Source organism: Synchiropus splendidus, chromosome 16 (genome assembly GCF_027744825.2).
Source record: "Synchiropus splendidus isolate RoL2022-P1 chromosome 16, RoL_Sspl_1.0, whole genome shotgun sequence".
Taxonomy (NCBI): domain Eukaryota; kingdom Metazoa; phylum Chordata; class Actinopteri; order Syngnathiformes; family Callionymidae; genus Synchiropus; species Synchiropus splendidus.
Genome location: NC_071349.1, coordinates 4937268 through 4990665, shown reverse-complemented (window position 1 = coordinate 4990665; position 53398 = coordinate 4937268). Strand labels below are relative to the sequence as shown.

The window sequence follows — 53398 nt, the reverse complement described above, 5'->3', positions numbered from 1 at the left end:
GCTGCTTAGTTTGCCATTGCTATGTGTGACTTGCGTGTTTACAAACGTCTCACTAAGATGACATGCAAGTCAATGAGAAAAAAAAGACTTGTTTAACCTGCTTTAAGTGCTACAGTGTTTGACATTTGCAATCCTTGAAACGGGAAATGTCACCATTCATGCCCCATTTTTGTAGTTCTTTGGAGTTTAATAAAGCATTTTGAGCGAGGCAGTCATTTTCCAAACTTTAGCTTGTTATAACTTTAAAAGTACGGCACTAAAAATTCTGCTTTGATGTGATGCTGTGAGATTTGATGACACGAGGGCTCCTTTAAGCAAGTTCAAAATTGTACGTCATTTACCACGCTGTCACTTGTTTTTGTCACGAGCACTCTCCGTCATGTCTTATTTTTGAGGACAACTTCCTGCTCCCACTGTTCTTCTCTTCCTCTCTTCCAGGATTGTGCTGCGTCTCCTTTTGTTTTCCGCCAAGCAGGCTCAGCTGACACACACACGCATGTTCTAAATTCACCAATCCCACTCTCTCTATTTGAACACCTGCCACAAGACACCCGGCGTCGGTTAGTTGGTTTTTCTCACTGTGGTATGACCCTCTGTGCTCGTATTCTGGACTCTGTCTTGTTTGATCTCTGCTATATCTTGGGACCTTTTTCACCAAGTGCTTTGAGTTGTGAGTTCTCTGATCATTTTTCCTTTGTTGCAGTGTGTCTGTTGTCTGCTACTACTTTAGCAGTGAAGTACAGAGCCAGACATCAAAAATGATCAATGAAGAGTCTGGTAGTCTTCAGTAACTTGAGAAAAATCAGCATCTTTCCCCCTCACTATTCTCCTCATGCAGACAGCTGCGCAGCTGGAGATCACAGTAACAGTTAGATCCCAACATTATTCATTTTAGTAAATCTGACCGTGAATGAAATTTAAACTTTAAAGGTTTATCAGTCTAATAAAGGTGAAAACACGTGAGTCATCAGATACCTGCTCACATAGCAAGACCGCTGCACTGCATTTGCACATTTGCATTTGCCTCCTGCACACCTCCTGCGAAGTTGTTTTTGAACAATGTTGTCCGCCCAGACAGCGAACAGACTGTTTAAAGCTCTGCATTTATCATGTTTGTGTGGAGTCTCACTGTAGACGTCGTTTCCAGCATCTAGCGCCGAATCGCCTGTGACGAGAAGCTCACCCCCCACGGAGGGTTTTTTGGGACGAGGTGCAACTCCAGGTGGGATCAAGTCCGAGGCTATAACCCAGTTCGGTTGTATTCTCATGTTGGACTTTTGATCTGAACGCACTTTGTCTCAAGACAAAGTCTGCACTGTGAAAAGCCCCTCAGACATACTCAGAGAACACTATTGTAAACAACGGCACCTTAGGAGATTTACTTTGGATAGCAGAGGACTTAGTCTTTTCTTCTTCTTGTGTGTCTTAAAGGAAGTCTACTCCCATCTGCTGTCCATTGTAACTTATTGCACACACAATATTTTAAAATAAATATATTAATCAAATGCAAGGGTGGCAATACTTTGGTAAACAAATAAATAGATCATCACATTGGGGATGACCAAGCAAATGACGCTTGGTGAAGTGCTTCAGGGCGCTTTCACACTGCGAGTTCAAGGTCACGTTACGACAATCTATTTACCACCAGTAAATAGGTTGTCGCGCGGCTGATGACGACTTCCTTGAGACGGACGTGCTTTGTCGTGGGTCCAGCTATTTTGCGCAGAGTGCAGCCACCGGAGGTGAAAAAAAGAAACATCGCCTGAGGTGCAGAGGTGCGAGGCTGCACAGTAGGGGGCGAATCAAACTCAGGCCACCCGAGACAGAACCCACAGTGTGAAAAGCCCCTTATCCGTTTCCGATGATAATCTGTTGTAGATGTAGTAATCTACAACAGAGAAAAATTAACATATGGTTTTGCAAGTGTTCAGATGCATGCATGATGACTTTTCTGAATATTATTATTATTATTGAATAAGTGACTTTTTATTGAATAAGTCACAATTTATTTGGTGAAATGTGATCAATTAATTGTTGCCACGTATGTAAGCCGATCCTCATCGCCAATATTTTGATGATTAAGTTGTTTTTTCTGACCTTCTATGTCAGTCACATGAGGTGGCATGGAGTTCCAGCAGTAAAGGAGTCAGGTCAGATTAATAATACAATCAAGAACAACTCAGACAATTATGCAAGGGATTGAGTGACAGTGTCTGCAGTGGATTCTGTCCTCCTGGATCAGTTGAGAAATGCTTTAGACGGGGGAGGTTGAAACACGATCCCTTTTAACAGCCATTCGCAAAACAACTTCTCTTTTGAATATAATGCACTGTTGATCGGGGTCCTGTGGAGCCAACAAGCTGCAGAGGCATTTTTAATTGTTGCAGGTGGTCTGGCTCGGAGAACATAACTGTGATGCTCAGGGATCTCCAAATAAAACTCCAAAGCGTGCATGTGTGAACGGGTACATAAACAAGACAGTTGGGTCCAACACAGCTGTGTCGGGGATTGTGGTGCCAAGGTTCAAGGCCTGAGGTAACAGCATGGCCTCCTTTTACCTCCTGACACTAATGCAGAGTCTGCAGAAGTGATCGGTCCAAGAAGTTGTCACATTTTCCACTGGAGCTTGTTTCATTATGACCAACAAATAAACATTCAAATGTTTACCTCTGTAGATGTGTTATTTCTGAATTTTACTGTTTTACTGCTCTACTGACACTGTCACTTTAAAATCAACCTTTCCCAGATTTTGAATCCTCCTTTCATCATGGATATGTAATACCAAACAGAGTGGTGGATGAGAACCAGTTGTCCACATGGACAACAGAACAAGGAAATAAAACAATCTCATTTCACACTGAACTCAAATGGGCCAGAAAGAGGGCCCCATGCCGTCCATGGCCCATGTTTGGTGTGCAGAACTAATATGTCTAATGTGTTGAGACCACAAATTAAAGCTGTTTGACAATCTGACATGTTTTGCTGGAAAGTCCATGCATTCAATGTTGGAAAGATCTTGACCGGAAGAGTGGCCTTTGCTATATTAGTCAGGATGCTGTCGTGTTATGGCTGATACTGTAGGTGACTTTTTACTAAAATGTAGCTTGTGCATTCCATTGACAGTTACTTTCCATCAAGCAAGACAAGGTGTGTTTCCTTTCAAAGACCCACTGCACGGAAATCATTAGCAAGCTAATGCATTGGTTCCACTGAGTTTGCAACTGCTGTGAACTCACATATGCTCAAGAGCTCAATGTATCAACACACTCTGCTGTGAGAGGAATAATCGCCTCACTCGATATAGATTTCATGCCTAACAAAGTTCTGGCATTTATCATCCCCAGGATGTGCATATTATTCATCTCCCAGCTCATCTGTGAACACACCAGCTGAGTTCTGGTATCAGTGAGGGTTTTGATCACATTCTCCTGCTCATTCAACATGTGGTGGTTGCATTTGGGTGTGGGGTTGATTGTGTCATCCGTTGGATCCAGTGAGCTGTCCACACTGCCATGCTCTCTTACCCTGAACGGATCCATTTCACTGCTGGCCGTCCACCTATTCTTCACATTCTGCCATCACCATAAATGCACAACAAATTTCATTAGTCCAAATGTTTTTCATGCTGGCTATGGCCATTTAGAAATAGCCTGTCGAATTGGCTGTTAGTGTTAGACCCTGAAACACACCGGACTGGTCGTGTTTATGAGCTGTAATTTGTTGCAAAATACTTTGGCCACTCTTCTGCTGCCCCCCGATGCCTCTCCCTGTCACTAAGGTGATGTCCGGGGTCCTGGCCTGCACTAGGAGCACTGGAGTAAAGCGCTCCACATGATGAACAACTTCCCTTTCCTGCCGTTTTGCAGCTGTAGCCAGGCCCGCTGCTCCTCGGGCTGTAAATCTGAGCCTTTGTACTCCAGAAGGATCCTATCAGCAGCAGGTGTGGGCTCCACCGGGGGATTAGGCTGCACAGAGCTGGAGATGTGGAACACTCGGGCCAAACACAGAGGGAAAGCAGGGTAGCGAGACAACGGAAGCAAGACTGCAATAACACAAGAAGAAGAATGAGCCAAGGATGGTGGGTGAATTGGTGAGTTTCATGAACAATTAGGAAAGAAGTGGCGGGTAACAGCAAAAATAAACCATAGATGAGCATTTTAATACACTAATTTCAAAGAACTTATAACAGGTAAAAAGACATGACATTTTTATGACATTTCTGACATTTAAACTACCTTCACTTTCTGGGCTCCAGTTTCAGTTCCAGTCCTCCAGTTTCATATGTATACACACACAATTTATATATATATATATATATATATATATATATATATATATATATATATATATATATATATATATATATATATATATGCATGTTTTTATTGAAATTATGTGGTATAAAAAATACTATCAATTTTAAATCTTTGCTATGTGTCTTTCATTTGCGCCACATCTTTACACGTTATCAGTTTGTGCTTTCTATTGTCTTGTTCCCGTCATTGTTTGCACCTTGTGTCTTGCTTTGTCCCCCTTATCTGCTCCTCTGTTTCTGTTATGGGTCCATGTGTAGACTGTTCCGTAACACGGATATTTTTTTTCAACACACAATATGGACATTAGACAAAACAAAATAATAGACTCAATAGACAAAATAATGGAGAATACAGAGAAAAATACCACTATAATAATAATAATAAGTGTGGTGCAACACAAGGTTGTCTGCATCATCCACAGACCTGTTTGCACAATGTACTTTTTAAAATTGTTCCAGAACAATTATCTTTGACGTAAAATTGTGCAAGTACATAAACATTACACAGAAAACTAAAATTTAAAATTAAAATAAAAATAATTGAAAAATAATAAAATAAAAATTTTGTCTTTCAGACACAGAGGGGAGATATTTTTTGTGTACATAATTATTTTTGTCTCTCTTTCAGGCAACATTCAGACACCAACAGTCGGTAATTTTGTAACTATCGAGTCACAAGAATTACTCTGGTGAGTCAAGTTCAATTGTTCAACATAGAAAAAATTAATAAAAGTGAAAACCTAATTTTTTTCAAGCTTAAACAGTAAAGAATATCCTTGATCCAATGGAAAAAGTTGTGAAAACAAAAACATCCTTCTAAGATGAGGACAGAGATCCCAAACAAAGCACTTGAAGCATTTGGTGGAACATTCTCCTTTAATGTGATAAAATGTTCGATCTCCACCCTAGGGACCTGTGGCCGGACAAAGCCAGATAAGGTCAGCTGATCTGTTGTATTCAGGACATACAGAATCATTGGTGTTAGCTAACCTTGCCTTTATGGAATACACCCGGTGTAATAGCTTGCATTGGATTACACCATGCCTGACGCAGATGGACGACCTATGGCCTCTCTGAAATCTCTGCCCACACCTTCTTAAACACTATGACACAATGGCCAAGGCAGGCTCTCAAAGTGATTTTATGCAGTTTATGGTAACGGCAGATGTCTGTGGTTATACAGTTGGTCACACGGCACCGTGCTGCCTCCATCCAAGTCTGAGCATAACTGTAACTTTTTTTTTTTTTTTTCCAGTAGATGAAGCTCAGGAAAAATGCTATGCTCCTGCCAAAGAAAACAGCAGCAAAATACAGCTTGCCTACCTGCCTCTGATCCACTTAGTTGCCCGCTTTGATCAGAGGTAAAACCCTTCTCCCTCTCTAAATGTTTGTCATGGTCCTGAGTTTTTAGTGGAGCAAGTCACATTTTCATAAAAGAAAACCTGACGTTATACAAACTCACATTTGTCAGCCGGGAGACCAAATGGAACCGTTTTACATCCCAAACCAGTGAGAACAAAGCAGTTGGCATGATTCGTCCCTGCCGTCAGCCGCTGCAGCAGCAGTACACATGACACAGTGCACGACAGAGTGAACGCCCACACCCACGCTCAATCAATGCTAAAGCAGCACAATCAGTGTGTCCTGTCACTTTACGTCCAGTCAGTCAGGGGGAGTTGTTAGAGCAGTCATTTGTCTCCCAGCTGCGTTTAAGGCTGTCACATGCCCTGAGATTTTGTCAACTATTCTATGCTTCATCATCAGTGGCAGGAGCAGAAGAGAACACCACCAGCTGCTGAACCTCAGGAGCGACAGAAGGGGGCGCTCTGCTCTCTCGCAACAATGTGATGTCAATCTCTTATCTTGCTCACTTACAACTGACCAGTCGAGTGTTTTCATACATTAAACTTGTATGACTTGATTCTGACACAATGTTATGAACTACAGAGGGGAGTGAGATTATAATATCCCTCTGGATATTAGCCAAGGTATTTCTTTTTTTCCTTTTTTAATGAATTAGAATAGCTCTACACGACGACTCACTTGCATAAGTGAGACACTTGTGACAAGTAGGAGGCTCTATTTGTACAGCACAGAATACCATGCCACTTTTCATTTTTCAAATTAAACAAGCAGTCACTGGTGTTTCTTTGGGAACATTTGAGAGCAAGACAAAGGCACTAACTGATGGATTCCACGGAAGCATCTATATATATATATATATATATATATATATATATATATATAGATGCTCTTCAAACAACACAGAACCTTTGTAAGTGCAGGAGTTCCTGGTCCACTGATCACACTGATGCACAAGACACGTTGCAGCTAGGATGATAACTACAACAACAAACATGGAGGAATCCCTGAACAAAAGCAAACAAAAGCATCTGTTTGCTTTTGTTCAGGGGTGTTTTTCACTACACAATGGTCAGGGTTTCCACGACTCTGAATGTATTTGAAATTCTTATAAAACTGAAATTCTTATACAAATATTTTCAAGACATTAAAAGAGCTTTAGTTTAAATAAGGTGATATAAAAACTTGAAAAAAACCTGATATGCAAAATAAACAATATTTTGTCGTTTAAATGTATGTATGGGTCCACCATTTGATTCAGTAATATACCAAATTCATTCAAATTGATAAATGTGGCTTCTTGTGGCAAATATTTGTATACCACTAAACTGCGGTGAATTGAGATTAATTAGTCACAAATTATCTAATGAACTAGATTTTATTTTTTTTATCGAATCCCACCCCTGATATATTCCGTAATATAAAAAGCTACTTTTGAACTTGTTCAACCATGGTCTGAAAACACCTTCTACATAAACAGACACTGCTTGCTGGGGGCACTGACATTGCTGCATTGTTCCTTTTAATTCAACCAAGATGGCATAAACAACACAAGAGGCTTATTAGTCACGGCAACACAAACAGGTGTGATTTCATAAAGTTCCCTCCTGGGATACCAACAGCAGCAGGACCACAAGCTGTGCTCTTCGGCACAGTTTGATCATGACCTCAGACACTGACATGCTTCCCATATTGAGTCATTGACCACAGAGATGGTGTCATGAACAAAAACACCAGGTTTATGTGCCTGTGAAGGGGGCTGAGGAAGTGGCCATGATGTCACTCCAGAGTCCTTCTGAAATACATGATCCACTGGAGCGGCCGTTGAAAACGTAGTTGTCCCTAAACCTTCCACAATACAGCATGTGCAGCTGCTGCATACCACAACTTCAAACACACGCTGTGAGTTCACTGTTCACGACAGAAATGTGGAACTTTAGATGTATTTCAGAATCATTAGCATTCTGTTGGCTTTTAGAAAATCATTATGCCTTGTTTATTGTATTGGTTGACAAAGGATTATCCCAATTTTTAAAGAACCATGACTGTGAAGTCAAAGTCAGTCAGAACAGGAAACAACACAATCTTGAATTTCAGAAAACATTGTAAAGAATACTTTCAGACTGGTTCATTTTGCGCCTGTTGTGTGAAAAACTTACATAAACTGTCTTTTCTATGAATAAAGGATGTAAAAATGTGTGACCTGAATCCTCTCATTTGATCCGCTGATCAGCCTCCCCCTTCTCCATGGAGCGCACGCTGCATTGAGAGAACGCTTGCACGCTCGGGTGGGGTGAGGTCCACAGCTCTTCGCAAGGTGGCCAAGAAAATTTGGTTTTGGGCAGACATGCACTTAGCCTCCCTGACGACTTATGTTCCAACCCAGCAGAACTAGCACAGATGTGCTAGTGATGGATGTATTCCAAAGAGAAGACAAAAAAAGGTCTTACGTGATGTGTCCTTTATTATATGTCTGCCTAAAAGAAAACATATCCACTTTTATGACTCACCTTAACTGAAAATTAAACTGACATTTGAACTAAATGTATAATGGGCAAGCACAAGGGATGAAGTGAAAGCAACCCTTGACTTTCGGTCAAATATAGCTCAACAAGCAAGTGTGTCAAGTGACGTAGCTGTAGTCCAAGAAAAACATGTGACCTTCCTGATCCCAATATCAGCTTAATGTTTTCATGAACGAAAGCGCATGTCCACCTGTTGTTGACAAATCTCTTTCCATCTTGACCACGAAAGTCATTTATATGTTTATATGTTTACAAAAATATGTCTGGGTTGAGCCATGAATGGAACCTAAAACCTGTTACGGAGTGCTGTTGTGTTCAACAACTCCAGTTATCACATCTGGAAACACTGTCTGATCCAAAGATCCAACGTGCACGCACGCTAAGGATTTAGCAAATATGCACTCCGCAGAAGAATGTGTTGGTTTTTAAAAAGCATCTTTGTTTATTCTATTTATTTCTATCACTGGCGCCCAATCTCTCCTTGTGTGCTTGAACACCGTGCATCTCTCACTGGCATCACCTCAACAGCGCTAGAAAACAGACGCAGCTGTAAAGGATTTTATTGTGACGCTTTAATGAGTGAGTTGCACCTGCTTGCCTAATGCGATCCTTACTCCCCAGCCCTTGCCAATTCACACAACTACTCACACATATCTGCCCCAATTCAGTTTCAGTAGAACTGGTGTATTCCACAAAGATGCTGATGTCAAATGAGACGGTAGTGTTTTCCAGTGATCCCAAGGCTGGCAGTTGCAGGCTCTGTTGAGGTGTATTTGAGTGTCATCCCCATTTTCCCATTGCACATTTCCTCCATAGGTTGAAAGTGAAGCATGCTGAGGAATATCCATAAACAGCTGTGCAGTCATTTACTACTCTAATAGTCAGTAGTCAATGATCTATTCTGAGATCAAATGACTGCCTCTATCTTCAGAAATGCAGCAATGATTCCATTATTTTACAAATAATACCAATAAATGATGCCTAAATGAATTATTATTCTATACCAAACATTTAATTGACCTTAACTTCAGGCACGTTCAGCAGTATCTTAAGGCTGATACTTTTATACAGTATGTTATATCTCCTCCCACGGTTGCAATACATCTGCTCTGGACTTAATTTAGGCCCTGAAGAAAAATAGTGCATGTGAAACTGAGACAAGTTCTGGAGAGGTGCTTCACATCCACAGCTGCAACACCGACAGTCAAGGAGAAAACATGGAAGTTGTAAAATTTAGCGAACCAAAGTATAATGCAAATCATTTCATTGTATTTAAAACAGAAACGCTCCATATTAAACACAGAAACCACTTTAAAAGACAAACATTTCCCGGAGGTCTGCAGTTTCTCAGAAAAGAATCCCAGTGTTGAGTCATCTGACATTTTTTTTTTTACATTTAGAAAGGCCCTGCATTCTCAGAGAAAGGTTTGCAAATTTGTGTGGTAGTGTAATGGTGATGCTACACTGTGTGGCCAGTGCCACATTCTGCTTATATGATTTTTTAGTTTTTTTGCTTTTGCACTTTTTCCTCTCCTCTGTGTTCTCTTCAGCTTCACCAGGTAATGGCACACACCTGTATCAGAAATCTGCCTGGTTTCAGTGCTGTGTCTCAGTGCACCTTCTATGCTCAGATCATTGATCTATTGTTTGTAACTGCGAATTGTTATTGCTATATTGAGTTCTCTAATTCTGGTGTATTAGCTAAGGGGACTACACACATAATGATACCTGGCCGGTTTTTCCTATCAATTTTGAGTTTCATCGTGTCTTGTACTATTATTCTTAGTCTTCGATGGCTTTCAGTCCGTAATGCACATATTGACTGGACTCACCCAAGGTTTTCAGTGCTTCACTGTCACTCACTGTCTTCCTCTTCTTCTTCAGGCAACTCTTGTGTTGTCCGCCTCACCTCCTGATCTGAGCACTTCTCCTCGGTTCATCACTTCGGGGGGGCTCTATCCTCTATCCATCTTTGTACAGTCACCATATCTGATCATTTTCACCCTAACCCAGATTGAATGAATATAAAAACAGTGGATGAATGAACAGCAGATAGCTGCTCCATCTACTTCAGCTATTCTCCATAAATAATTCCTGGCTAGTTATTATTGCAATGCGCATTCAGAAACAGCTGGTCATCTTATTGTAAATATCTCTTTCACTACCCTTCCATTGTATTGAGCAGCTAACATAATGCTGCAGACCTAACCGCTAACATACACACTCTACAGTCACAGTCAACACAATTTTAGTATTACAGTTACTTTCTCAAACAGCTGCTCGAATCTAAGTAAAATTCAGAGTAGTTAGTGTTTGTGTCAATGGAGCATGTATCAGGTGACAGATGATATTGCACTGACGAACAAGACATCTTACCCACTGATGTTGCAAAATCTTTGCTTTGCACTTATTTTGTTTATAATTCAGATACCTTATATATTATTCAAAGGTTTTATTCTTTTAATACGGAATGACTGGAGCTTACTTCAATTTAGTTTTATTGTCCTTGTCCATGTTGATTTGTTAAATAGACACTCAAAAGTGTAACCTCATCGTTGGCCTACAAAAACATCTATTTCCATGCCTAGTTTGTTATGGAACCGTACTAATACAGCGTAAAACCTTCCTATGAACATGTGCAGTGTTGTTGTCACGGAGTCAAGGATGTGGGAGCGGGACCCAAGCGCAGGTGGTGAAAGTCACAGGAGATAGGAGCGAGTCAAAAATAATATTTTAATAATTAAACAACAAAATCACAACAGAACCGGGAGAAACAGAGCAAAAGCTGAATGTCCAAACCGAGTAACCAAACTAACAGAAGTCCATAAACATGAATAAGAGTCCAAACAAAAAGCATCACCGAACCAGGAGAATCAAACCAACTTAAATCTGGGAACGGAGAGACGAAAGTACAATGAACAGAGATGGTGACAAAGAAACCAGGAAACACTCAGAAACAGGAAGAAACAAAACATTAACTCAGGCACCAGGGTTTAAGACAGTAATCAAAATAAGCAAGCTAACACACAGAACAAGAGAACGAACTAGGAGGGCCAAATTACCACAGGGAACTGAACAAGAGGCCAACGGAAAGCGTCACAGAACCGGGAGAATCCAACGAACTTAAATCACAGGAACAATGGGAGTCGATTTGGCACACGTTGCTGGAGTCCATGTGTTCTTGTACTCAAGTCATCAGGGGTTGATTGGCTCCAGCCGTGTGCCACAGGAACAGGAAGAAACAGAGGGAGAAAACAAAACGGAACTCGCGTGACCAAAATAAAAGCGAAATCATGACAGTTGTCTTCTTCATTTGTTGTTAGAGTACTCGAGCACCTACTACAAGCCTGGCATATGTACCACATTGGTGCCCTTTTTGAAACTGGCAAGTAAAAAGATAGAAAAAAATGTGTGTGTCTGGATGTAGCCATAGGCTCTGAAAAATAGAAATCCATGTATCCAATAAATTCATAAATTTGAAACCTTTTACAACAATAAAGTCATTGATAAAGACAAGATGCTTCACTAAGAATGTGCATGACTGGCGTCTCACTGAACCTCACTGGACATTTTTTTACTAAAACTGCCATTGTTAAGTCTGATATATACAGTACGTTATTCTCCTTCTTCTTCTTCTGAGTGGAAGTACATGGAAGATGGAAGGAACTGAGAGAAAGAGTGAGCATTCAAGCGGTTTTCCAGGCTTCTATTGTCACCATCTGGTTCATTTGTTTTTTAGGTAATTGTAATCTCATGATTCGCTTTTATTTTGGTTATTGTAACTTTCGTTTTGAGTTCTCTGTGTCCTGGTTTATGGCGCATGGCTAGAGTAAATCTTCTACTCAGCAGCAACAGCTCATAAGCACCTGGACTCCAGCAATGTGTACCAGATTGACTCCTCTTGTTCCTTGTGGTAAATTGGCTCTCGTTGTTCGTTCTCGCTTTTTGCTCGCTCGGTTCATTGTTTTATTTACCTCTTGATTATCCCTGGCGCCTGAGTTGGTGATTTGTCCCTTCCTCTGTTTCCGCGTGTTTCCTAGTTTGTTCTGTGATTCTCCCAGCTGCTTTTTGTTGGACTCTTTTTGTCCCCACTTAAGGACTTGTCCCGGTTTGTTGACACTTTTATTTTGGACATTTTGACTTTGCTTTGTTTCTCCAGGTTCTGTGATGCTTTCTGTTCTGGATTCATTGTTGTGTATCATTAAATATTGTACTTTCTCCACATATTGACTCCTGTCAGTTCCTCGTCACAGCACTTGGTTCCCGCTCCGTTCATCGATCATAACATGTATTAAGCGTTGGTGTTGTGTTTTCTGGGTTTCATTTAGTTATAGGGCTTGCTTAGTCGTGTTTGCTGCCCAAGTGCCCCAAAAGCAGAACAGTCAGACAGCACTGATGAGGGCGGCTGGGTATCAGCCACAGCAGCAATGTGTCAGTGCTCTAAATGTCACACAATACATGAGGTCTATCATGGGTCTATCAGAGATCTGGAGACTCAGATCGTGGTGCTAGAGTGTTTATCTCAGTCCACAGGAAATTGAGGGCATATTGAAGCTCTTAAAAGTCAAAGGCTAGAATTACCAGCCTACCTGCCTTACCACCTGCTGGACACCAAGGTCCAGGGAGCAATGGTACGAGCACGGATGCAGAGCATCACAGAGATGGACGTCCCGACTCCCTTTTTCTTCGGCCTGGAGAAGAAAAGCAGACAGAGAAAGATCATTCACTCCTTGCTGTCGGAGTCTGGCCAGGAACTGGAAGAACCCAGCCAGATCAGAGAGAGAGACGTTGGATTTTAAGAAAGACTGTATTCCACTAAGTGGTCTGAAGACCCACACCTGACTTTTGTAATGGGCTGTCTCAGGTCATGGTCAAGTGCCTTGAGCATCCCTAACTAGGGAAGAACTGCACACTGCCCTCGACAACGGGAAAGCTCCTGGAATTGACGGCCACTCTGTGGACTTTAGCAAGGCCAACTGAAACATCCTAGATGTTTTTAACGAGAGCCTGGACTACGGCTTGCTTCCTCTGTCCTGCAGGAGAGCTGTCATCAACCTCCTGCCAAAGAAAAGGAATTTCCAGGACCAAAAGAACTGGCGTTCCGTCTCCCTTCCCTGCACGGACTACAAAATCCTCTCAAAACCCTTTGCCAAGCGGCTGAAAGAGGTCATGGAGTAGGTCATCAAACCGGGCCAGACCCACTGTGTGCCCGACATGTCCATGGTAGACAATGTATGCCTTATTTTGGATATTTTGGAGGTCTCCAGTTCAATAGGAATCAACATCAGCTTTATAGCACTAGATCAAGAAAAAGTGTTTGACCTCGTTGAGCACAGCTTCCCGTGGAATGTCATGGGTAAGTCTGAGTTCAGAGAGGGTCTCATCGCCAAGATCCAGGTACTGTACAGTGACATTGAGAGTGTGCTGAAACTGAATGGCAGGTTGTGTGTTCCTTTTAGGGTGCATAGAGGGGTTCGGCAGGGCTGTGCTCCGTCAGGATGCTCTATGCCAGGGGTGGCCAACCAGTCAGAGGCTAAGAGCTACATTGTTTTACTGTGTTGCTGAAAAGAGCCACATCCTACAAATATGTACATGTAAGGCTGTACGGCTCACCTGAACAGCTTGTCATGTGACTTGACGGCAGTATAGCGGTTTAAGCACATCCCTGTGTGTCACAAGGTGCGTCCGGCGTATGTCTCTTGTGCATGTATTTTAAAAATTCTTTTTCCGTGATCCTCCTCGAAATATCAAGCGATGTAGATAAAAATGTGTGTACCATTAACTGTATTTTACTTATATATATTTTTTACGTGGCTCATGCCACCAGTAAGGTAGCACTGGTCTGTGTATGTGAGCGACGCTGCAGACTGGAGCGTCTCATCTTCACTCCACTGAATTAAACAGACTTCACAACGATCAACAATGAATAATAGGTGAAACACATGCCATACATTTAGTTCAGGGATTGACAAAGTGATTCGTGGAACTAAGTAATGTAAATCGTGTTTGATCGTGGATCTGATGACGGTCCAAGTGTGAGGACCGCGACTCGCATCGACTTGGAGTACAGTCCTGTTCTTAGCTCGGGATGAAGGGGGCCAGGGCCTAGTCCACCTGGAAAGCAGAACTGACACTTTTAGACTACAGTTTGTACAGAAATATGTGATAAGTCAAGCAGACTTGGTGTGGAGGGCTGTATTCTGAAGCGTGTAATAACCTGGGGATGGACACAGCTCTGTTTTTGACTGATTTTAGTCTTCTAAAATTAAACAATTTACCATCTTTTTATCATAACAAAACTTCTGAGACTGTGTTGACACGGTGCCTCGGGCAGTAATTGGTAATGTTGCAACAGTACCAACACAAGGCCACAAGCTACCTTTAATGTGTTTTGAGACAAGTCTGAAAATGCAAGGATAACAAAAGCTTGAAGATCCCCTGACTTCCAATGCCTCCCCACCAAGGAGCTGGTTTTACTTATTTGCTGGAAATGGTGTCTGAGTATTGCTGCACTTTCTTTTGATTGTTTGCTCATGTAAAGAATATGAATAGCTCTTTTCAAAAAGGGTGGATGCATCGCTGAGATTTACTTTCACATTTGTCAGCAGGCACAGATTAATGCACAGGCTCTCCATGGCTCCAGCCTGTGGCCCATGGGTGATGGGGAAGTAGAATTTGTTGTGGAATCGTGGGCGTACAGGGAACAAATCTGCACATTGGAAAAGAATATGCTCTCACTTGTTACCCCTAAAGAAAAATGGCTAAATTGAAAACATATGTTGCTACCATGAAAGGGCACAGTCTGATTGTTGACTGTCTCAAATGACAGAATGTCTCCACTTGCTAGGACACAGGTAGAAGGTCCAATCACTCACCTCCTCCTGTTGCTCCTCATGGGGCAACCAGTGCAGTACCATGAGCATGTCTGAGGTCTGCTGCTGTCAGTTGGACACACTCGAACATGCTTGGGCCTCCCAAGAGTCTCGTCTGGAACAGATGTACCAGTGATCTCATTCTGTGGGTCACTACTCCAAACGCCAAAGCACAGCTGAAAGCTGGTACATCAACTGATTACACACTACACCTTCCATTACGACCATGCCCCCCTTTGCTGTTTAAATTTGATGCAGAATCTGGCTTGGACTGTTACCTCAGATGGCTGGGGGTGGGGAGAGAACATGATGCCTTCTGGGCAGTCTGGTCATGTGAGAGCTTCTATGTGATCTACTAATGCCCACATCAGCACTCATTCCACTGCCACCCCTTTATGAGTACATATTATAACGGTGTGCATGGATGTTGTTGATCAAAGGCAGCAGGGCCGAACCAGTTCTTGGAAGGGGGGCATCAGAGTATTAGTGATATAGTGGAAACAACAGCAGTTTAAGCACCACATTTAACCCGCTTACACCTGTTTTCTACAAATGCTGTGTGACTCATCACTGCTTTGATGTGTTAGTGTTTACTTTAATCTTCAGCAGTGTGGTCGCAAAGAACACTGTGGAGCTGACGCTGCTCTTGTCCACTTTAGGTAGTTGCAGACTGACACCCAGTGGCCAGTGTTGTGCATTGAACTTCTGTTGGCTGTTATTCTAAATTTGTATTTTGGACTAGTTTCCAACTCTCTTTGTATACTGACAAATATTCTGGAAACCCTGTATTGGACGATGGAAGATCCAGAATTGCAGTTACGTATAAGTGATCAGAACACACTCAACATGTAAAGATTTCACATGTTCAAACCAAACATTGCTAAACTTATCAGGTGACCCATTAAATGGTCACTTTATACGTTTCAAGCTTAATGAAAGTACTTCATGATTCACAATCACTCCATTTTCTGAAAGGAGGTGGTTTAACAGACTTCCACGACATCAAAATCCAGCAACGTACAATAAAGCATGCAAAAGAAGTTTTTGCACGTTGCACATAAAATAGCAATTTCTCCCCAGTCTCCATGCAGTAGACTTGTATTTAAATTTACGTCGTTTTGGAGGTCGCGATTTAGTTAAATTGATATTTTCGTGCAGTCGCTGCTCACTAGCGCCTGCCACAACTTGGTTTCTTTGCATTGGAACGACACACCAAATCACTGACCCACACAGAACTTGAAAAGGGACAAAACTCACTGAAAACTGACCGACAAGTCAGCCTGCCAACAAGAACGCCTCCCACACTCTGCTCTTCAAGAAAACCACTGACAGGAGGATACAGGTTCACAACATCACCACAGCGGATGAGGAGAGCTGACGTTCACGTAACAAACCTGAAAAGGTGGTTCTATTGCGTACATCTCGAATAAGGCATCGCCTTTGCCCTTAAACATCTTGGATACACTCTTCCCCCAAGTGGAGGAAGAACTAGTCCCGTCATTAACCCCTCTGCAAACCATACTCTTTTTTCACTCAGGTGTCTTGAATTGATTATTGTGTGGTTATTAAGAGGACACAGCTCTGGACATGCATCACATCTAACAGCATTTGTGAAAATTTAGGTCAAACTGGGTTGTATCTCGGGTTGTTCCTGGACTCTTGAGTCTCAGTATTCTGACCAGGGATGTCATGTTTCTCTTTGTCCTTATGTCAGCCGACCACCCTGTGGTCAGATTAGGTCGACAAAGATGGTTCAGCTGCCTTCATCTTTATCGGTGAAGTAGTCTATTGGAATTTGTTTCAGTGATAAGTGAGGTGATGTGCCTCTTGGTGGCGAGTACTGGGAGGGTTCAAGATGGCCCAGGCGGCCGCAGCACGGTCAGATCCAACGCCATCACTGACATGCCATCTAAATCTTGAGAGAGCGCCTACAGTTACTTGAGGCCCACTGGGCTCATCTGAGTGAAGACGCATACAACCCTTGTTGCTTGCTAAATATGAACTCTTTACATTGTGCCTGGCTGGGTTTTTGCCAGGAAAACTAAAGAAATCTGACAACCAAATGAATAAGGTAGAATCGTGCTTGCTGTTTACAGACACCAGAATGAATATGTCATTAACGAAAACTTTGTAGGGTGCTTCAAGACACATACGTACATAATATATATAGGCAATATAGGCATGTATTGGAATTTACCTTTACACAGTTCCATTTTCATACCAACATGGTACAACACCGATAAATGTAACTCCAGCTGCAGCCATGAGAAAAAACATAAGCAAAAAACAGTTTTTTATTGCATTTGTAGCACTGAAATTGTACCCAATGTAGATGAGAAAGTGTTTCTACTGAACAAACAATAGGGAAGTAATACATGGGAATGTAAACAACTGTATGCACACACATTTATGCAATGCAGGCAAAAGACGTATGGTTGCACAGCATGAGCCAGCTACGTGAAGCTGTCATCCGTCATTAAGCTTGCAGTCTCTTGTCTGCAGCGCATGTATTTGACAAACTGCCAAATGCTCAGAGGCTCCCTCCACCATCCAGACTCGCACCTCCAACCTCCATGGACTCATCTGCCACCTGCTGGGCTAGCTTTGCATGGCGTTGCCAAATGCCACTCTTGTGAAATCATAACAAAACAACACATTTAACAAGGTTTGATATGAGTGGACTAAGCACCTGTGCATTAAAATGAGAAAAAGCATTGTAAGAGACATTGTAAGAAAGTCAGCACTACACACTCAGAAATGTAACACTCTCGAAGCTTCCTGGGTCATTGCTGAGATCACGAAACACAAATGGCCTCGGGTGGAAGTCTTCATAGTGGACTGAACCTGTCACTATTCATCTGGCTGCCAAGCTCAGCTTTAAGTGGAGCACCGTGCTCGATGTTTGCTGTCTTCGATTGTATGATAGCAGCCCAGGGAAGTCAGTATCGGGATTATGATTGATGCCATTTGTTCACATACCCAGCTGAATTCACCCGACAAGTTAAGTTTCAGTGTTGTGTGAAACGTGCTGGAAAATGTGTTTGATGGATTGAACATGTAGATGACAAACAACACAGTGAAGCTGTTACTGTGTGATTTACAGAGCATAAAGACCATTGTTGTTAAAATGATGGAGAGAGAAAGAAATGACTTTATCTCATTTCTAATTGTAAGGACCACTTCATCCATTGCTTATTAATTGTGTGGTGGAGTGGGGTTGTGCTTGATGCTAAGTGACCTGCTCTCTGTCACGGGGAACAGACTGGCCCCACTTTCCCATCACAGAAAGAGCATGGAGAATGGATTTAAATAAGGACATGACAGAAGATGAATTGAGTTCTTTTAGCTCAGTCAGTGAATTCCAACTCAAAATTATTTCACTATAAATGGTTGTGTTCATATGACTACCAAGATTATACCACTTTACACGACACTTACATTAAGTGTGATCAACACAAGAGGTCGCTATTTGTTAATGGAAGAAGGTTTTAGAAATGAGTGCTGTAGTGAATATTTGTTGTTCACTAGATCATTTATGGAAGAATGCAGTTCCTTGTGGAGTCTGACAGGAATGACATTTTATGTGGCTTTGGAGAGAGTCAGTTGCTGTAAGGTAATTTGTCAGATTTTGTTGTGATCACACTGTGAATTAGGTCAATGAAGAGGACAACCTGTTTTGTTTTGTTTTAATATTATTTTGTTGTTATTATATTTTCATTTAATTCATTGTGTGGAAGGTGTTGAGGCTTAGGTATTACTGGGAATTGACTTTTCAATTGAAGATGGGCAATATCCGTTTAAGAATAATGCAAGCTATATCCTCTGAAATTATATATATATATATATATATATATATATATATATATATATATATATATATATATATATATATATATATATACACACACACACACACACACACAGCGGAGAAAGGAGATCTGCCGCTCTGTTAAGCTGTCATGGACAGATAGCTGGCATTGTTTGGAGAGATACAGGTCGACATTTTAGGAGAATTTACTTGACACTAAACACGGCAAAATATACTATTTAGCGTTTGTACCTATTATTACACTCTGCGCAACTGTTTACTTCTACATTTACTACCCTCGAATATGTAAAATATTGTTACTTCTCTTTTCAGGAAAACCTACAATTATCAATATCTATAGGATATTGATCATTCTTCAACAGCTACAAATTTTGCAGGTGCATTTATGATTTTCAGTTTGTAATACTGCCCTCATTTTCCATCTCTCAAAGTATTTGAATGTTGTGCTATGGGGTCAGATGCAGTTGTGTCTCTAGTCCTCAGGTGAGGTATTAGTGTAATATGGCGTACCTCTTTTCCATCAAGCTATTTTTAAATGCGGTGTCTTCTTAACGTAGTACTCTGTACTGTTATGGATAGGAACTGAAGAGCTTCCCTTCTTCTCATCTTACTCACATTCAGAGAAGTCTGATTTGAACTGCTGCATGAACCATTTGGAACTAATATTATTGGATTACCTGGTCTATAACTGACCAAGAGTGAGAATGTCAGCTGAAACATGACTTGTCTCTGATTTGGGTGGCACTTGAGAAGTTCATAATCACTATTCGTTTGGCGAAGTTGTCGTTAGTTCAGAAAGAATGGGGTTAAACGTAAAAACCTGAAGGCTCATAGAACTTACATGCACCTGAGCTTTAGCTGCCTCTACATGAGAGGGAGGAGATGGAAGGACTACCGGGCTTCTCTCATTTACATTGTGTGCCTTCAAAAGCTTTTCTTATTCAAGGTAGTGCTGTATTCAGATCCTATTACATTAGACAATTGTGACCTTTACATCTTCTACTCCAATCAGGTCACATGTTCATTTCTTGCATTTAGTGCCTTTGATGTACCACTGGTCTCTCTCTCTCTCTTTATATATATATATATATATATATATATATATATATATATATATATATATATATATATATATATATATATATATATATATATATATATATATATATATATATATATATATATATATATATATACTGTTATGAAGCGAAAGAGGGGAAGTGGGGTTCTGGATCTGCTGACCAACTCCCGGTGTGTCTGATGCCACATGTTAGAGTGTAGCCACTTCTAAGTCGCTTGAGCTTTAGCTGCCTCAACATGAAAGGGAGGAGATGGAAGGACTACAGGCTTCTCTCATTTACATTGCGTGCCTTCAAAAGCTTTTCTTATTCAAGGAAGAATGTGCTGTATTCAGATCCTATTACATTAGACAATTGTGACCTTTAAGTCTTCTACTCCAATCAGGTCACATGTTCATTTCTTGCATTTAGTGCCTTTGATGTCCCACTGGTCTCTCTCTCAAGTTGCTTGTCATCCTGGTATCATACAAGCATCGAGTCACATTTGCCTATGTTACCAGGCCTGCACTGTCTGCAATAAAAACTAGTCGTCTCATCAACCTTCTGTAGGTTTGCCCCTTGTTGATACCCAAACATTCTAGGTCGGCTAAGCAGCATCCTAGACAACATCGCCCACCCCCTCCATCAGCTCCTGGTCCAATACAGAAGCACATGGACAGACTGAGACTACCCATCTCAAAGACTGAGCACCACAGGAGGTCCTTTCTTCCTGTGGCAATAAAAACATACAATTCATCCCTGAAAAAATTATAATGAAGGATTCTTTGGCACATTTTTCTGTTCTTGAACTGCATTTTCTTGCACATTGTTTTCTAAGCTCTTTTGTATAGCTTTTTTTTTGCACTTTAGAATATTATTTATTGTGATATGATGTGTACAGAGCACGTTACAAACACAAATTTCTGATTCTGATTCTGATTCTTGTTCAGTGGCTCATTTAACTCACTGGTTTGACTGTGAATATGTGTAGCACTCAACAGCATTTAGAGAGCATTTCAATAAAACAATAGCAATTATAAACACAACTGAGGTCAAAGTTGTTTGCCACTCAACACACCTCTTTTTAGTGCCACAGATAAAGGGTGCAAGATCAGCTTTGTCCATGTGTTGGTAAATTGGCTTCCATCTTGTATTATGGGTTTTCCTCTTGATTTGTTTTCTGGTGCCTGGTTTTTGTTTTTGTGTTTGAACTAGTTCTACCTGCCACATCCTTGTCCACGTTTCTTCTCTTATATCCCTTGTTTAGCCGTGAGCTGGCGTTTACGTTCTGATCCCTTTTCGCTGTACTGTTTGTTCTAACCACCACATTATGTTCTGTTTTTATACAACTGCTCTCTGTGTTTGATCACTTGTCTCTTTTGTACGCCAATGTTTTTGACAGTGTTATGTCGAATCATGCATGCCAAATGAGAAACGCATGCCCTCCTGACTTAGCCTTGTGCTTTAAAACACAAAAAAGCAAGTGTTACTTAGATATTCACTTGCTCTCAGGTAGAAGACTTCTTGGTGTGTCATCTGGAAGAACAGTGTATAAGGAGACTTGGTGGTGGAAGAAAGAAGTGCAGGAGTGTGTACAAAGTAAGAGGTTAGCTAAGCAAAAGTGGTACATTGAGAGAACAGAAGAGAGTAGACAGGAGTACAGGGAGGCCCAGCCAAAGACAAAGGTAATGGTGTCAATGGCCAAACAGAGGGCCTACGAGGACTTGTATATGAGGTTGGACAGTAAGGAGGGTGAGAGGGATTTGTATGGACTGCAAGGCAGAGAGATAGAGATGGGAAGGACGTGCAGCAGGTTAGGATGATCAAGGATAGAGAGGGAAATGTTTTGACTGATAACAGAAGTGTGTTGCTGAGATGGAAAGAGTACTTTGAAGAGCTAATGAATGAGGAAAATGAGAGAGTACAAAGAGTAGAAGGAGTGGCCAACGTAGATCAGGATGTAGCACAGATTAGTAAAGATGAAGTGCGAAAGGCCTTGAAGAGGATGAAGAGTGGAAAGGCAGTGGGCCCTGATGATATACATGTGGAGGTGTGGAAGGGTTTAGGCTTTTAGACTTTTTGACTAGAACATTTAACAAGGTCTTTGAGAGTGAGAGGATTCCTGAGGAATGGAGGAGAAGTGTGCTCTCTCTGTCTTCAAGAACAAGGGAGATGTCCAGTGTTGTGGCAACTATCGAGGGATAAAGTTGATGAGCCATACAATGAAGTTGTGGGAAAGAGTAGCGGAAAGTAGACTAAGGGCAGAAGTTAGCATGTGTGAGCAACAGCCAAAATGCCAAAAAACAGCACCACAGATGCAGTGTTTGCTTTGAGGATGTTACAGAGAAGGTCAGAAGGAGCTTCATTGTGTCTTTGTGGACCTTGAGAAAGCGTACGACAGAGTGCCAAGAGAAGAGTTGTGGTATTGTATGAGGAAGTCTGAAGTGGCAGAGAAGTATGTCAGAGTGGTGCAGGACATGTATGCCAGATGTAAGATGGTGGTGAGGTGTGCTCCGGGTGTCACAGAGGAGTTTAATGTGGAGCTGGGACTGCACCAAGGCTGAGCTCTGAGCTCCTTCTTGTTTGCCATGGTGATGGACAGGTTGACAGATGAGGTTAGACAAGAAGCCCCTTGCACAATGATGTTTGCAGATGACATCGTGATCTGTGGTGAGAGCAGGGAGCAAGTGGAAGATCAGCTAAAGAGATGGAGGTTTGCCTTAGAAAGGAGAGGAATGAAGGTTAGCTGGAGGAAGACGGAATACATGTGCGTGAACGAGAGGGACCCAAGTGGACAGGTGAAGTTACAGAATGCAGAGATAAAGAAGGTGGAGTATTTCAAGTACTTAGGCTCAACTGTCCAGGGCAATGGAGAGTGTGAGAAAGAGGTGAAGAAGCGTATGCAGGCAGGTTGCAATCATTGGAGAATTGTGTCAGGTGTGATGTGTGACAAAAGGGTGTCATCAAGGATGAAAGGGAAGGTGTACCAAACACTGGTCAGGCCAGCAGCATGGTTTGGAAACAGTGGCACTATGGAAAAGAGAGGAGGCAGAGCTGGAGGTAGTGAGCAGGAGGGATAGGATCAGGAAGCAGTATATCAGAGCGACAGCACATGTCAGCTGTTTAGGGGACAAAGTCAGAGAGGCTAGATTGAGATGGTTTGGACATGTACAGAGGAGAGATAGCCAATACATTGGTAGGAACATGTTGAGGTTGGAAGTGTCAGGCACAAGGTGGAGAGGAAGGCCAAAGAGGAGATTGTTGGAGGTGGTGAAGGAGGACATGAGGTTTGTAGGTTTGAGAGAAGAGGAAGCAGAGGACAGGGTCAGATGGAGGACGATGTTCCACTGTGGCGACGCCTGAAGGGAGAAGCTGAAAGAGAAAGAAGAAGGAGAGTCTCAACAAAGTTGGAGCATGTGAGTTTGGAAGTAACTTAGTTTGACACATACAATTCCAATAAGTATAAATAACAATTTTTTTGTTCAGATATCTGCAGTTTTTTTAAAATTAGTTTAAGATACTTCAAATGAAAATGCTACTGATATTTGTGATCAGCTGAAACCAGAAGGGACTCATGGGCACTGTTCATGTCCCATGTTTGTAGTTCTGGTTGGCCATTCAATGTAAACTGGGCATTTTGAGTGGACATTTTGCAAACTTTAACATAGTATGAATTTTGAAATTACAAACATTTAAAATATTATTTTGATGTGAAGCCATTAGTATGTAAGATTCGACTACCTGAACAGAAAAAAACGCCTCTGAGAGGGACCTTTAAGGCCAGCGATCATGAGGCTGCGAGAGCAAGCCAAGTCGTGCAAACAAGGTAAATTAATATGAAATGAAGCCAAATTGACACAGAGCAAAAACAGCAGTGGGTTCAATAAGGGGCCGGTCAGCATCTACTGTCATCTCCCACCTTTAGTCCTGCAATGATGATCCCTAGCAACGGGACACAGCTTCAGTGATGAGAGTAAGATGTTACATGCACAGGATGAATCAACGTTGAACTGAAATAGAAGGATGCGGTTAGACTGGTGGCTCAAGTAGGATATATCATTCCCCGCCATCACTGCGAAACCCAAAGTAAGAGCAGATGTTCTGCAGATGTTTTTTGCAAGCGAGCAAACCTGTTGCTTCTGCTTACTTTTGCATAAATTGTCGCTCAGCCTGACCTCACAGGGAATATTGTCTCAATGTACCATGCAGCAGAAAGCACCAACACTGCTCTGCACTAAAAGCAGAATAGCACCAGCTGCAGCTGTGCCTCGCTGAATTGCTGATGAGCAGCAAATGGATGATTCTCTGCCTCACATGGTCCGCTCTCTGAGATGGCAGTGATCACAGTTGGTTGTCAGGTGGCGCTCCGTGGGTGAACTGTGGGGATTCCCTGTCAGCACACAGGATGGACGCTCACTGACCCTCCTCGTCTCTCTGGCTACTCATCATTGTCATCGTCAGCACCATCAGAGCGAGCCTCAGAGACACCTGTCGCGTCTGCGGTAAATCTCTTTCATTTGTATCTTTTATAACAAGATGACTACACAACGCTTTGGATGAAAACTGAAAGGAAAGCAGCTGTAGTTAGTTTTTGCGCTCTTCTTCTAGGCTCCAGCGATGAGGGAATGGAGGAGTCCACGTCGCGTTACTGTGTTGGTGTGTTTGATCGCGCTGCACGCACGGTACGTTCTTTATCTACTTATGTTATAAATGTCAGCATTGACTGGGAAGTGAAACCCTTTTCACGCCCGGAAAACAAGCACGGGGAGTATGTCATCGAAGCGCGCAGCGCGTCTTCTGAAAGTACGATGCGATTGACAAATAAAAACAAAAGGCACTAGCGGAGTCAAGGAACCTAAATTTTCATGACTTTATTATTATTATTATTATTATTGCACATCTCGTCTTCTGAACATCTCTTCGTCTATATGGATTGAAGTGCATTCAACACATAATGTGGCATTCATATAGAGCGTTGTATTGTTTAATCAAAAATACGTTGCCTTCATCAATACACACAATAAATAAATAAATAAAGGCTGGACAGCGTACACAATTAAATGACGATCTGAGAATGGCGTTATGTATGTGGAAGTCTTGTCATAAATCAATTTGTTTATATATATATATATATATATATATATATATATATATATATATATGCATGACTTTAATGTACAGTATGTTTTCATATGTTGGCAAATGCTGAAGGAAAGGATGAAGCAAAAATCCAACGTCTCAACATTCAAATCACTGTGAATGTTGAGAAATTACAGTCTCATTACAATCTCATTTTCAAAGATAAAAGGCATTGCTGTGCTTTACTGCTGTGTTTGTGATCATTTACGTTACAGATTAGATTAGATGGCCTTTATTAATGAAATCATAACAGAACATATTAAAAGATGATCTCCTCCAGCTCTGGAGTGGCATAGGTCTGCGCTGTCTCAGTGATTTCACTGTACACCAGCCCTTATCTCATTAGAAATAGGAAGAATCTGGAATGTAACAGAGCTTACATTGTGGTTTAAACAGCGGGTTGGTGAGATCTTAGTCTGAACCCTGTAAGTGACCAAGGTTTTTCACAATGAAATATTCCTCTTTCATATCCACATTTCAATACCCTGTAGCTTGGAAACATGGTGTGCGGCGTAAATAATGCCCTATTATTAATATTACTATTATTATACTGTAAACTGGAGTAAATTCATTCAACTAAGCTGTTTATTGTGATGTCACAGATGTTTATCTGATCCGGTGCTTACAATGATGATGGCTTCATATATACATTATAGTGCATGGGCTCTTGCGAACGTTTGATTTTCGTCCTCTAACCCTCACACCAAACTGATCTGTTTTTTGATTTCTTGAATACCCCGAACTATCTAACGCAAGACTTTGCAGAAATGGCATTGAAAAGCGCTAAGGTGACATAAGGTGACTAGACGGAGGGGGTTTGTGACACGCCTGCTGTCTCGGTGGCGAGGGCAGTTGTTTCACTCTTCATTTCAAGCCAAAGCCGGTGGAGTTTCAGTTTTCATGAGTCAAGACATGCCTTTTGAACATCAGAAAATAATTCTCGTCATGTGAGGAAAATAAGACACTAGTGGTCCTGCTGAATGTTTATGCGATACGATTTTTTTAAGGCTATTTACAATGCTCCCAGATCTTAACACATGCTCTCTTATACAAGGTGGTGACTTCAACTGCTGGCTAGACCCACAACTAGATCGGCCCTCAACCTACCACATTAAACAAATCAGCCCGTTTTATCCAAGCTTTTTTTTTTTTTTTTTTTCATCAGACATGGCATTTTTTATGTGCGGCGCTCCTTACATCCTAGTGACAGAGAATATTACTTTTTCTCGTGTGTTTGCCACACACACTAGAGATTTTTTTTAAAAATTGATAACCAGCTTCTCCCTTCAGTTCATTGCTGTCATTCTGATCGTATTGTTATTTCCGACCATGCTCCCATCGTTGAAAATGTCTCTGTCAGACATACCGCAAAGTTCCAAACAGTGGCTTCTTAACTGAACTTAAGTGAATGATGTGACGAAAACTTTTGTTACATTCATTCACTGGAGGAAATTTCAAAACTCCTTTTGGACCACCAATATGACCCCAGACGTCTGCTGTGAGACTGTATGGGATGACCTCTAGGCATATCTCAGAGGACAGATCGTGTCATACTCTGAAAGTACTCTCTCAAAATGAAATTAGAAAATCAAGCAGCTCGATCAGATCTTTCCTGTCGAAAAAAAAAAAAAAAAGTTCACAAACAATACGCCCAAGATAAAAATTCAGTTGTAGAAGATTGGCATTACAGATAAAATTTGATTTGCTTACCACATATCCTGTTGAACTCTCTCTCTTAAAAAGCAAAACCATGTTTTATATACTTGGAGAAAAAAACGTATCAAATTACTTGCCAACAGGTCGAAACAAAACATTTCAAAGATCTGTTTAGTAGATGGACAATTAACTATGGACCACCTTAAAATAAATGATGCATACAGAGACTCCTACAAGCAGCTGTACTCATCTGAGTTTCACGCAGACGACAGAGAAATTTCTGAATTCTTAAGAGGCCTCAACATACCCACACTAAGTTCTGATATCCAGAAAAGACTAGATAATCCAATATCAAAAGTAGAAATAGAGCTGGCCAGTTCCTCAATGCAGACTGGGAAGTACCCCAGTCTTGCTGGCCCTTTTATTTACGTCTCCCTGTCATTCTTAGAAGCAAATATTACCCTCATTGCAAAACCCAGCAAAGATCCAAATGAATGTGGCTCATATAGGCCGCTTTCACTTCTTAATACAGATGTTAAGATTTTGGCTAAGGTCCTCGCCTCCAGACTGGAAAACAACATTCCACACATCATAGCCGAAGATCAAATAGGTTTCAGTGTTTAAGACTCTACCTTTATTTATTCCTGGATCAATCTTTCAAACCCTGTGCACAGTCATTTCCTCCTGGTGTGGTAAAAGACCACAATTAAATAACAGTCACCTTCAAAGGCCCAAGTCAACAGGGGGACTTTTCCTTCCCAACTTGCGCCTTTATTAATGGGCTGCTAACCTGCATCCTCTTGCATTTTGGTCTTTCTACTTTGACTGACCAAACAACCCAGAGTGGGTTTTTATGGAACTGCTTTCAGACAATAACTTTTCAAATCGAGCCCTTTTTCGTTCCTCACTTCCTTGCAGCTCATATACAGCTATTAAAAACCCAATAACACACGTTAAAAATGTGGACACAATTCAGAAAGCACTTTGGGTTACAAAGCTTTTCCCTTTTAAGCCCCATAACTTCAAACCATCTTTCTAAACAGTCATCCCATGACTTGCTCCTATTCTTTGGAAGTGATCTTGCTTCCTTTGAGCAACTTAGTCAAAAATTCAACCATCTACAATCTCATTTTTTCTTGTATGAAGTAAGACACTCCTTCCAATCTCCCCAAACTTTTATTACCAGTTGAGCCGGAGACATTTGACACAATTATCTTCCTCAACCCACGAAAGAAAAAAAAAAAACGATTTCAGTGATGTTTGGCAAGTTGTTAGACCTCAGACCGACACGTCACTGTCTAACTTAGTTTAACGTTGGACATAAGCCTCATATTTCTGAAGAAAGACTGTCTCATATGTTTCCAAATATCAGCCCATATTGTGTGAAGTTGCTAAGGCCTCTCTCATACACATGTTCTGGTCCTGCCCAAGACTATCTAAGTATTCTATACATTATCTGGAACATGCAATATCCAATTAAGACCTAACCCAATGACTGTGCTATTTGGAGTGTTAACAAAAAAGGACTCAACTGACACGGCATAAAGGGCACTTACCTATATGTACATGAGGCAATGAATATATATATTTTTTTCTATTGGTTTGGGGTTGTTGTATTATATTTTTTTGTTTCTCTTTTAAACACCTGTACTGTATACTGTACAATTTACTGATGTGGACCACAACTTGTATTGTTCTCGTTTTTGTTCTCAATTTTTTTTTTTTTAAGTCATTGTAAAATTGATCCGTCACGACAGAACTTTGTCAAACTGGAAAATTTTCTTTTTCTCTCACGGATATGTAACGCGGCTATTTCCGCTGTATTTTATATTCCCAATTGGCCACGTCCCTGTCTGTCATTGATCCAGTGACTTACCATCTTCATGAGAGCAAAGTTTTTGTCCGACCTGCTGACTCTGCATTTCAGAATCAGAATCAGAAACAGCTTTAATGGCGATACAGGAATTCTTTTCTGGCTGATGGTGACTCTCAGTAATTGCAGTAGTGCGCACAAAAGAGGCCAATTGCACTTATTGCACACAACATTTGATCAGCTATAGAAAGGTGCGTCATCTAGACCATGAATAAACACACCCACACCCACACGTTAATCTTTCTATCGGATTCTGTGAATGAACCAAAATCAAACCCAGGTGTTGAAATTAGTAACTTATGTGGCTGCAATGTTGTAACAGGCGTTGAAGAAGCACAAATAAATTGCAGCAGTACGATGTAATAGCATATGAATGTGCCGCAATTGGAGTGAGCTTTTTGGTTTTCGCAGGAACGGAATGAGTTGTAATTGGAGCCCCATTCATTTTTTTCTGTTCTCGGAATGAAATAAAGGTGTTTTTTGAGCCCCCATGCACAATGCAATAGATGAAATGTTCGTGAGAGCATGAATGAATTGCCTTGAGACCGTCATCCACCTGGTGACATCAGTACATGCGAGAACAGCAGCCATGCCTTGAGAGTGTTTTATGGATCAGTAAATCTGTATCGTGTCATCTGCATTAGCAGTGGAAGGACATGTGGTGATGCTTGATGTTTGTCCAAGTGTTAGCATCCCATTCTATTGAGAATAGAATGGGAGCCGAAAAGGAGCGTGTTGTTTTTGTCTGTTGGTCTGATCATTTAACCAGTCTTGGAGGTTAATTTCTGCTGTTTAGTTCAATAGAGGGCATCAACATACAGTATAAACCGGGAGACCGATTTTTCTGTATTGGAATTAGCAGGTGGAGTAAATGGAACAGCCTGGGGTAAGATTTCAGAAGATTTCCTAGTTGACTCAGACTTAAAAGAGCAGACTTGGATGGAAGTGTTAAGCTTTATCTAAAGAGGATGGCTTTGTTGTCCAACAACCTCAACTACGATGCTAGTGGGGTGGATACTGGAAAGGACAGCTAGGTCAAAGATATGACCTTCAGTATGAGTTGGTTCCTGCATTGCCTGTCGGAGGCTGAAGGAGTCGAGTTTATTTAAAAAGTCAGCAGCCATGGATTGACTCGGCCAGCAGACATGAATGTTGAAGCCACCCAGGATGAGCATTTTCTCAAATGTTGTCGTAAAAAGTGACAATAAATTCAAGATAAAACTACAAGGTGCAAGGTACCTGCATACAAGTGTGGAAGTTTTTAGTTGATGGGTTTATTAAACCTCGTGTGAGTCTGAGAAACAGCACAATGGAATTCCTTCAGTGTCTGCATTCATCATCACTGCTTACATTCCACCCCTCACAGCTATTGGTGAGAAACCGCATTACTTGAACAGTGCTAGTCATTGTTTTATCCATAGTTTCTGCTTGTATCTCGTCGCTCAAAAAGTGTCGTATTCTCTCAGTAGATTTGCTTTGCACAGACAACATGGGTGCAGTGCATGATTGTGGGAATGTGCATTTGACTTATAGAAGGAGATTACAGAAACCTGTCAACGTTTGATCTCCCACTTTTTGAAGCTTCAGGACTGCAGGAGGTATTAAGTTGTGTGCTGTGATTAACATCACAAGATCAGATCCGATGAGGTGGAAAGCTTTGAAGAGGCGACTGATGTCATTAATATTGAGGAGTTTAGATTTTTTTTTTAACTCAACAGTATTGGTGCAGTTCCAAACCAGTTTTCTCTATCAAGACTTGGTTTGGTCAATTATTCCCATAAAGTTCCTAGGTTGTGACAATTTAATGGGCTGTATGTTAAAATTTCATCCTATTTGAGCACGGTGAGAAGTTTCATTGTTAAAGCATGTTTTTTTCTTCACTGTTCAGTTCACTATCCTCATCCAGACTTTGTTGTGCTTGGTTTAAGTTCAGAGTTCAACATGGAATTGGGAGCACACAGCTAGGCTTGACACATAGAGCAAGTGGCGAAATTCATGTCACAAATGAGAGTTAGTTGGAACCTTCAATAGAACATATAGATCTTACAAGAAAAAGAATGATCTTGAGTTGTCTGCCGGCAATTTGAAGTTGGAATCCTGGCATTTTGAGGATGTCATTTCCATCTCAGTGTGCCTCCTGCTTTGTGGGACCCTTGAGCTTGAGATCTCAGCCTTTTGTGCCCAGGTTTAGGCACATCCACATCTCTAGATTTGGATGCAGCACGTTGACTTCTGTTATACAGAAAAAGCACACCAAAAAACACATATTCTTTGCTCTGTAGGTCTGGCGCAGAGTCCAACACAACAGGAAACTTCATTGCAGAGGACATTGCAACATTCACTAAAATCCTGGACAGCCTGCTGGACGGGTACGACAACAGACTGCGACCAGGCCTGGGTGGTGAGTCTCATAGTCATATTTCTGGTTTCGTGACTTTTTTTCAAAATTCCCTTCCTGAAATGCTCACTTCGTGATGTGGTTGGAGCCTTACAATATGTCATCATGTCAATCATCAATCTCTGTGTCCCTGGGGCTACGGCCCTTTGTACTCCTCCCTGTCCCGGCCATGCGCCACGTTGTAAGTCCCTGATGGGCTTGGCTGGTCCCATCAGCTGGGCCAACCACTGATGATGATGTCACACTTTCATATGATTATATATTTTAAACAACACTCAAAAACAGACAGAATTCCACACAGAAATCAAAAGAAAGTAAACACATGAGGCCTAATATCCGCTCCTAGGTTTGTTAACATGATGCGATGCAGTCTGCAGAGAGTGAATGGAGAGTGAATCCAAACAAACATGCGCGCACACAAACATAGAAGCCCTCTGTTCAAGGATGAATGTGACATGATCAATGTTCATACTGCTTCAGTGGTCATTCTATTGTTAAAGAGCTCCTTTAACAACAGCTCCTGCACAGCTTTAAAAATGTCTGTCTTCTTTGACTGCAGACCGAGTGACAGAAGTGAAGACGGACATTTATGTGACAAGCTTTGGGCCGGTGTCTGACACAGACATGGTAAGGACGCATTTGGATCACTGTGTCCATAGTCAGTTTTCATTTTCAGATGAAGAACCCTGTTCAGTGATGCCAAACTACTCATTTGAAACCCAATGACGATCCTTCAGCTATCTTTCACCTTCCATTGCAAAAGACTGTGTTGCATTTGCTGTTGCTGATTTTCATAGTAGGTTCATCTTAACAGTGAGAGACCCTGAGAATATTTTTAAAAATCCCTGACTTCTGGTTAAGGCATGGTGATGAGTTGTTGTATGTTGCTCCAGCGCCTCAAAGAGTTTCTCCAGAGTTGACTATTTTCGGGTATGGGTGGACTTGATGTCAAACATTTCAAAATGTTGGTATGATAGTGTCCTCATTCTTCTTAGGATTCGTCTTGTATTCATTTGTGATCAAACTCTCAAAACGGCATTGATATAGATGGCGGTTACAGTCTGGATGATGAAGGGATCCAACTTTTATCAAATTTATGGGGGAACAAATAGATCTTCTAGGAATATACACCTCCAATGTATCTTCCATGTGTCCGTTTACTCGTGAGAATGACGACCAAAGAACCCACAAGTTAAAATCTAAAAGAATTTATTCCCTGACAGAGGAGTCTAATTTATTCCCTCACAGAGATCTGGGTCCACAACTACGCCTGTGGACATAGGGCCTGAGCTAAGGCTACGACTTAGCCTTAACTCAAGTGGTGTAGAGTGACAAAGACTATCCCTGGCCTTGACCCTTTTAATACACATTTCAGTTCATCTTGGGGTGTAGTGTCCACTGATTTTATCCTGGTCTCTTGCGGTCCAGGTTGTTGTTACCTATTTTCTGGCCTATTTTGGGTGGAAAGTTGTGAGCAGATGATCCGGTCCACTCCTCTGATTGGCTTGCTTCTGCTGGTGGACTGGCTCGTCCCATCTCTGCCTGGCTCTGCCTGGCTCCATAATTCATCCTCCTGACCCATCGCTGTCGCAGAGGTTCCTTATCTTCCACATTCCTTCACTTGGGGGAAGGTAGATGTCCCTTCCCCACAAGCCTTTCACAACTCACTCTTCCATCCACACATCTTTCCCACACAATCCTCATCATATACACCTCTCATACTGGATCCAATTGAGGTTAACTTACCCATTATCACTGCGTTTATCGGATTCAATCTCTTTATTAGACAAAGCATTATAAACAGTTTATTCAGTAGCAGAAATATCATGAGTCACACAATCTAGTTTTGAAAATAATATCACATTTCTGCATCAATTTGAGGCCTTTTTGAGAGGTCAAATGATAAATATTCAAATTCAAATCACTCACTGAAGAGATGGAGAATTGGAGAAAAACATCAAAGAAACTGAATCTTAATTTTTTTCAAAATCCGGGTGATCTGATTAATTTCTGAACTTAACCAACTTAGATTAGACAGCGAGCATAATAAGGATGAAATATTAGAGACCATAGCAAACTCCATTGATGGTGTGGCACCGGCGCATGATGCTATTCCAATTGAGATAAATAATTTTTTTAAAACCAAATGAATTCACCCCATGTTTGACATGTGACAATGAATCTTTTGCTAAAGGGTCTCTTCCTCCCACACTAAATTCAAATGTCATTTCCGTAGGAAACATATGACATAAGATTGCACTATATGCAGACTACATACTTTCGATCTGTTCAAACATGGACAAAACCATTCCAAACTTGCTTACCCTGGCAGAATTATTTGGTACTTTCTCAGGATAGAAAATAAATAAGGAGAAATCAGTGATAGTGTTTGCTAGTTTGTTTAAATCGTTCAATAAAATATTCATCAATTTTATTTGGAATAACAGACGACCAGGACTCAGGCTGTTGTTGCTGTGCTTACCACATGACAGAGGTGGATTGCAAGTTCCCAATCTCCTATGGTATTACTTGGCAGCCGTCTAGCACTCTTTCCTGTCCTGAGTCCCAACTCCAGGGAATACAATGTCATGCTTGTCACCCAAGAGTGAGTCTACTTCACGAAAAAAGAGAAACTGCAAACCTGGTTGTTGTCTTTGACTTTTTTTTATAGCCATCAACATGTCTTTCTTGCCACCTTTTCAGGACAAAACGTTTTTCCAAACTGTTTGCTGATCTTGTCAGCCATCTCCTTTAAGTTCAATTTTTTTAATTGTACCATGCACAGTTGTAAGCGCTCCTGCCTTGCAACAAGAAGGTTGTCGGTTCGGTGGCTTTTGTCCGTGGAATTTGCATGTTCTCCCCGCGTGTACGTGGGTTTTGTGGGTACTCAGTAATTATTTGGTTGAAATATATTTGGCCCAAAAGCTGTTGTGATATATTTTCCCATATTTTTAAGTCATATTTATAAATTTATAAACTTCATGAAGTTCATAAAAACTGCTATGTGCGGAATTGCACTTTCAAACACGCAAAAGCTTTCTTCTGTCCCTCCTCTGGCAGCAAGTAGAACATATTTCCTGGCTCTTTCTGAAATATTAACATGGTGAAAGAGCAGGCAGATGGAAGTGTCAATGATTGAGACAGGACTTTTTAAAGAAAAAAAAGAGAAAAGTGAGATATTCTCATTTTTCATTCACCTTGTGTTTCCATAAAAGACACCATGGATAATTTTACTTCACTGCCATGCCAGTCCCAGTTTTACTGCCTGCACTAGCTGGGCTTTGATTCTTCCACAGGGTCATGCAGGGACACTTGGACTCCCGCTGATTCAGGTTGTTCCCTTCGTGACGGGAAGCACAGGCCCATATATTTCCATACTTTTGTTTTTCATTAGTTTGCCATTCTTCAAACCATGGATCATTATTTAAAATCACTCTGATAAATATGCAGGTAGAGCATCGAGCATCATCATAGCCTCGTATCAATGCTAATTTGTAAGGGATTGGATCTGAAAAGAAGAAGAACTTCAGCACTGCATCGAAGCGCAGAAGAATCCTCCTTTGATAAGTGGATGTAATCTAGTAACATTAAATACTACAGGAGCAGATGTAGAACAGAGTTCATGTAGTTCTTTACCGTTAAGATCTCTAAAACCTTTTGGTCCCCCAACAACTGATATACAAATGTGCCATCGATTTATTTCCCTCCTCAGCCAAGGTATGAAGTGTGTTCCTGAAATTACATTGTCAATGTTTGGAAGGGCTTGAAAACATTGAGGGACACGAAGTAGCACTTGCTCCTTTTCTTGTTTCAACAAGACACATTCATGCTCAGCGAGACTCGAAGCTCAGTATGATGACAGGTGTAACTTTTATCAATGCTAAAATCCAAATGACAAATGGTAGAGTGATGCTCTTGATATACAGGTTGATGGCATTTCGAACGAAAATCCAGAACCCGAACGCCCCCAAAAAAAGCCAGAAAAAACATAACGTGCGCAGACCGATCAGCTGACCCATGACGCGCTATGTTATTGTGTATAAGGCAGCTTCTGTATTCAGACGTGTCCCGTTAGCTACATTTAGTGAGTGTTTTTTCTTCATATTGAGGTGTAAAACCTTTCCTGTCTCCGCACTGGACCGTGGTAGAGTGTCACAGGGGAGGCGCTCTTGACACCTCCGAGGCTGGAGCGCGCACTCCAGGGTTTGATGTCCTGTTGTCGGCTGGAGCTCGGACAGGGATGAGACGAGTCTCGGACAGAGCGTTACTTGGTTTATGACTTTGTCACAGCCAAACTGCACAGAACAGCACATTCAGAGCAGGACACGCACCGGGCACCTCTTCACTTCTGGAGAGACGTCACTCACTCGGCTACCCCTCCCACATGCAGCGGCCACACACATAGACGAACAGCGCACCTGCAGCAGACACTCTACATTCACTCCTACAAAAGCCTATTTTATGGCTTGGAACGCATTATTTCTTTTTCCATTCATTGTAATAGGAGAAATCGATTCAGATTTCTAACAAATCACTTCTCGAACGGCCATCTGGAACGGATTGTGGTCGAGAACCGAGGTAGCACTGTACCTCCGAGGCCATGATGAAAATGAATATGAGCATTGTCTGTGCTCTGCTGTCGTGGTGCCACAAGCATGTGGTATTGTCCAGCGCGATTTATGACTTTTCAATATAAAGCCAATCATCACAGAAAGTCAGAAAACAAATAAACAGGTAATGTCAAATTTGTGCTTGGTGCTGCTCTACGCTGTTATGCCAGAATATTTATTTTATTTTTGGTTGTTTTGCTGATGTTTACTAACTTTAAACACAAGTTGTGAAATGGTCTGCCACAAAACATTGTACAAAACACCTGGCTACATATCGGGTAGTTACAAACAAATTTCCATAAATTCACAACAATTTTTTTTTTAATGTGACTGTTTTGAATCTTGGTTTCCTCCCACAGCCCAAAGATATGCGCACTAAATTAATTGGACCTAAAATCGCCCCTAGGTGTCTGTGTGTGCATTGGACTGGCGACCTGTCCAGGGTGTGCTCCCGCCTCTCGCCCAGTGACTACTGGGATAGGCTCCAGCACTCCCCGAACAGTAACACTAATGTATGTGTGTGTGTATGTATGAGCTCAATAAAAAATTCCTTTGGAGGGTTTGAAGGGGATCTAATGGACTGATGGAGGACGAATGCACTCTCCCTGAAAGGAAATAGAATGTACATATTCCATAGCAGCTATTCTAATGGAATATTTAATAATTGATAGTTACTTCAAGGGGCCACTGTCACCTGATTTTAAATGAGCAAAAAGCCATTTTACTCTTGGATGAAATGTCTTCTTTGACGTTGTCCGTGCTATACTGAACTCACATACACACCCAGGCACACGCACACAGGCACACACAGGTTTGTCTTATCAACCACCAAAAAGGCATGGTTAAACTTAACCAGGACTCTTAAAGTGGCAGTATGTAATTTAAGAATATTTGCTTTTGGAGTGTTATGAGTGTAACTGCAAGTTGTCGTAAAGCAGGGTCTCCAGTCCCAACCCCCATCCCACGTTTATTTGTTTATAAGGAAGGACCGAAAAAGCGAAAGATATTATCACAGATGGCAATATACACTACAGTGTTAAGTGTGTCAGTGTCTTATACTTGCAAAGGGAAGTCTAGAAACATCTATCATTGAACATCAGGAATCAAACTCCGTCATGCAGCCAGCAAGGAGAGCCAGGATCCAGCGAGAGACTGAGGCAGCTGCAAGACTGACTTTTTATTTCGACTGCACATTTCAGATTGAAGCTAAGTTTTGACATTTACGGAATTGGTGACAACAAACCCGCTGTTATACTTATGGGAAATAAAACTCTAAGATGCAGCGTCATCACGGGTCCGTCTCCCTCACATTCTGGAATGTGCAACTTCAGTTCCGTGGGCAACGGACATCAGTCATTGTGATGTTTCATCAAAGCGTTGACTGTGGACACAGACGGCAGAGTATGAAACTATTCTTCTTTGATAAGTTCCAGATGATGGAATTTGGCGCTGGTCGTGTCTCTCACCTGCTTCAAACAGGTCTGCAGAGCAGAGTATGCATGCATACTGCAGCATCTACAGATAGACCATGAGATATAACATGTTACACTTATCCAAACCAGATGGACCATAAACACTGCTAATAACTGTGAATCGACTATTTTTTCTGTCTGATAAATGCTAGGGGGTGTTAGCCGCTAGCGGCTAGCGAGCTAATCCGTTTGGCACCGTGCTGGTTATATCGACACTATACTGTGATAAACACAATAAAATGAGTAACGGACACTTACACATTTGTTATTATCTCAAAAATGATTCCCCACATTTGATAACACACCAAAGACCAGCGGTAAACACAAAGAATGCCTAACAAGTCCGGTACAAACACTGTTTTTTACTACAATACTAGCGCAATTATTAGCATCATGGCTAATTTGTCTGGCCAGCTCTTGTCCATCTTGCTCTGTCATTCCACTCTTCTGCCATAATTTAAACAAAGGAACTCGCCCTGCCGTAAAGTGTGGTGGTGGGGCTGGAGGTGGGGCTTCACTGCCACTCTCAGAACACGCCTCCAGGCGGCTCACCCAGAGTTAGAGTGTTTGACTCTGGATTTTTGGCTGTTCATACTGAAATCTGTCATTGCAGGAAATGTGAAAATAATGTCTTTTTGTTTAAGTGTTGCTTTAACCAAACTTAATCCAAATTACAATGACCTTTGCAGAGTTGGGGACTTATTCTAATGGCATGAATTTGACTTAAGTCGCCAGATTGGAGACTTGTGGTGACAGTGGTAAATTACTCAACTTGACTTTGATTTGCTTATCATGACTTGAAACTTGATTTGGGCTTACATACAATGACTTGACAAGACATTGTTTTCTTCATTATCAAGAGAATGATTAAAAACGTAGTCTGCATTGGCATTTATTTTTAAATGATATACGCATGTTAGCCAACCTAAAATACACAAAGAAGACAGTAGCAGTACAAATCCCTGCTTCCTTCCTTTTATTAGACTAGTGAACATTGTATATTTACTAACCAACCATGGAATTACTATCTGCTTTTTGCATTAATGAAGATATGTGGTATATTTTGTTCCATATTTATGGACTAGATAAGTTTAAAGAGGCCTGTTGCCAGGCTGGTTTCCGGGAAATTGCGCTGTGTCTGCGAGCCACGGCTACGGCTGGCTCCAGGCATTGCTACCTAGACTTTTAGGTAAAAATCAATATGTTGGTAACTCATCGATTCAAGCATGTTACCAGGTCAAGAAAACCATTTGTAATTTATAATCTACTTTTTCTCATGCTTTGAACCGCAGGTGCGTTCTCACCTGTTTTTTTTTTTTTTTTTTTTTCAAATCAATGACCATTATATGTCTGTGACTTGAATCACTGCACCTGTGGCTCATAGACAAGAGCAGCCTTTGTAATTTAGTGGGTGCTGCTTATATTCATTTGCTGTCAAAAGTCTGGAATTTATAGTAATTGTGAAAAGTGCCATTTTGAGTCACTCTTACAATACTTAGCTCTCCTCCATTCCATTCAGTCTGTGGCTTCGTCTGGGGAGAATCCAAAAACAACAATTGAGAGCATATGACATGACAACTCCAGGTAGAAAGAAGCCCATTAGTGACTAGGAGCAGAATTCTAAAGCGTTGGACCTTATTTGACCTTAACTCAATTTTCTTCCTTTCACTTCTCTTAGGAATACACCGTAGATGTTTTTTTCCGTCAGAGTTGGAAGGACGAGCGACTGAAGTTCCAGGGTCCAATGAATATCCTTCCTCTCAACAACCTAATGGCCAGTAAGATCTGGACTCCAGATACCTTCTTTCACAATGGCAAGAAGTCAGTGGCTCATAATATGACCATGCCCAACAAGTTACTGCGGATTATGGAGGACGGAACTCTGTTGTACACAATGAGGTGAATGTTGAATTCTTTACGTAACAATCTTGCTCATGCACCTGCTGGCTTTATTTCCTAGAATTTTTATTTTGTTCAGTTAGGATTTTTCTTTGTCAATGGACCAAGTAATTGGATGTTTGAAGCTTATGTACTCTATCTAACTATCTGTGTGTAACCACAGACTAACAGTCCAGGCAGAGTGCCCCATGCATCTTGAGGACTTTCCAATGGACTCACACTCATGTCCTCTCAAGTTTGGTAGCTGTGAGTTGTACATTTGCTTTTATGTCAATAACATTTTACCTACATAGTTGTATGAGCCGAAATCTTACCTCTTACAGATGCATACACGAAGACTGAGGTCACTTACATCTGGAGTCGTAATGCCTCCCAGTCTGTGGATGTGGCTGCCGATGGATCCAGACTTAACCAGTACGACTTGGTGGGTCAAACTGTGGGGGAGGAAACCATCAAGTCCAGCACTGGTAAAGACATTATGTGAAATGAAAGTATTCTCAACCTGTTCAAAATGAAGAAGTCAACAACAGTTGGGTCGATGAAGTAGTGGTGCTTTCGTCAATGAAAGTAACAAATGCTCTCACGGCTTCAAAACTAAGTATATGTAGTACCTATGTGACCATCAGGTCACGGTGCAAAGAGAGCTCAGGACCTGCAGCTTGTTCCCCAGAGTACAAACTGACATGGAATAAATCTGCCTGTCTTCTGACGAACCTTCCTGTGAACCTCTCTTCTTCAGGTGAATACACAGTCATGACAGCCCATTTTCACCTCAAGAGGAAGATTGGCTATTTTGTGATCCAGACCTACCTGCCCTGCATCATGACCGTCATTCTGTCCCAGGTCTCATTCTGGCTGAATCGGGAATCAGTGCCTGCTAGGACAGTCTTTGGTAAGACATGAAAAACTCTGAGATCTCTGTTTTAGATTAATTGTTTACAAATAATATTGAATAATTGAATTCAATTCGAATTCACACTTAAAGCTTTGTTTAAAGCAGAATTGGGATCTCTTACTTCTGACCACAGGTAATGAAACAGCTGACAAATAAAGGACAACCAATCGCGTTCATTTTTAAATGAAAAGTAGCAAGCAACTAATGGATTGCAACACAATTTCAAAATAAAGAATCAGTGCAACAAACTGGTTATAGTACAATGACTGATGCTTTGGCCATGAATGGACACTGGAACTGGAACATAGCCAAAATGTAGCTCAAACTACCTTACAGTAAATGCCATGATGCAGTCATGCTATTCTTTATAAATTACAAAACCAAATACACCCACCACCTCTTGTACTGAATTACACTCCTCCTAATATCTTTTTGCCACTTTGTGCATCTTCTTGTCCACCAGTTCTTTCTTCTCTTTTAAACTGGATGCTGCTTACCTCTCCCTGCTTTCTGACCTCCGATGCATTAACCCCAGGTTAAATAAACTGTTGTTTTAAAAGTGGATTTTGTTGAGTTGCAGCAGTCTGTTATAGTCTGAATGTTTTTCACACATGCCACAGTAGCATGGCTCAGTTGGGCTAGTGTTAAACAAAAGATCAAGAGGGCTATGCACTTGCACCTGTGAGTTGGCAGGAGCATCTATTTTTTACGCCTATCTAGTTAAATCATTGTTAATAACAGGATATACTTAATAATAACTTGTTTCAGAATTGTGGAGTGGGATGCTTATGAAGTAGAAACTGATATCCACCTTCAGGACTTTTGGAAAGGTTGAAGAGCCTTGCTTAAAACCCTGTTCTTGACAGAACAAGCTGGACTCTGTGGACCAAACAGTTCATAACGGCCCGGAAGGTCAAGCGCAGTGTCAGATTGCTCATAAGGGAGGTCACAGAGTGACAGGACGCCATGCTGCCAGAGAGATCAGCACATCTCTGACTATTCCGTAATAGAGAGAGCCCTCTGTGGCCTCTCTATAGCTAGAGTCAACTTGTAGGATGCTGTGATCACCACAAAAATAACTACAGACTTTTTTCTTGTGATGGGTAATGTGGGTTTTTGAGTAGAGATGGAACTTTGGGCTCGGCTTACTATATAGAGCTGACTCTTTTGACTGTCTAGTTGCTTCTCAGTTGTTTAGGTGATTGAAATAGATTTATTACAGATTATTCATGAAATAAATGTTTTGTGCAAAACATAACTATATAGAATGTATGTTTTAGATATATAGTGTTATATGTATAGTCAGGGTTGGAGAAATTGCTTGATATAAATACCATATAGTGATATGGTACAAATGCAACTGTTGAACTTCAGTCAATTTAAGAAAGTTATACTTTGGCTTTGCCCCCATTCTGACTTACTCACTGAGGCTTTTTTTGAATGAACAAATTGGGATTCATTTGGAAGTGATCTGCATGATCATCTGGATCCAGGAATTTTTCTTGGGTAAAAGGAAAAAACATTTTCTGCATTCGGGATCCAGGGATTTTTTGGAATAATACTTGGAATAATAGACTGCGTTGGGGGCGGACTGAAGGAGCTTGGCTTGGGCTTTTCTAATTTATTTGTTTTTCAGATACCTTTTATCTTTATTCCAGGGGTTACAACAGTGCTGACAATGACCACCCTGAGTATAAGTGCCCGAAACTCTCTCCCCAAAGTGGCCTATGCTACAGCCATGGACTGGTTCATTGCTGTCTGCTACGCCTTTGTCTTTTCTGCACTCATCGAATTTGCTACAGTTAACTACTTCACGAAAAGAGGCTGGGCCTGGGATGGAAAGAGTGTTGTCACCGACAAGGTAAGTGATCAACAGTTTATTTTTTTTTTATTATTTGCTGTTTAATCCCATGTCTTTCTGTGATTAATCATGATTGAACCCAAGGTTACTGGGTTACTACAATGCGCTGCCCTGTATTGCCAAAAAGGCACCACTTAGCCTCTCAGGAAGATGAATGCACTCGATGCCCAGTGGGAGCAGTACAACCTACCCCTATAACAGGGGTCCACTTCCTGTTGTAGTCTCCAGTTCAAACAAATCATTGGAAGAAGGTCAGCTGGGCATCACAGTTAGAGGACGTCACACACTTTCGTAGAACCTGGGTTACATACGGTAATCCCCTGAGCCAGTGAGCCAAGCATTGTGACGACAGCACACCCAGAACCAAAACAGGCAAACAGTTGATCCGTGTGTTTTGATGCCCTTGAGTCAGCTCCAATGCATCGAGCACCCTCAGGGTTACAATGAGGAGAATGGTAAAAAAGCTCGTAGTCAAAACACTCTAGAGACTCAGAGTGACCGATAACTCTTCTACTCGATTAAAAGGGCACATAAATCGCAACCCGTTTGATGGAAGCTAAAGCCAGCAGAAAGGCCACCTTGTCCTCTACATCCACATTTTCAGCAGATTACATTTTTGTCTTTCACTGCCACTGTACTTTGTTTTTTAAAATGTTGATCAACATTCTTCTAGTGATACAACAACATAAGAGCCATTTCAGTGAGTTAGAAAGAAGGAAGAAATGAAGCGCATGACTCATCTAACAATGCCTGAATGAAAACAGAACAAGATAGAACATCCTGTTCAAGTTTTGAGAATGAATCTAATGCACATGCAATATGTATGACCTATACTTATGATATGAAGCGGAAATCTGACATATATTCGTTGTAATGGAATTGTTATTGATAACAGCATTGTGAATAGTAGTTCTGCACAACCAAGGTCACTGTGAAAAAGTTCACCATCGCTCTAAATCACTTACTAAATCCACTGCCTCGGCACAGTGAAGTGAAGGAGATTTGAGGGTATCAGGCAGCACCTTTGCTGTAATGGTGCAACTGCAGCACTGGCGCAGACGCAGCATGGCGTGGCGAATCACCTTGGCTAGAGGAAATCTGGCTCTTTTGATTGGTGGAGAATCGCCACAAGGCACACTCAACAACTGAACACTTGTGAGAACTTTTATTAGTACCCACTCTTGAGAAGTCAGAAACTGTTTAAAGAGAAGGCAGGATCAGAGGTAGCAGTTTTGAAGCAGCCTCCCAGTGTGACTGTAGCTCCACCACGTCCAGCCCAAACAGCGAGTCGGAGACAGGAGACTTGATAATCATTTCCGACAGAAGAGTAGGTTGAAGCCATAGAACGAGCCATAGTACATAGATAGTGGTGCCATGTTGAGAGCAGGAGGAGACCAACACACAGCCAAGTCAATGGCCCGAGTGAGAGCTGCTCAAGCAGCTGAGAAGTTGAACTGGAGATTGTAGGAAGTGGGCCTTTTTCATTAGGGTAGGTAATACTGCCCCTGCTGGGTGGAAAGTGCATTGATCTTTTTCATGGCAAAGGCTGTGACTTGAGGGTAGTGGTGGGTCCCAAAACACCGATACATCGGTGCACGTACCGTTTTAAGACAGCCACGTGACTGTCGACTCGGCAAAAACACGTGTTTGTGCTGAGACCATCTTATCTCACAGTTCCTTGTGAATGTCTTTGTGGATTATGGAGCAGCTCCAGGGGAAACGCAAGTCGTCTGCCTCGAGCCTGCCGTGTGGCACCATTTTGATCTCTTATCGGAGAATACTGTATTTATTTCAATCTTTACCTTGACTTGTTTTTGTCCATTCTAATTCAAATTAATTTCAAGGTATAATTTAATTAAAAACATTTTAAAGCATTGGAAAAACTCTTTTTTTTTAATAAAAATTTGTAAAAACAAAAAGTCCACAAGCATCCTCATTCACATCGTTTTCACGTTTTTCACATTATGTTACATGTTCACATTATTTAAAGGTTTGGAATAATACAATATGAATGCAAAGACTTAAATTATATTATTGTATCCAGTATGATATCAGTGTCAATTCGGCCTATCAAGTAGGTGGCCTGCAGAGATTTTCATTGTCCAGCAGGTGTCAGTATTCAGTGACACAGTATCAACACAGTATCAGCACAGTGTGTCATTGTGTCAAAACGCTTTATGATGCCTCATTTACCCAACACTACTTGGAGATAATACCTGTTGCGAAGCTTGTTATCAGGCTGGGCACGCATACAGTAGAATCACCTTTTGTGAATATGTAGTAGTCAATACAACAGCATAGAATACTAAACGCCAAAAGTTTGGTTGCTTTTTTTTATTTTAAATGATCAGGAATCCAAGGGACTGTTATTGTCTTTCTCCCACATTTCCAATGCACAAATACCCTCTTCTTCCCTAATATTTGGCTAGCTATCCTTCTCACAGAGTACAGATGTGTCATTTCTGAGCAGTGAAAGCCAGACTGCTGAGTGAGACTGCATGTTTGGACCGCTATTCTTGGCATAAAATAAATAATATTTTGAAAGACTTCACGTACATTTTCTCCTCAGAAGAAGGAAGCTTCCAATATAAAGAAGAACAACGCCTATGCTGTAGCTGTGGCCAACTACGCGCCCAACATCACCAAAGACTCCACGCTGCCAACCATCTCTAAGTTCTCTCTTACCAATCCACTGAAACCCACGACTGAGACCAAAGCTGAACAGAACAAGAAGTCCTTTAACAGCGTGAGCAAGATTGACCGCATCTCCCGCATCATGTTCCCTGTCCTGTTTGGGAGTTTCAACCTAGTCTACTGGGCCACCTATCTGAACAGAGAGCCAGTCATAAAGGATCTGAATCCTGCAAAATAAAGCACTGTGACTCCCTCTTTGACGGGCTACTTCTGTAAGTAACGGAGGTTACATCGAGAGTTAGGACCAGTAAACATGTAAATCTTTATTTTATATGATTTATTTGATTACATTCCACCTATCAAACCCCATAATCAGACTCATCTGCAGGATTTAGACAACATGCAATAATAACTTGGTAACGTGCTACCATTTTAACTAGGCTTCCTGGAGCAACTGTAATATTGACATTTTGTACTTTTGGATACAGGAATTGTTCAGTACTCTGACGCGAGCATCTTTCTGCTACTATCTATAATTCACTGATGTACACTATTGCTATTTTAGATACACCATATCAGGGGACAGAAATTCTAGATGACAGTACATTTCTGTGAATGTGGCAGCTCTGACTAGCTTTTCAGTGAGTTTGCCTGACCTCCTCTTGTTAGTGATTCACTGGAAATCGCCACTCTCTTGTAGGCTTTTTAAAAATCTAGATCGTGCATCTACTTATGATCTTCTCTTTTCTGTCATGCCAAGCCTGCCATGTCATTTTTCAACAAAAAATAATTCAGTGACACATTGCCCTCCTAGAAAGGCACCTGGTCTCTGAGGTCTCTGATGATTTACAGAAGCATATCATGAGGACAAAAAAATGTGCATGTTCAGCAGGCAGATGTTTCCCAACAAAGTCATGACATTGTTGTGATAAACTGGTCCCTAAGTGTAGCTATAGCTTTAACTCTCACTTTTCTCAGAAGCATACACCAGAAGGATGAAAATAATCCATATCATTCAGTGTGCATGAGCCAAATCCTAAAATCTTTCAATATATTATTAATATTTTGCAATAAAGTTGGAAACATGTCATTACACATTGTTACTGTAGTACAGGTCTTATATTGTCAATGTTCTTATTCTTGTATTTGTGATCCACATCTTTATCAATCATCTTACAACCCTTTTTGGTGGCAATTAACCTGTAAAGAGAACTTCAGATAACTTAAGATGAATATTCTTATGCCTCCTTGCTGGCACAATGCATTTTCCCCTCATCTCCCATCTTTTTCTGTCATGTGTGTTAGTTTCTCCCTCTTTGATAGGCACTGAGGTTTGCCTCTTTATAACTAGTTTGGGGTGATCTGGGGTATTCTGCTGCATGAAAAAGCTTTAGATGGAGAATAGTTTTTTACAGTACAATAAATACGTAGAGGATAATATATATCATGGGTCTGAATCGCAAAAGGGCAATGTGGGTGCAGGCTATTGTTCCAAACAAACAAGCTGCAAAAGGCTGATGTGCTCCTGAACGATTGGGCTAAAAATCTGCTCCCACGCGACCTTATGGGATTCAGTTTGACACCTGCAATATGTTTCTAGCTTTTATTTTGTTAAATTACTGTGATATCAGAGGGTGCACCTAGACAACCCCAAGCGTCACTCTGTGAAATAATGTGAAAAGTTTCTTTCTGGATCCTTAGGCTAGGCTGTCATGCCAGAGGTGTCTGCAAACAGACAGGCTGCACAGTCGACAAATGACATTCACGCAGACGTGCCAGATCAACCATGAATCTTACCCATCACACAGAACACATTAGAACAACTCTAAACGTTTAAAAAAATCAATAGAATTAGAATCTGGCACATGTTTAATGGCATTGTCTTTCTCTTCTTGAGCATACACTTTCTGTAACTAGTTCCTTGAAGGAGAAATAGATGGTGGATAGTTCCTAGATTTAATGGCTTTGTTGGAAGATCTTATGGAAACAAGTCTCACTCGAAGAAAATCCTGACTTACAGATGTCAAGATTCAGAGTCGCTTTAGATGTGTGGTTCATAAACTGGTTAGTGGGGTCGTCTCTTTCAGATTTATTGACGACCAGCTTTGCTCTGGAATGTGGTTCATAATCAAATAGGAACCAAATTGTCTCTTGGTGTGGGACTGAAGAGAAAAATATCAAAGAGTAGATCGCGACCTGTGTCACTGAAAATAGATTTTTTTCTGCGTCTTTATAAATAGACCAAAGGTTTTATTTGTCTATTTGTTTGGAAATTGCTGATAACGGCATCTTCTTTGTTGGCTGAAGAAATGCATCACAAACAAAAACTACTGCCCCCAGCTAAGACGAGTGAGCACTGAAAGAATGGGCTACAGCCCAGTGAGTCATGAGGGAAGAGACATGAAAAGGAAAAGTTGAGGGTTGGAGACAGAGCCAGCAAGCCCACTTACTTAAAAAATCGGGTTCCTTCACATGCTCAAGATACTCAGGGTGGTTCTGTGGTTCTCTTGCTTAGGAAAAAAATAATATTTACTCCTCTGGATTGCATTACATGTGGTTTGCACTCGGTACAGTAGATTTCAAAAATCAGTGGAGAGTGGGTGGGAGACAATTGAGGGCTAGCACTGAGTCACCTGGTGCAAAAATCACACCCGCTTTTGAGAGCATCCAGGGCAAGAATCCACCTCTTCAAGCACACTCAAGTCTGAGACTATAGCCCAGCTTGAACTATTTGAATGGGTGTGAAAGCCCTTTAGACCAGGGGTTACCAAACTGTTCCAGAAAGTGGGTGGGGACAGTGGGTGCGGGTTTTAGTTGCAACCAAGGCAGCTGCTGCTAGTTTCAGCTGACTCCTGGTTGGTTAAAAGTGTGCCTTTTTGGTAAAGTTTGGTGACCCCTGCTCTGGATGTTTGCATGTGCATCAGGAAGTAAGTCAGAGCCTGGGTGTTTTCCCTTTGGTGCAATCTGTAACTGAGCAACTTTTTTAGCAAGGCTTTTTAGCTCAGTTTCTGCTTGTATATTTTACGAGTGTTTTTGGACACAGAATCCTCTGTGTAGAATAGGTGCCATAGGTGCCACAACACTCCACTTGCTCTGTACACAGTCACCCATGTTTGGTTTTATCGCGTTAAAAGTCACTGGGTGTTGTGCAAATGCAAGCCAGACCTTCTCCATGTCTTTAACATTGAGTAGTTGTGATGGTTGCACGATGAGTTGTTGTTTTTGGGTTTTTTTTTGTCACTTCAGCACTTTCAAATGTTCCACACAGCCATCCACCTAACACTACATGTTTGTTACTATCCACACTAGAGCGGTTACATTCACAAACTAGCTGAGTCTTTTGAACAGCGTATTAACATGAACGATTGGAACCAAGTTGCATTTGGTTTGCAGAGGGAGCATGGGAAGTGCTTATTTCACATTCATGTGGATATTTGAGGGAGGAGTGGGAGAGGGTGGCATCACTGCTGCACTATAAGATCGCTGAGACACACACAAGTAATGTTTAAATAGTAAGCGATGATGGAAAAGTGTTTATGTTGTCTTCAAGGCAGAAACCGCTGAGCTTCGTATTTGTGATGTCAGCATTCTGATTAATCCCGGGACAGTTTTTAATCTGCATTTTTTCTGATTTACCCCACACCCACAATACATGTATTTACGTTTCCAATCACATGGGCTCACTAATATCTGAGTGAGTGTCAGCGGCAGTCTGTGTGAGTGTTGAGGTGATGCTGCGGACTGTAGTGTAGTGTCTCATTGTGACTCTCTAAAATGACTTCACAGTGACCAATGATGAATAAAACTACCCAACACAAACCTTTAGTTTAGGTGATGATTCTGAGTAAAATTGTTCTTCAACATCTTCTTAAGCTGGACAAACTGTTGTATGTTTGAATAAATGTATGTATTTTACCCAATGTCATGCTTGCATTTCTAATTTCTGATTTCTTTTGCACCATACCCTCAAGTTGTAGTGGTTTAAGTGGATAGTGAGGCTTCAAAAATATGCACTATTTCCGGTTCGAACCAAAAGTGAATGGTAGAGATGTTCCGGAAGCCGATGTCACACGGGCCATTCCACAAGACTGTCAGGTAATGACCAAAAGGGGAGAAACAGCATCAGGGTGGTCAGTATTTTCCGTGCCATGTATGTGACAATGAGACTTATAACACACTTCTAACTTAACAGAAGAATGTGCTATTGAATATATATCAAGAGACATAGAACAGCATATGTGCTTGTTTTGTGTTGGTGCCCAGTCACAAGTGTCTCTGCATTGCTTAACCATGGGGTCCAGATTTTTTGCTTTGCCATTATCTGAGATGGAAGCACAGATTTGCGATGCAGTGGAGTCTGGAAAAGTTACTGCTACTCCTTCAGCACCAATATAACTGCCTCTCACTGTCAAAGTGGGTAGTTCTCCATTTTCAGTGACTTCTTTAGTCAGCGTGTCAAACAACACATCATTATTATCATCTGGTACCAGAGAATAATTCAATGCAACGTGATAGGGGTCAGAGACAGAAGCGTAGGGTTTCAGACAGCATGCTTGAACAGCAATGACCACTGGACTGGTCCCGGGATGATCTATCAAACCTCACCATACTGTATATGTGTATGTGTCATTTTCATGTGCAAATGGGTCAGTCATTTGTAATAAGTGACATGTAGCACAAATAATTACGACTAACCACTGACCATTGAATTATGGTCGTCAACAAGTACAGGTATGTAAATCAACAGTCACAGCAAACACAATAATCCAGAATACAGAATCCAAAATGTATTAATGGCCACTGGCAAATACACAGCATCTCAAGGAACCCTCTCTCAAATCCTAAAAAGGGTCTTCCACCTGAACCAGTGAGCTGTCGCGGCATTGGACTGTGTCAAAGAATGTCATGGCACCATGGTCAGAACCAATATTTACCTGACAACATGACAAATGCATATAATGATATTGTATTATCATGTTGTAGGAAGTCGCACCTTTAGTGACATTGACATGCAAACCATTTGGTGCCTCATGACCTACTGCCACAATAACCAAAAATCCCTATTGTGTCTACGAAATTTCGAGTTTTGTGAAAGAAAGAAACATACTGCTGTGTTCCATAGATGTCTGACATCATTTTATAAGACCCGGAAAAGTGAAATTGACTTGGATCAGCAGAATGCTCTGATAATTACAGACTTGTAAGTTAAAATCACAAGTCCCACCTCCTGGACAGTCCAAACCAAGTCCACACGCTGTGTGTGTGTCCCGCACTGTTTATATTGATATGAATGTAAGCGGGGCACCAGCTTGGTGGCACACGCAGAGCGTGCTGTTTTTGTTTCTGGGGACTAAATTGGGATTGGGCAGACATCAGAACATTGATATTTCCAGATAGCGGTGAATGTCTCTTTCATATTTGGAACTTCTTGTCATTTTGGTTGTCCTTGTTTAACCCTGTGGTGTGGTCTTTGACTACTTTAAAAAAAGTTACCCCATTCGATCGATCCAGGCCACTGTAATATATATATATATATATATATATATATATATATATATATATATATATACATTCAATTGTTAGCGATTCTGCTCCCACAAGTATAAAGACAAATAAACATCCTTTGGCTGTGTGAAACAATCAATGTGATATGTCAAAAATAAATAAATAAATAATAATTTACGTAAAAGCATGTGTGCTCCATTTAACATCCATAACATGTTGCTGTGTTTTATTCACAAATTAATATGCCTGTTTTAAATAAATACCCCACCCACTGCGTACTGTGTATTATTTGTAAAAACAGTCATGTGGAGGGCAGACCCCAAAACTAGCTATATTTGTGAACAACAACTGTTGGAGGACACATAAATTGTACAATGCAGTGAAATGGAGCAATGATGGGTCAAGATTGAGACGACTGCACCCTTAATATGCTTATTTTGCAGCAGACATTTCAATACAGAGATTTTTGACACTGAATGAACTGACCAAACCATTAGATGCATCCTTAAATGCAAACAATTTTGGAGGTAGCGCTCAACCTTGCTCACTCACCAGAGTGTAGCACCTCAGCACTATTACTGCCCTGTCTGCACTTTATCCCCCTACTTTATTCTGCACAATACAAGCTCATCCTCCGACCGCTAGAGATTCTCTGGCACCTTTATCTGAGCATTCACACTGCTGCCTAGCTTGTAATACTCAGCACACACCAATATTTATGTACTCAGCCAGTGATACATACAAGTACATGAAGGGTTTGTTTTTCTGCATTTACTGCGAATGTGTCGCCAGAGATGAGGATCAAGAGCATATCACATCTGTGTTTGTCTGCAGAAATGAATTAACCAAAAGGGAACCCTTTCTTTTAATAGGGCTGAACACAGCCACGGGCTGTAAGATGTCTGTGCTCATAACTTGTCATCAGAGATCCTCCACCTCCACTCTCCCATCTGTGACCCCGCTGCACTGCAGCCCAGCTGACTGGCCAGCTGCTGACATCACGAATCAGTAGAACTACATCTCCAGTCTGACTCATACCTTTTTCATGTAGTGAGAGAGAGAGAGAGAGAGTGTGTGTGTGTATGTGTGTGTGTGTGCGCGCGTGTGCATGTTTTTTTTTAATCAACAGAGTGAAGACATTGTTGCAAAGTGAGGACATTTTGACCGGCCCTTACGTAGTCAAGCCTCATTTTGAGGTTTAAAACTCCAGAATAGCTTGGTTATTATAATTGGGTTTTACTTTGGTTAAACGTAAAGGTTAAGTTTAGCCATTTATTTTGTTTTAGGTGGTTAGGTTTAGGGTGAGAGGCAAGCATTATGTTAATGTATGTCAATGACAGTCCTCACTAACATAGGAAGACAAACATGTGGGTGAGTGTGAGTGCGTGTGTGTCTGGGTGATCCTCACTTGTGGGGACCAATTCTTAAAAAAAACTATTGTTGTGCAAACCTTATGCCAATGCAGGGACCATTTGGCTGGAGCCCAATTTGAGCCCAAGCCTCAATTTGAGGATGAAGGTATCAAAATAAATGGATCATTAGAATTGGGTTTGGCTAAGTCTTGGTTAAGGTTAGCCAGTGGTTTTGGATGTATAGGTTGAAGAGGAAAGGCTAGGGAAAGCATTATGTCAATGAGCTGTCCCCACAAAGATATGCAAATATTTGTGTGTACACGTCTTCATATGAGTCCTGACATTTGTAGTAAGCGAAGTCCAAGTGACTATTGTAACCAAGCAGCAGATCATCTAAAGAGCCTTGAAGATGAGAAATGCCAATATCATTCAAAAGACTTGATTTGTTCAAGGATTCTAGTCTGTCTGCCTCAGCAACAAAGGGCAACCTGTCATGGTGGCTCAGGTGAACAGACCCAAGTGTTAAAATTGTAGCTGGCTCACAGAAGACTCGAAACACAACGGGGTTAAGTTTAACAAAATTTAACACACAGCAAACAAGAAATAACACCAAAGAGCGGAGCGAGGGAAACACTCATGGAAGGGGAAAAACCTGAAACAGAAATGGGGAGAATTACAATCGAGCCTAACGGGGACAACCAAAAACGCACATGGATAAACTCACATTTTTTGTTGCCATGTATCCTGCTGTGTATTTATCAAATGATTTATTTGTTCCTGTCTGTGATTTTTATGTTGTCAGTGATTTTTATGTCATGCGTCCAGGTCTGACAGAACTGATATTTCACCCATGCTATGTGTCTTGTACTGTAGCATATTTGACGATAGTCAAAGTTACCTACCTACCTACAAGGCCCAAAGAATGAAAAACGCTCGTTAGTGGAATACTCAACCACACACGCGAGGAAGGAAAAGCCAACAAGAGAAAACAAGACGTAAAGACAGAAAATAAAGGGACGACACCAAGGAAGTGGCATAAAAGGCACACACAATCTAGAGTTAAAGAAGCGGCGCTTGATCAGCAGATGGGGTCCTGGAGACATACAGATCCTGAAGAGGTGGCAGGCTGCAACTGATCACCTTCTCAGCAGAGCGCACAATGTGTCCCTGGAGGTGGCGCTGCTGTACCACCCAGTGACAGAGGAGGTCAGGATGGACTGAATGATGGTTGTGTAGAACTCCACCAGCAACTTCGCAAGAAGGACATTCTCTGCTGGACCTTACTGATGAGTGACCTGAAGGTCAGCTCCCATTTGAGGTTCTCAGTGATGGTGGTTCCCAGGATGCAGAGGGAGTCCACAATGGGAATGTGAGAACCAGCCAAGATGAGAGGAGACGGAGGAGCTGTGATTTTCCTGAAGTCCATGGCGTCATCTGCAAACTTGATCAGCTTCACGGACTGGTGGCGAGAGGTGCAGCAGTTAGTGTACAGGGAGAAGAGCCATGGAGAGAGAACACAGCCCTGAGGAGACCCGATGTTGAGGGTCTGAGTGTCAGAGACAGTGGTCCCCAGCCGCACGTGCTGACTCCAGCTGGTCAGGCCCGTAATCCACCTGCAGAGGGAGTCAGGCACATTGAGCTGGCGAAGCTTGACTTCAAGCAGAGCTGGAAGAATTGTGTTAAAAGCAGAGCTTTAGTCCACAAACAGGATCCTGGCATAGGTTCCTTGGTGCTCCAGTGGTCCAGATTCTCCAGAATGAAATGAAGGGCCTGGTTCACTGCATCGTCCACAGATCTGTTGGCTCTGGAGGCAAACGGCATTGAGTCCAGGAGGGGAGCAGTGATAGATTTCAGGCGGGATAGAACCAGACGCTCAAAGGACTTCATGACCACAGATGTCAGTGCTACCAGTCTGTAGTCATTCGGTCCTGTGATCCTGGCTTTCTTTGGAACAGGAATAACAGTGGAGGATTTAAAGCAGGCAGGAACATGACAGGACACCAAGGATGCATTGAAGATGTCCGTGAACACTGGCACCAGCTCAGTAGCACGTTGTTTCAGGATGTCTGGACCTGCAGTCTTCCGAAGATTCAGCTTTCTGAGCTGAGTGAGCACACCCTGCTCCATGATGTCAAGAGAAGGA

The 53398-nt window shown here is 41.5% G+C and overlaps 1 protein-coding gene and 1 long non-coding RNA gene across 3 annotated transcripts; one reads left to right on the top strand and one right to left on the bottom strand.

Moving 5' to 3' along the window:
• Positions 1-12832: 12832 nt before the first annotated feature.
• LOC128747680 (uncharacterized) lies at positions 12833-15458 on the bottom strand. The gene is made up of 3 exons (XR_008412691.1): positions 15353-15458; positions 15078-15189; positions 12833-12893 (listed from the first exon to the last, which is right to left on the bottom strand). It is a non-coding gene; the product is annotated as an uncharacterized LOC128747680 (long non-coding RNA).
• An 8858-nt stretch (positions 15459-24316) lies between these two features.
• On the top strand, positions 24317-49454 carry gabra2a (gamma-aminobutyric acid type A receptor subunit alpha2a). 2 transcript variants are annotated; one of them, XM_053845412.1, is made up of 10 exons: positions 24317-24463; positions 24570-24643; positions 30912-31030; positions 31587-31654; positions 38788-39008; positions 39172-39254; positions 39332-39475; positions 39748-39900; positions 41562-41764; positions 44334-49453. In XM_053845412.1, exons 2-10 carry the CDS (start codon positions 24579-24581, stop codon positions 44634-44636), a joined length of 1359 nt encoding a protein of 452 aa, XP_053701387.1. In that variant the 5' UTR covers positions 24317-24463; positions 24570-24578; the 3' UTR covers positions 44637-49453. The 2 variants fall into 2 exon arrangements, with proteins under 2 accessions (XP_053701387.1, XP_053701388.1); XM_053845413.1 differs by lacking the exons at positions 30912-31030; positions 31587-31654 and having other exon boundaries at positions 44334-49454.
• The last annotated feature ends 3944 nt before the right edge of the window (positions 49455-53398 follow it).

Bases quoted from the DNA above. Each gene is read 5' to 3' on its own strand.
- gabra2a (XM_053845412.1), top strand. From the start codon at position 24,579: ATGAGGGAATGGAGGAGTCCACGTCGCGTTACTGTGTTGGTGTGTTTG. The intron at 24,644-30,911 runs GTACGTTCTTTA...TTTGCTCTGTAG, and splicing joins TTGATCGCGCTGCACGCACG to GTCTGGCGCAGAGTCCAACA. The intron at 31,655-38,787 runs GTAAGGACGCAT...CACTTCTCTTAG, and splicing joins CGGTGTCTGACACAGACATG to GAATACACCGTAGATGTTTT.